The 67,241-nt window shown below is 47.4% G+C and overlaps 4 protein-coding genes across 5 annotated transcripts; 2 read left to right on the plus strand and 2 right to left on the minus strand.

Moving 5' to 3' along the window:
* The first annotated feature begins 8,107 nt into the window (after positions 1-8,107).
* LOC102451624 (cytosolic phospholipase A2 gamma-like) lies at positions 8,108-38,582 on the plus strand. 2 transcript variants are annotated; one of them, XM_075911817.2, is made up of 14 exons: positions 8,108-8,243; positions 13,186-13,319; positions 14,038-14,154; positions 15,556-15,695; positions 16,364-16,562; positions 17,913-18,027; positions 19,581-19,721; positions 21,204-21,257; positions 23,019-23,072; positions 24,808-24,933; positions 28,220-28,315; positions 32,016-32,170; positions 33,591-33,759; positions 36,616-38,582. In XM_075911817.2, the coding sequence occupies exons 2-14, from the start codon at positions 13,302-13,304 to the stop codon at positions 36,786-36,788; spliced, it is 1,557 nt and encodes a 518-aa protein (XP_075767932.2). In that variant the 5' UTR covers positions 8,108-8,243; positions 13,186-13,301; the 3' UTR covers positions 36,789-38,582. The 2 variants fall into 2 exon arrangements, with proteins under 2 accessions (XP_075767932.2, XP_075767931.2); XM_075911816.2 differs by having other exon boundaries at positions 8,109-8,243; positions 15,553-15,695.
* A 9,181-nt stretch (positions 38,583-47,763) lies between these two features.
* On the plus strand, positions 47,764-49,260 carry LOC112544273 (olfactory receptor 5V1-like). Its single transcript, XM_075912060.2, has one exon. It carries the CDS (start codon positions 47,794-47,796, stop codon positions 48,730-48,732), a length of 939 nt encoding a protein of 312 aa, XP_075768175.2. The 5' UTR covers positions 47,764-47,793; the 3' UTR covers positions 48,733-49,260.
* A 5,708-nt stretch (positions 49,261-54,968) lies between these two features.
* Positions 54,969-55,931, minus strand: LOC102459528 (olfactory receptor 6B1-like). Its single transcript, XM_006114058.3, has one exon. It carries the CDS (start codon positions 55,929-55,931, stop codon positions 54,969-54,971), a length of 963 nt encoding a protein of 320 aa, XP_006114120.3.
* A 7,130-nt stretch (positions 55,932-63,061) lies between these two features.
* LOC102459284 (olfactory receptor 10A7-like) lies at positions 63,062-64,036 on the minus strand. Its single transcript, XM_075912178.2, has one exon. It carries the CDS (start codon positions 64,034-64,036, stop codon positions 63,062-63,064), a length of 975 nt encoding a protein of 324 aa, XP_075768293.2.
* Positions 64,037-67,241: the final 3,205 nt, after the last annotated feature.

Consider the following 67,241-nt stretch of genomic DNA (forward strand, 5'->3'; position numbering starts at 1 on the left):
GCCCAGATGACAATGTCAACGGTGAGAAGCAAGCCCCCTGTCTCATTCCACGGCAGTGCAAAGACGAGAGGGAATTCCTGAGGATGGTTTCTCAGCACGCCTTCCTCATTGCAAAAATATGCCAAATGCACAGCCCTTACAGTGGGCAAATCGCTCTGCTAGATATCCCGGTGGTGACATTTCCAAGGAAGAATTTTTGTGCTTCATCCCAATAGGATCCTGCTCCACAAGAGGTCATTTTGGAAAAGATAAAAGGCTTTGTTGGAAAAATAAAACAGTTTAGCTCTGTAGAAAGGGATTTCGGCAGGGAAAGATAAGGCCTTTCCTTTATATTTGGCCCGATACACCCGTCCTTAAAAACACTTCACTGAATAATTCACCAGACAGTCTTATGTGGTAAATGGTCAGAGGGCAGAAAGGCAGGACCTGTGAGCAAAGATGGAAACAAACGGGTTGGTTTAGTTTCATAGAATCATAGACTATTAGGACTGGAAGGGACCTCGAGGGGTCATCGAGTCCAGTCCCCTGCCCCCATGGCAGGGACAGATACTGTCTAGACCATCCCTGATAGACATTTATCTAACCTGCTCTTAGATATCTCCACAGATGGGGATTCCACAACCTCCCTGGGCAATTTATTCCAGTGTTTAACCACCCTGACAGGTAGGAACTTTTTCCTGATGTCCAACCTAAACCTCCCTTGCTGCAGTTTTAGCCCATTGCTTCTTGTTCTATCCTCAGAGGCCAAGGTGAACAAGATTTCTCCTTCCCCATTATGACACCCTTTTAGATACCTGAAAACGGCTATCATGTCCCCCCTCAATCTTCTCTTTTACAAACTAAACAAACCCAATTCTTTCAGCCTTCCTTCATGGGTCATGTTCTCTAGAACATTAATCATTCTTGTTGCTGTTCTCTGGAACCTCTCCAATTTCTTCACATCTTTCTTGAAATGTGATGCCCAGAACTGGACACAATACTCCAACTGAGGCCTAACCAGCGCAGAGTAGAACAGAAGAATGACTTCTCGTGTCCTGCTCACAACATACCTGTTACTGCATCCCAGAATCATGTTTGCGTTTTTTGCAACAGCATCACACTGCTGACTCATATTCAACTTGTGATCCACTATAACCCCTAGATCCGTTTCTGCCATAGACAGACAATCACTTCCCGTTCTGTATGTGTGAAACTGATTGTTCCTTCCTAAGTGGAGCACTTTGCATTAGTCTTTATTAAACTTCATCCTGTTACCTCAGACCTTTTCTCTAATTTGTCCAGATCCTTTTGAATTATGAGCTTATCCTCCAGAGCAGTAGCAACCCCTCCCAGCTTGGTATTATCTGCAGACTTAATAAGCGTAATTTCTATGCCAATATTTAAATTGTTGATGAAGATATTGAACAGAGACAGAGTATAGAAGAGAGAAAAAGACCTAAAAGGGTGTCACAAGGAGGAGGGAGGGAAATTGTTCTCCTTGACCTCTGATGCTAGGACAAGAGGCAATGAGCTTAAACTGCAGCAAGGGAGGTTGAAGTTGGACTTTAGGAAAAAATTCCTACCTGTCAGGGTGGTGAAACACTGGAATAAATTTCCCCGGGGGGGGGGGGGGGCTGTGGAATCTCCGTCCCCGGAGATATTGAAAGGCAGGTTGGACAGACACCTGTCATTTTTGGAGGTTTACAGGATCTTTCAAAAAAGTGCCCTGTTTTCGAAAGAACTGCGTCTAGACCGTGGCTTCACTTTCTAAATGGCACTTTTTTGAAAAAGCGCCATGACGTGATTATGGAAATGAAATGGAGGATATTTAAATCCCGGCTTCATTTGCACTTTCAAAGTGCTTCATTTACATCCCTCTGCCGACAGAGGGATGGAATCTAGACATAGCCTTAGCCTTTCCAATATTTTCTCTACATGGCTAACAATGTTTTCAACAAAAGACAGGACTACGCAGCACTTTAAAGACTTAAAAAAATTAAGCATAAATGACAGTGTGTGTCCTTATTTCCAATTTGGGGACAACTTCTACCTCCAGATCAACGGCACAGCCATGGGAACCAGCATGGCCTCACAGTACACTAACATCTTTATGGCTGACTTAGAACAATGTTTCCTCAGATCCCGTCCCCTATGACACCTTCTCTACTTACGCTACATCGATGACATCTTTATGATCTGGACCCATGGCCAAGAAACACTGGACGCATTTCACAGAGACTTTACCAACCTACACCCCACCATCAATCTCAGCCTGGACCATTCGACACGAGAGATCCATTTCCTGGACACCACAGTACAAATCACCAGGGGTAAATTAGACACCACTCTCTACAAAAAACCCACTGACTCCTACAGTCACCTACATGCCTCCAGCTTCCATCCAGGACACACCATACGATCCATCGTCTATAGCCAAGCCCTTTGGTACAACCGCATCTGCTCTAACCCAACTGACAGAGACCAGAAACTTCAGGATCACTACCAAGCATTTGTAAATCTCAAATACTCACTGGGGGAAATAATAAAACAAATTGAAAGAGGCAGACGAATACCGAGAAACCAGCAACTTCAAGAGAGGCCCAAGAAAACCAACAGTAGAACACCACTTGTCATCACCTATAGCCCACAACTTAAATCCGTCCAACGCATTATCAATAACCTACAGCCTAGACTGGAACAGGATACTACACTCGGAGAGGCTCTGGAGGACAGATCTATAGACTCCTATAGACAAGCGCCTAACCTCAGGATGGTTCTTACCATCGGCCACAGGACATACCACACTAATACCAACCCTGGAACTTTCCCTTGCAACAAACCGTAGTGCCGGGGTGTGGTCACAGACGACCCCTCGGGGGTACCTCCCGGGATACTGACACGGCCACTGCCACTCATCTTCCTGCTCTCTGGGGTTCCTCCCCACCCGGTCCTACTGGGCCAGCGCCGCTGGTCTCCCCCAGTCAAGACACCAAGCTGAGGTCCCTGCCCCCACCGAGAAGCAGTACAAACACTGAACCTCTTCAGCTCCGAGGAGCGTCCAGCCTCCTGGGATAGCACTCCCCAGAGGGGATCAAACCCCAAAGAATTGGGTGAGCCCCCTTTGTCGATGAACGGGGGAATGCGCACACTGGCAGCCCCCCCAGGTAACAATCGCTTACACTGGGTTTGATAGAAAATACAAATGGTTTGAAGCTGTAGGATTGAAGTAGTAAGAAGGGAAAGTCGGCAGGGCAAAGTAGGTTACAAATCGAAAGAACCAAAACCGCTTGGCGAATTCTCCACTGAAACCTCAGTGCAAACTTAAACTCACCCGAAAACCTCTTTTCCAGCTGCCTCTCTCAACCAGGGCTGTCGTCCACGCCCGGGGGTCCCTCTCCTTCCGTCAAGTGCAGCCCAGCCTAAAGACCCCGGCCTCCCCTCTCCTATTCTTTTTGTTAAAGAATTGAGGCCCCTCCCTACAGCCCCTGCTCCGACTGAAGGACAAAAGAGATAGTTGAACATTTGAGGGTAACACCCTCCATGGCTCTTATTCACACGTTTGCAACTCACCAAGTATTCCCCCCTCCCTGTGTCTAATTTCACACACACAAATGATACATACAACAGAGTCAGATAAACCGAACCAGCAGATCATGACATGCGGATCGATGGGTTACAGGAAATAATTCACTGAACCCACCTTTGAGTTACGTATATTCATGTTCCTGAGTCCATTTCATAAGGCATGGGGCGGGGTGGAGTTCGTCACAACCCCAGTGCCAACTTTATCCACATATTTACTCTGGTGACTCCATCACCGGACTTAACCATGTCAATTACAAGATCAGTATTCCTGTTCATCCAGAAATGTAAGTTATGAACATAAGAATATAAGAACGGCCGTACTGGGTGAGACCAAAGGTCCATCTAGCCCAGTATCCTGTCTGCCAACAGTGGCCAGCACCAGGTGCCCCAGAGAGAGTGGACCAAAGACAATGATCAAGTGATTTGTCTCCTGCCATCTCTCTCCAGCCTCTGACAAACAGAGGCCAAAGACACCATTTTATCCCCTGGCTAATAGCCTTTTATGGACCTAACCTCCATGAAATTATCTAGCTTCTCTTTAAACTCTGTTATAGTCCTAGCCTTCACAGCCTCCTATGGCAAGGAGTTCCACAGGTTGACTACACGCTGTGTGAAGAAGAACTTTCTTTTATTAGTTTTAAACCTGCTACCCATTAGCTTCATTTGGTGTCCTCTAGTTCTTCTATTATGGGAACTAATAAATAACTTTTCTTTATCCTCCACACCACTCATGATTTTATAGACCTCTATCATATCCCCCCTCAGTCTCCTCTTTTCTAAACTGAAGAGTCCCAGTCGCTTTAACCTCTCCTCATATGGGACCCATTCCAAACCCCTAATCATTTTAGTTGCCCTTTTCTGAACCCTTTCCAAGGCCAAAATATCTTTTTTGAGGTGAGGAGACCACATCTGTACACAGTATTCAAGATGTGGGCGTACCATAGTTTTATACAGGGACAGTAAGATATTCTGGGTCTTATTTTCTATCCCTTTCCTAATAATTCCTAGCATCCTATTTGCCTTTTTGACCGCTGCTGCACACTGTGTGGAAGTTTTCAGAGAACTGTCCACGATAACTCCAAGATCTCTTTCCTGATTTGTCGTAGCCAAATTAGCCCCCTTCATACTGTACGTGTAGTTGGGGTTATTTTTCCCGATGTGCATTACTTTACACTTATCCACCTTAAATTTCATTTGCCATTTTGTTACCCAATCACTCAGTTTGGTGAGATCTTCTTGGAGTCCCTCACAGTCTGCTTCTGTCTTGACTATCCTAAACAGTCTGGTATCATCTGCAAACTTTACCACCTCACTGCTTACCCCTTTCTCCAGATCATGTGCCAACAGTGTCCTTCTGCTATGTATATTGGACAAACTTCTCAGACACGTCGCCAAAGAATTAATGCCCACAAATCAGACATCAGACACCTTCACCAAGATAAATCAGTTTCTTTTCATTTCAACCAACCTGGGCATAGTCTTAATGACCTTACTACATGTATATTACTTCAAAGAGACTTTAACACCAGACTACAAAGGAAAACTCAGAACTGTCATTCATGCTTAAATTTCACACTTTACAAATGGGCCTTAACAAAGATGCTAATTACCTTACCCATTACAAAGACAGCTTTCCCAATTATCACCCCTAGTATCATTATCTCATAGACACTAACCTCCCCTTCACCTCCCTTCTGTTCTAAATCTGATCTGTCAGTTTTATAATGTGTTCACTTTTTTTCATTGTATCCCTTTGGTATATATGGGTGTGCCAATTCTCTTCCAGAATCTGATGTGAGGAAATGGGTCTGGCCCACGAAAGCTTATCACCTAATAAACCATCTTGTTAGTCTTTGAAGTGCTGCATAGTCCTGTCTTTTGTTGAAAATATTGTTAGCCATGTAGAGCAAATATTGGAAAGTCCAAGACTATGTCTAGATTACATCCCTCTGTCGGCAGACGGATGTAAATGAAGCACTTCGAAAGTGTAAATGAAACCGGGATTTAAATATCCAGCTCTTCATTTGCATAATCACGTCATGGCGCTCTTTTGAAAAAGCGCCATTTGGAAAGTAAAACCTCGGTCTAGACGCAGTTCTTTCGAAAACGGCACTTTTTCGAAAGATCCTGTAAACCTCAAAAAATGACCGGCGTCTGTCCAACCTGCTCTTCAATAACTCCAGAGATGGGGATTCCACAACCCCCCTAGGCAATTTATTCCAGTGGTTAACAACCCTGACAGGCAGGACGTTTTTCTAATGTCCAACTTCAACCTCCCTTGCTGCAGTTTAAGCCCATTGCTTCTTGTTCTATCGTCAGAGGTCAAGGAGGAAAATTTCCTCTCCTCCTCCTTGTGACACACTTTTCGGTCCTTGAAAACCTCTCTTATGTCCCCCTCAGTCTTCTCTCATCGAAACTAAACCAACCCAATTCTTTCCGTCTTTGCTCACAGGTCCTGCCTTTCTGCCCTCTAACAATTTACCACATAAGACTGTCTAGTGAATTATTCAGTGAAGTGTTTTTAAGGACGGGTGTATCGGGCCAAATATAAAGGAAAGGCCTTATCTTTCCCTGCCGAAATCCCTTTCTACAGAGCTAAATTCTTTTATTTTTCCAACAAAGCCATTTTCTCTTTTCCAAAATGACCTCTTGTGGAGCAGGATCCTATTGGGATGAAGCACAAAATTTCTTCCTTGGAAATGTCACCACCGGGATATCGAGCAGAGCGATTTGCCCGCTGTAACAGCCGTGCATTTGGCATATGTTTGAAGCGAGGAAGGAGAGTTGAGAAATCATCCTCAGGAATTACCTCTCGTCTTTGCACTGCCGTGGAATGAGACAGGGGGCTTGCTCCTCACCATTGACGTTGTCGTCTGGGCTTTTATCTCTGGCAGAAAGCTGTCCCCTCTCTCCACGCTGAGGTACACAGGAAAAGGTTTATCTGTGGAGCTACAGCCCTGCATTATCTGACGAGGCAGCTGTTGCTTTTCCCTGTGCAGTTGTGGGGGTTGTGAGAGTGTTGTGAGAGTGTTCGAAGTGTTATACGACTTCCACGGATTGTCAATTGTGTCACATCTGGCCAGAAAGCGAAGCTGCATCAAAGTGACTGTGAGACGACCGTCCAGGCAAGATTCTGGGTGTGATGCTGAAACACACGGAGATGGACCGGGCTGGGTCTGGGCACCACTGAGGGCGTCCGCTCCGGGCAAATTGCTCCAACTCGGAGCTCTTTATATCCCCTGACTCGCGGCCCTTCCCAAATAGGCCACGAACCAGCACCACCAAGCGCTTCAGCTGCCACCTGGCCAGCCAAAAGCCTCACGAGCAAAACCCCTCGGAAATCCCGGCTCTCTCCGTGCGCCAAACAGCCCCAGGCCTGCCCTCCGTTGAAGGGTTTTGGACCCCAATCTCTCCTCCCCCAAACGCGTTCTGTCCGGTTCCAAGAAACCAGCCACAGATCCCAGGTCAATTTACACTCTGGATCTTACCCACAAACCACGCTGAGCTGATCCTTTAGAATCTAACATGGAAAGGTTTATTACTAAAAGAAAGAAAAGCCTGAGAGGGAGGTTGTTACAGTATCGTACATTACATGCATCAAATCTCCCAGTCCTCGAAGCAGGCTCGCAGCAGATTTATCGCTGCTGGCTTAACAGTCCTTGGTGTACCTCCTATTTCCAGATGGGTGCACAGTTCTTCCCGGCTCGTTGTTCCCTGCAAGGCTGCCACTGGGATGAAGAGCTGAGCTGAGCACCGAGATGGAGTCGGCCACATTGTCTATTTATATCCCCTCCTGGTCTCTCCCAAGCTGGAGACAGTCACGTGGTCAGTGGCCAGGCACCTAGATTCCTTCCCAGGTGGGTCTCTGGTACCGATTGTTCCTGGTGGCTTGCTAATTAGCAAGTCCATAGGCTGAGCTTTTCTCGCCCATTGCTCAACCACATATAGAAAAACTTCCAGTCTCCATACAGAGTACATGTTTATAACTTCCCCAGACATTATACACGTCTATGAAGAGCATATACAGAATCAGTAGACAGTGGGCTTTTGTTTGACACCTCACATGGCCCCCTTTGTATACACTTTTGGGGCAAACACCCCCCCTTTGTTGTAGCAGCGATGTGGCTGCTCCCCTTAAAATTAAGTAACGTGACACACAGCTGTCGTTGTGTTTAAGGGAGGTGTGTGCCTTCAGGAAGGCCTGTCTTTGAAAGTGTTCCTTCCTATGCAAAACTTCAGCAGCTTTCACTGGCATTTCCTCTTCTTGTCTCTGACTTGTGGCCTCGCAGATGCACTTTCTGCGTACGCTCAGGTTGGTGTAAAAATGCCCAGCTCTCAGTTGGCCTGACTGAGAGATAAGGGGAAACACTTCTCCGAACTATGGTTACTAAGGTAGTAATCTTGGTGCAGCAATTTGTAAAAGAAATGCACGTGTACGCGTGCTAAATTCAGGGAAACCCTTGAGTTCACGGGTTGGGTTTTTTTCCTAATAATAAGACGGTTCAAGCAAGGGCGAAAGGGCGTAGGGGGAGTTAGCTGCTGTTTTAAAAGAACATGGGACGGTATGATTGGTTCTTCCGATGTATGGTGATACAGACGTAGATTGGCCCGGCCCAGAAGAGGGTATAAATTTGCTGGGGTTCAGAGAGCATCTGCCTTCCTCCAGGACATCCTCGAGGGTAAGTTAGATCTCTATCCCCCTCCTTCCCATGATGCTTTTCAGGACTTGGCTCTTTTTCACCCTCATCCAGTCTCCACCATTTCTCTTTCTCCTCCTTTGAGGCCCCTTTTCCTTCCATGAGCTCGTTTCATCTCGCAGAAGAACTTTTCGCTTCGCTTTCCCTTTCGTTCAATCCTGACCGATTTTAAGTCAGGGAGGGGTGGGAGTGGAGGAGTTAAGGCCACGGTTTGGAGGCTCAGGGGAGAGGGTGAGGGTGCGGGACTCGAGTCAGGGGGCTGGGAGGTGTGGGGGATGGAAGGCTCAGGGTGGGGTGGGGTTGTGTGTGGAGGGATTCAGGTCAGTGGGGCTGGGGTTGCAGAACTCAGGGCAGCAGCTTGGAGGGGTGGGTGGGCCCTGGGGTGGGATGTGTGGGGAGGTAAGGGCAGGGAACGGGCCATGCAGGAGTTATGGCAGGAGGCAGGTTCTGGGAGGGAGGGAGGTTTGCGGGGTGGGGCTGTGACCGGGGGAGGAGGTGCAGGAGTGAGGGTGGGGGATGGGGCAGACAGCAGGGATGGAGGGCACAGGGCTGGGCATGTGATGGGGCTTCGGGCAGGGCTGGGGGGAGCTGGGCGGGGGGCTCAGGGCTGGGAGATGTGGGGGGAGGTTAACTGGGGTGTCCCACATTGTAAAGTTGGTCCAGAGGCAGGTCTCTGGTTGGCCCTGGCGTCTCCTCTGTGTCTGCTCAGGGGTTGCCGGGGGGGCGGTTTATGGCTTCTCTGGGGAAGGGGGGGCAGCGCTGGGGCAGGCCATGGCTCCCTGCTCCCTGGATTCTTGGTTTCCGCCGCCATCTGCTGTGGGAATGGGGGGGAGGGCGGCAGCTCCTAGCTTTGCCCTGTGCTCTGGGGCAGGGGGCTAAGAGGGGCCCCAGTTCTTGCCCTTGTCTATGTTCTGGGGGTGGAGCGGGTTAGGCCGTAGCCCCGACCTCCCCCAGCTGTGATCTTGGTGGGGGCTGGGCTGAGCCATGGCTACCAGCAGGGAGGAGACCCCATGGCAGGTGGGCACTGTGCTCCTGCCACAGCTGCCCCCAGGGGTCGCTCTGCAGCATCGCTGCCCCCAGTGGTGAGTCTGTGCTATGGCGCCTCCTCTCCGCGCCCCTCCCTTGCCGTGCTCAGGAAACCCATCCCATTCCAGGCACCTCCCGTTGTCCTGCCGCAACCAAACCCCGGCCTTAGATTACATTAGGGTGAGAAGAAGCCACATCCCACATTCACTGATCCTAGCCTTAAGTTTCCAACAAACACTCAGCTGCACAGACAGACGGACGCAGGCACTCCGAAATACGTAGAGAGATACAATGAAACCTCCTCTTCTCTTCCCTTTGGATTTAATGTTTGAAAGGGGTTTCAAATGTTTGTCTTAACTCACCTTTCTAGAATAATCTTTTTTCCTGCTAAACACTTCTCTCTTTACCTACCTTGATAGTTTTTTCTCTTAATATTGAATTTATTTTAAAATAGTCTTATTACTTTTTAAATGCTCTTTCTTCACCTTAGCGTTAATATTTATAGCTTTCCTAAGTGGTTCTCTCTTAGCCTGCCTTCATCGAATAAGCCTTTTCTCTCTTTTTCAATCTAAACAGTCATCTTTTCCTCCATCTTTGCAAGAAACTCCACTGTGTCTATACACCTTTTTAAAGCTTTATCTTATTTATACTGTTTTTAAATTCCCACTTTACCGCTGGCTTACTGATCTTTATTACAAACTGCACTCTCACGTAAGTGTATCACGGGGTAGCCGAGTTAGTCTGTTACAGAAAAAAACAACAAATGCTCTGGTAGCACTTTATAGACTAACGAAACATGTCGATGGGGTCATGAGCTTTCCTGGGCACAGCCCACTTCTGCAGATGACCAGAGTTATGAGTTGGGGATATGAAAAATCGAAATAAATAGGAGAGGGGAAGGGGAGGGGGGAGAGAAAGGAAAAGGGAGGGGTGGGATACAGAGCATCATTAAGTATCTGAGAATGGGTACTTAAACCTAAGCAGAGAAAAATCCAAGCCAATAGATAGATTGCTAGACAGGGAGGGTACCACTCAGAGAGCTGGTAGCACCTTTCCTGGTTATTAAGTAGGTTGAGTCCCCACCAGCCCATATCACCATTGAGTCCGTTAGCATGTGAATTGAATTTGTGGATGAACTGGGCTTCTCTGTGTATTTGGCTTGTAGAGCTGGTTTGTGGCAAGGGAGCTGCTTGCAGGTCTGTCAGACTGTGGCTAGGCAAGCTCAAATGCTCACCAACAGGCTTCTGTACATGCCCTTTACGTATATCTAATTAGTGTCCATTGATTCTTTCCCGCCGAGACCAGCCAGTGTGTCCAATATCTATAGCAGTGGGGCACTACTGGCATTTGATGGCGCAGATCAAACGACCAGATGTGCAGTCAAATGACCCTTTGATTTTGTGGCTTATGTTGTTTGCTCCAGTGATGAATTCACCAGTGTGGATACGTGGGTACAGTTGGCATCTTTTTCGGTTACAGGGCTGGGTTCCTGGAGGTTTATGATGTTTCTTGGCTTGACAAAGCCCTGGCTGGGTTGATTTAATTGTGATTGGTCCTGCCTTGGTCAGGGGGCTGGACTTGGTGGTCTTTTAAGGTCTCTTCCAGCTCTATGGTTCTATAATTCTATGATTCTATGTGGTTGCGTGGCACGGTTATCAGAAAAAATACGTTTCAGGTTCGGGGGGTTGTCTGTAAGGAAGAATAGGTTTTTCTCCTAAGGCCTCTGACAGCGAGGGAACATTTTCTAAGATGGGTTGCAGATTGTGTGTAATGCATTGGAGGGGTCTGAGTTGTGGACTGTAGGGAGCTACAAGTAGAGTTCTGTTATTTTCTCTTTTGGGTCTGTCTTGAAGTAGTTCATGCCTGGGTGTCTTTTTTTTTTTTTTTTTTGCCTCTTTCAATTTGTTTTTTCACTTTCCCAAGTGGGTATTTCAGGTTTAGGAGTGCTCTGTAAAGATCCTGTAGGTGACTGTCTCTGTCTGTGTGGTGGGAGTAAATCCAGTTGTATTGTAGGGCTTGCCTGTGACAATCAATTGAAATATGTGTCTGAGGAGGAAGGTGGAGGCATGAAGGTAAGTGTAGCGATCGGTAGGTTTCCGATATAGGGTGATGGAAATGTGTCCATTATTTAACTGAACTGCAGTGTCCCAGAAATGGATTTTCCTTGTGGACTGGTCCAGGCTGAGGTTGATAGCAGGGTACAAGTTGTTGAAATCCTTGTGGAATTCTTTAAGAGTCTCTTTCTGTCGGTCCATCTGATGAAGTTGTCATCGATGTAGTGTACGTAAAGTAGGGTATACGTAAAGGGAATGTACAGAAGCCTAGCGAAGCTAGATAATTTCATGGAGGTTAGGTCCATAAAAGGCTATTAGCCACGGGATAAAATGGTGTCCTTGGCCTCTGTTTGTCAGAGGCTGGAGAGGGATGGCCTGCGGCAAGTGCAGCCGGGCTGATGGCCGAGTGCTGTGATGTGCCGAGTGTGGGCACTCCGGGCACTCCAAGCCAGGACTGCTTTGCAAGCGGGGAACCCCCTAGAACTGTCTGTCTGGGGTGGGGGTCTGGTTCCTTTAAGCACAGCCCTCGGCTAGCCTGAGACAGCAGCTCCACGCTCTAAGTCCTACTCTGATGCCCTGCCGACACTGCTTCCGGCCAGCCTTAACCCCGGTTCAGGGTCCACTCAGTGTGGACATGCTAGTTCGAATTAGCGCTGTAGTGTAGACATACCCCAGGAAAGGTGCTACCAGCTCTCTGAGTGGTATCTTCCCTGTCTTAGCAATCTATCTATTGACTTGGATTTTTCTCTGCTTAGGTTTAAGTACCAATTCTCAGATACTTAATGATGCTGTCCCCCACCCCTCCCTTTTTCTTTCTCTCCGCCCTCCCCTTCCCCTCTCCTATTTATTTCGATTTTTCATATCCCCAACTCATAACTCTGGTCATCTGCAGAAGTGGCTGTGCCCAGGAAAGCTCATGACCCCATCGACATGTTTCGTTAGTCTATAAAATGCTACCAGACCATTTGTTGGTTTTTTTTCACAAAAGTGTGTGTAACTAAACACAGAATTTTCCAGTATTGTTAATATTTTCCGTACTGTTATTCCTTTTAATCCCCACGTGACCAGACGTTTGCTAATCTTTACAGCAAACTAGATTCTCACACAAATTTGTGTGCTTAAACACAGACTTCTCCATTTTAAAAACTATTCCTAATTTTTCTTCTTTTCTAATCCTAGTATTAGCCTGTATTTACTAAAGTATAAAACAAACAACTCTGTCTTCTATGTAAATTAACCTTTCTTTCATGTATCCTCTAAACTTAACCAACAATCTTTCTTTTTCAAACCAAAATTCATGAAAGTCTCTCTTTTCTCTCAGCTTATCTTAAAAATTACCCCTCTTCTAACAGCATAATAACGATCAACTTTTTTCTCGCAAAACGACTGATGGCTAAGCTTTACCAAAAATCTTTCATAACCCATCTCTCATCTCTCCTACTTTTCCTCTCTCAAAAGTTTCCTCTTTTCCAACATTATATAATAATAATAATAATACACTTTTTTCTCTCAAAATGGCTGACAGGTAAACCTAATAAAAAATTTCATAATCTACCTTTGTTGTTTCCTACTATTGCTCGATACGTCTATCAAAGCCCAAACACTACCCCTTTCCCCAGCCAAAATATAAATCAAAATTGTATTGCGATGAATCCTGTCAAGGCATATACTACTTTTATATTTGGAAACTGGAACCTCTAAACAATGAAGTTCGAAGTTAGATTGTTTTCTTTTACACTTCCATTAAGATGTGGGCTCTTAACTCCATTAGTTGCCTTTGCAATTCCCTCTCAATATTCCTCTGTTGCTATATTCAATGTTCCTTTTCCCTGAAATTGTTACAGAAGCAAACAGGTGTCAGATTTTGACTGGGCCCTCCCACCTCAACGCTCTTTGAAGAGTCTGTTCACCACCGAAGGGAGAAGTATCTTTGCAAGGAAATCTAGAAGAAGCTGTGAAAATGTCTCAGCCAAGAGCGGTAAATTACTGATCTTACAGAAACTTGCTGTGTTCAACCCAGACTCGATTTCTTTTCATTTGAGCAAACGTTTTGCAATTTTTAGATCAATTGCAACTCAAACTGATATCCCCTTTCTCCCAATTTCTCAGTGACCTGGAAAACCTGTCACTGGTCCAGTTTAGCCTGGGACCTTGGCTGAGGTCTCTAGGTACAGGCATGGTACAGATAGAAAGAGGGTATTTCTGAGGGGCGTGTTCTAGTGTAACCACCACAAAGTTGATTTGCACCTGGGACCTCTGAAGCTACATGGAAGAGCCTCTACTCAGTGAGCTAAACAGCAGCTGCTTTTTAGCTCAGTGGATAGAGGCTCCTAGACTCGGGTCCAGAGGCCCCAGGTTCAAACCTGCCCAGTGGTGGTTGCAAGTGGGGCTCGTCTGTGATCTCCAATGGGTCTCTGAAGCTCCGGATGGGCTTGCTCACGTAGGGGAGGTATGAGACCCATGCAGTGGCACCTAGACCAGAGCAACTGTTAAGCTCAAGACACCTCTCCAGCACAGGCTGGGAGTCAGCAGGCTTTTAGCTCAAGGGTAGAGGTTTCTGTACTCAGCTCCTGGGGTCCCAGCTTCAAATCTGCCCAGTGGTGATTAAACTAGTTGCACCCATCCCCGAAATCTCCACTTCCTGGCTGCCTTTGAAGGGATCGCACTTTTAATCTTTGGCCTTTTATTTTTGGCAGGATGATGGCAGCGTCCGATTTTCCCCGGAGCTCTCAGAAGGGGAGAAAGAAGCCACCAGGCACAGGAAGGTGAAAGTCCTGGAGTGTCTCAACAAACTGGGCGTTGCCTGCGATGAGGTAGGCCTTGTCATGCCCCACAGCGCTAAGGGGAACAGCTGGAATATTAGCCCCACCTCTGGGGATGGAGGTGCCCGGAACGGTGGGACGAAATCCCGCAAACATCGGGCCCATGGAGGGAGATGTTCCCTGTGCAATGGGATGTTCCCAAACCGCAGGGAGGCAGCCCATGGTCACAGACACACACAACTTGCATCCTGGGTTCAAACTTGGGGCCTTAGGTGCTTGAGGCAAAAGCCCTAACATCCGCCAAGCAGTACGGGGCTTTGTGGGGCCAGGAGAGATGCCTCCCACTATAGGCCCCTAAATGAGCTGGTGGGAGGGACTGGCCCTGCGTCCTTGCTTGGGGGGGGGGGATGGTTCAGGATGAAAGGGCAGAGCCAGGGGTAGTCAGCCCTCAGCTACTCCCAGGGAGAGAGAGCTGGGTGGAGTGCGCTATTGACCCTTGACGGACAGATTGCTAAGATCAGTAATGGATGGGGATTGTGTAACATGCAACCTACATGCACCACAGCGCCCTCTGCTGGTTGAACTGCACAGAGGGTAAAAGCCAACTACTGCTGCCTACCTGCTGTGGTGCCTCTCTTACTGACATGGTGGAGCTGTGGGGAACCCCCCAGGAGAGTTACCTAGCATTAAAAATTGGTGGTCCTGGAGGGAAGAGAGCTCTACACACCTGACATACCTGAGGGACCTCTCCTGTCTTTGGGCCTTGCAGATGCAGCTTAGGAAACTTTCACTGCTTCCTCCTCACACTAGTCTTCCTAAGAGAGAGTGACCTTGATTTTTCTGGTGCTCAGGAGTCAGTATCTCTCGTTTTCACTGACCCTGTTTTTCATCCAAAAGGCACTGAATGCTAATGCACAAACGGTGATTTTGTAAAAAAAAAAGTCCATTACAGACATCAAAATATTAAAGCTTTTGAAACTTTAAATTTCAACAGCAACATTTTGCAATTGTGAGGCTAGGCAGGCTGAGGGGGATCATTTGGAGATTTTGGGGGAACTCTCCAATGCCCCCTCCCCTTAATTTTTGATGAACAGTTTGGTTCCTCCAAGAAAGCCACATTTTCTAGGAATAAAAATCATTTTGTGACCACCTGCACTTCAGACATTTTGGGGCACAAAGACGGATCCTCGTAGGTGACACATTCGTTCTAACGTACAAACAGACTCCCAGGCATCAAGGAATTGGATTGTAAACATGGAGACAGTATAGAGCTCTAGTAAGTTGGAGTCAAATTTCAAGACCAATGGAAACCAAAGGGAGTTAGGACCCTGCATTGCACTCTAGGCCCTCACACTCATCCCTTTCTCGAAAGGGTCTGCCCCCGAGCTGAGTACCAGAGAGGCCTCAGCGTTCTTCCTTCATTTGTCATTTTCTCTTCCCCGTTCCCAGAAGACCATGCCCACTATCGCCGTGCTAGGATCAGGCGGGGGCCTGCGGGCCATGATCGCCCTTCTGGGAACCTTGACAGAGATGAAGAAACAAGGCCTGCTGGACGCCGTCATGTACCTGTGCGGGGTGTCGGGTTCCACTTGGTAGGTGCACGTAATTGAAGAGAGAATGAGCCGCTTTTCCTGCTCAGAGTTAGGGGGTCACAAGGGACGTGGAAGCCAGATACTTGGCTAAAGTCACTAGAGTAACGAAACTTGCTTTGACCATCCCTGAGTGTAGGTGTGGCCAGAGGAAGAGATGGGAAAGAAAAATCTTCAGACACTTCTAGCCAATGAAACAGGGCTCCTGTGTCCACCTGTATCTGCAAAGAGCACGAGGAACCATGTGACCCTTAGTGACTAAAAGTTTGCTGAAGGCATAAGCTACCCAGGAAAGTCTTTGCAGTTTTCCTATTGGCTCAAGAAGGGCTCTGGCCATGCTCCGATTGGTTGGGCTAGTGTGCTCACCACTGCCCTCTGTTGGGTCGAGTCAGAATAGCTTCCAAGGGAAGCAGATGATGGAGTTTCTCCATCGCTCAGAGCGGTGCAGCCCCTGGCATTCAGCAGAGGACTTCGTCACTCTCCTTGTTCTTGGCATGGACCTCCTGCCAGACAGCCCTGGGGGAATTCCTTGTCACATCACAGAGGGGCTATAACATGCCAGGCTGATCATTCTGCATGGGAAAGAGAGGGTTCAAAGATTAGAAGAGGAAGGGCGGGTCCCTATTCTACACCCCAAGTCTAAGCCGCATCTCTCTCTGGTTCATTCCTAGGTGCATATCCACCCTCTACAACGGGAAGGACTGGGCAAAGAACATAGAGACGCTGGAGGAAAAACTATGTAATGATCTTTGCTGGACTCCAGTTGATATTCAAAAGCAGCTGGATTGGGTGACAAAGGCAGCAGATGGTGAAGTGTTCTCTCTGACCGATGTCTGGGAAGCGTTCGTTGTCAAAAATATATTGAAACTGGTGGGTTTCTATGTAAATCTAGAGGGGTACCACTGAAAAGTCAGGTATTCACTTAATATAGTCCATTGTGTTCTCTCTCTCTGTCTCTCGGCAGTACTTGGGATGAAGGAATAAAAAAGTAAATAATAACTCCTGCTCGTATTTGAAAGCTTTCTGACCCCTCATGGTAACTTTGTAGGTCTCAGGCTCTTCCCAGGAGCTCTCAAACATCACTGTGGTGTTTCAACATTTCCAAAGTGTGACCAGTTTAAGGGATTTGGAGACCCATTGAGTGGGAATTTGGCCACTCAATCCCTTTGGTTGTTTGGCGATCTCAGCCTCGCATCTGATCCCCAAATCCTCAGCTTTCGACAATGTAAATCGATGTGAAAAAGAGCAAGAGAAATAGAAATTTCTGTCACAGTCTCTTCAATCGAGCAGGGAAAAGCCTCAGCACAAGTTAGAGAAGTTAGAGAAGTTCAGACTTTAAATGGTCTGGTTTTGACAGTGAGAGGAATTAACTGTCGGAACCTCTTGCCAAGTTTCAGGGTGGATTCTCCAGCACTGACCATTTTGAAATCATTATTGGATTTTTTTTCTAAAATATTATTGAACCCAAAACCATTTTGATAAAGTTCAAGTCAGTTGAAACGTGTCATTTCCAACAGGGCAAAACAAAGCATTTACATTTTTATTTGCATAAAAAGAGTGACCTCTGTTGCACCTCTCGGCTTTTCTAGGCATTTTTTCCCTCAGATAAACGAATTCACCACATCGGACCAGAATTCACAATAATTTCAGAGTTCCAAAATAATAATGTTTTGATTGAATTGAGTATTCCCCAAAAAATGCTTCGTCTGGATTCACTGCTCCCAAATTCCTATTGATTTAAATAAAACTCAAGTAATGGAGCGGGAAGTGTTCTTCCGAGCTGGAGGACTCTCACCCACGTGAGTGTTAAGCTCCTCCCTCTGCAACACCGATATTTTTATCGTCCTGACACACTGTGTTTCCTCAAACAGATGAGCAGACTTTCTATCTCCAGCACAGACATATCCTAAGGCACTTAACTTGCTTAGCTGCTTTTGAAAAGCCCTTTAGGTGCTTCTCTGCATCTTTAGGAGACAAATAATTTTGAAACTCTGGCCCTAAGTCACTCACGTCCCTTTGAAAGACTCCACCATGGACTATAAAGATTTGCTTGTTTGCCTGCACAGTGCAGGCTAGAAGGAGGGAACAGCCAGGAAGATGATAGTAGTCTGGGTAAAAAGTGTTTCATTCCAAACCTGAACTAATTAGTAAAGAACCGAATTTCTGGGGACACCACCAGAACGTTTCTCTTTCTGCACTAATCAATTCTCCCCTTTCCAGAATCGTGGGAAAAAGTTATCTGAACACAAGGCTGCCGCCAGTAATGGCATGAATCCGTACCCTATCTATGCAGCAGTAGAACAGAACACATTTGAAAAAGAAAATACATGTCCAGGTAAAAACGTGTTCTTTCATAAACCTCTCATCTCTCTCTCCCTAATTTTCAATCAGTTTTAGAACCCATTCTACCAAAATGGTTATTCATGCTCTTCCTTAAAATAAAAAGAAAGTTTGTCAAAAAAATGATAATTTCCCATGATTATTTCAATAGTGACTTTGAGCAATACATCAAACATGTATCTGACAGACCGCTGCCTTGCAAATGTTTCCAATGTATTTCAAAGAGGGGGGTCTATTTGGAAAAGGAAAAGAAGTTGGGAAACTCAAGAAAATATTAAACTGTTGTTTCCTTTTTCAATCAGCTCTGCTGTTAAATGTATCGCTTTTAGATTTGGCTCCTTTGACTAGAAAACAAGAGCTACGTGGGAAGGCTGAAAGAACTGGGCTTATTTGGTTTGGAAAGGGGGAGACTGAGATGGGACATTATAGTGGTTTTCAGGTATTTATGAGGGGGAAGGAGAAATAATTGTTCTCCTTGGCCTCTGAGGACAGGACAAGAAGCAATGGGCTTAAATTGCATCAAGGGAGGTTGAGGTTGGACGTTAGGAAAAACTTCCGAATTGTCAGGGTGGTGAAACACTGGAATAAATTGCCCAGGGAGGTTGTGGAATCTCCATCACTGGAGATATTGAAGAGCAGGTTGGACAGACACCAGTCAGGAATGATCTAGACGGTGCTTGGTCCTGCAGTGAGGGCAGGGGGCCAGACTCGATGACCTCTCGAGGTCCCTTCCCATTCTAGTGTTCGAGGATTCTACGATTATGACTCATTCTACCTTTGGTCGGAGTTAGAGATGGGTTGTTGGAGGGTGGGTGCAGAAGGGCTGGGATATGCAAGGACAGGCCATACCGGCTTAGAAAGGAAACACTAGTTGGAGGAGGTCAGAGTGGAAAATAGCATGAAAATGGCCATGGATGAAAAAGACTGGAAATCTGAGTGGAGCAAATAAACTGGGAGGGAAGGGGACTGAGAAATCATTGCCCTGAGCCAAAAAAGGAACAAAAAATTGGCAACCGAAAGGGCACATTTTCCACACCACTGGGAAAAGGTTCAGAAAAGGGCAACCAAATTGTGATTTGCAGAGAAAAGAGGAGACTAAAGAGAGACATTCTAGAGGTCTATAGAGTCATGGCAGATGTAGAGAAGGTGAAGAAGGGAAAGTTATTTACTTGTGCCCATCACATAAGAACTAGGGGTCACCCAATGAAATTCAGAGGTAACAGGTTTAACACACAGCCAATCTGCGGAACTCCTTGCCAGAGGACATTGTGAAGATCAGGACTTTTAACAGGGTTCAAAAACGAGCTAGATATGTTCATGAAGGTTAGGTCCATCAATGGCTATTAGTCAGGATGAGGGATGGGTAGGAATGGTGTGCCTAGTCTCTGTTTGTCAAAGGCTGATGGGGCAGGATCACCTGATGATTTCGTTCTGTTCATTCCCTGTGGGCACCTGGCATTGGCCACCGTTACAAGACTGGGCAAGATGGATCTTTGGCCTGACTTTGTGTGGCCATTCTTATGTTCTTAACTTATCTGTGTTTCACAGGGACCTGGTTTGAATTCACCCCCCACGAGTGTGGTTTTCCCGGCCTGGATGTATTTGTGAGCACCAAATATTTCGGAAGCAAGTTCCAGGGTGGGAAATTGACGGAACCGAAGGAAGAGAAACACATGAGCTACTTGCAGAGTGAGCGGTGAAGCCCCTTGATTCTCAGCAGAGTGAGATGATTCCGTTTTGCCAGGGTGGGGCTAGTAGCTGCAAGGGCTCAATAGCATAACTAGAGCAGCGGTTCCCAGCCTTTTCGACATCATGTCCCCCTTTTGGATTTTTGAGAAACCCTCACACCCCCCAAATAGCAGCAAAGCTTGTTGAGCCAAAAAAAAAAGATTGCCCTGCCCTTTTAAGGGGCCATTTTGAAATCTACCACCACCAGCCCAAGCTCCACGTGTTTCGGTGGCTGAGCAGACAGACCGACTGGGCTCTTTCTTGAGTTTGGGAACCTATGATCTAGAGCTCCTGTTTCACAATATGGCACACTGGGCTCTTTCTTGAGGGGGGCTATTGATGGAGTGCTGGGTCATCTCGCACACCCCCAGAATTTCTTCACGCCCCCCCCAGTTTGGGAACCCATGATCTAGAGCTCCTTTTTCACAATACGGCAGGGAATTAGCTAGAGTCTCTGACCAGGAATCTGACCATTACACACCAACCCGGGGTGCAGTGAAGGACCAAAATATCTCCTCTCACATGCACCAAGCCTGTATAGAACAGAGAAATCGATGCGAGGGCAGGGACGGGACACGATGACCCCTCAAGGTCGCCTCTGGTTCTTGGCTTCTACAATTCTGAGAGGGTATGTCTACACTACACTCCTAGTTCAAACTAGGAGGGTAATGTAGGCATACCGCACTTGCAAATGAAGCCCAGGGTTTGAATTTCCCGGGCTTCATTTGCATAAGCGGGGAGCCGCCATTTTTAGAACCCCACTGGTTCGAACCCCGTGCAGCGCGGCTACACGGGGCACGAACTAGGTAGTTCGAACTAGGCTTCCTCATTTCACGAGGAGTAACGGTAGTTCGAACTAGGAAGCCTAGTTCGAACTACCTAGTTCGTGCCCTGTGTAGCCGCGCTGCACACGGTTTGAACCAGCAGGGTTTTAAAAATGGCGGCTCCGCGCTTATGCAAATGAAGCCCGGGAAATTCAAATCCCGGGCTTCATTTGCAAGTGCGGTATGCCTACATTACCCTCCTAGTTCGAACTAGTGGGGTAGTGTAGACATACCCTGACTCTAAGATTAATATGGGAAAATTCCACGAGCCAAACTCCCACCCTAGAGTCCACTGGGTCTCCAGACCCTTCTGAGGGGAAGGTGAGTAAGGTGGCCCTACAGTGCCCTGGCTATGTGCGGGAGTGACTCAGTCCATGGTGGGAGAACAGGGGGGAGATGCAAAGGGTAAAATGTTGGAAAATTTTAACCTCCTCTACTTAAAATGAACGATTTCAGGAATGGATCCATGCATGAACCAACGTGCAAAACACCAACACCCCCATCAGAGACTGGTCTGCCAGTTGGGCCACCATCCTGACAACTCTTGACACATTATTCAGATAGACTTGTTGCTCTCTTAGCTCCACCGTGACCAATATTTATTTTCCTTTTTTTCCAGGTCTCTGGGGAAGTGCCTTGGGAAGCATGCAGGAAAACAAACACTATTTAATAGGTGCTTAAATTTCTGTGTGTTGAAGGTAGGGGTGGGCCATTTGTTGAATTGGAACAGGTCCCCCGTGGAAGCGTCTCTCTATGGCAACTGCAGCTGCAGCAGGCACAGCCAAGGGAAACATGTATGATCCCCAACTGGGTCAGACAGACACACAGGCAGATAGATAGACGAATTATCTGTCATACATAGTAGATAGCTCTTCATTTCTCCACCCTTGCCCTCTGTTGGCGCAATGGGGTTACAGCTGCCCCATCCAAATCTATGGCACCTTACTCCCCCCTGTGGTCATTCTGCAGTATAACTGTCATTGCTCTCAGACCCCTCCCCTTCCCTGTTATGGAAAACAATCCCATTCCAGGCACATCCCATTGTCCTGACACAACCAAACCCCGACCTAGCTTTAAGTTATGGTACGAGGAAGTTGCATCACAAACGTGGTGGTTTTAGCTCTTATTGTTAAAGAGATGTCCTTGAACAAACGGGCTCACAGATGAATGGACACAAAGACAGATGCATATTTCTAAAAAGTATAAGAAGATTAGCTGTTACCTGCTACTGCTTCGCTGTTGTTGAATGAAAACATTTTGTAAGGTCAATTTAAACTTTCTGAATTGAAATATTTCCAAAGTTCAGATATTTTGTTGCCTCCCGTCATGGCCCTCAGCTGACTTCTGCGCAGCTCAGCGAGGACGCTGTGGGGGAGCAAATGGCACAAGCTGGGGAGTGTGGGTCCCAAACGGCCACTTGCGCCACTTGATCCCCCATGGCGGCCCGGCTGAGTGGCACAGAAGTCAGCGCCCCGGCAGAAGGCGAAGAGGGGCGGGGCGCTGATGTGTGGTATGACTATGGCTCCATGCCCCGCCCCCTGGCTGTGAATGTCACTGCCCTGCCCCCCTTCATCTCCCGCCGTGGCGCTCGGCTGACTTCTGCGCCGCTCAGTCGGGCCGCTGCAAGGGGGCAAGAGGCGCATGCCACCGTTTGGGCTCCATGTTCCCCCGAGTGAGAGGCAGGAGAGGGAGGAGAAGAGAAAGAGAGATGGAGAGAGAGGCAGGAGACAGAGGAGAGCTGAGAGAAAGGGGGAGGCAGTAGGAGGAGGAGGAGAGAGAGACGGAGCTAGAGACCAGAGGCTCAGGAGAGAAGACCGATGTGGAGGAGAGACCTGAAAATCCCATCTTATGATGGGCTAATTGTCTAGTTGTTAAAGAGATGTCCTTGAACAAATGGGCACAACCAAACCCTGACCTAGCTTTAAGTTATGGTCCGAGGAAATTGCATCGCAAATGTGGTGGTTTTAGCTCTTCTTGTTAAAGAGATGTCCTTGAACAAACGGGCTCCACAGATGAACGGACACAAAGGCAGATGCATATTTCTAAAAAGTATAAGAAGATTAGCTGTTACCTGCTCCTGCTTCGCTGTTGTTGAATGAAAACATTTTGTAAGATCCATTGGAACTTTCTGAATTGAAATATTTCCAAAGTTCTGATATTTAGAAAAGCTGACTTTTTGAACATAGTTGAGAAGAAAACAAATTTCAGAATGTCCAAGATTTCCCATGAGATAGTAATTCTTGTGATTATACCAGGGAAAGCCAGATCAAAACCAAGTTCTTCATACCAAGATCTCAATCAACCTCAAATCTTAATGGGAAACAATGACTCCACTTTGCATTTCAGAACCCAAATGTGATTTTGTAGATTACGGTTTATTATCAATAACTGTAAGAAATGATTCCTAACGCATGCTTTGTTTTCCATTTCTGAGCACATATTAAGGGACTATTCGAAAGCGGCCCGAAACCTTTGGATTTTACGGCAGGTGGGTCCCTGTATTTCTGGTTGATTTTCTTTGTCCTGACATGTCTCCGCTGAAGTGAAAGGAGCTATTTCCGATCTGCACCACTGTGAGAGGGTGAGCCCCCCAAGAGTAGAGCAGCATACGCTGGCAGAAGATTTTTGGGGGTCCTTCATTTCTAGTTCCCCAACCACATTAGCTCCATCGATAGAAAGATTCTCTCTTCCAGCTTACAGCTGCTGCTACACTGGGTCTCTGGTACCAAAGAGGGTTTCTTTACATTACACTAAACCAATTTCAGAGAGAGATACCCTAAACCCACAAAGCAGATATCAGTATCCACAAGAGAAATATGGCCTCCCTAGCACAGGCAAGAGAACTTCTCCAAAATAATACATCTTTTTAGAAAAAAAATCCTCTTGATTTGAAAATTGATATAGTTGAAGAATCCACCCTGTCCCTTGGTAAGTGTTTCTACCAGCTAATTACCTTCACTGTTTAAAAAACAATTAATCCTGACTCTCCGGTGAATTTGTCCAGCTTCTAGCTCTCAGCCACCAGAGTTTGTTATATTGTTCTAGGATCTGCATGGGGAGCAAATCCCAGATCAGTCCAGAACGTCTTTCATGGCCCTGTGCTCTACTAAGTCAGAAGAGATGGTCCCTAGGGCCCCTCCTGGCTGGCAAAGTTATGAGTTTTTTTGAAATCTCTTCTTCAGATCCTACCTCACCCATCCTGTCTTCACCTCAAGTCATTTCGCTATGATATTCAAAGAACACTAAGGGAGTTAGGTACCCTAAAGCCACCAACCACTCCGGGTACCTAACTCTCCTCATGTTTGTTGTAAATCTCTGCTTAGAGTCCAGATTTTAAAGATATTTAGGCATCAAAAAGGATTTCCAAAAGCCCAGATTCAGAGGTGTTATGAGGTCCAGATGGATGAATCAGACGAACAATTTCAAAATGTTTGGGGGAAAAAGTCCTTTCCGGTGAATCAAAACTTTCCCTTTTTAGATTTTTTTCAAGTGGCATTCTATATCAAAGAAATATTGGAGACCATACATCAGAGTTTCTTAAAGTGTGTTCTGCGGAGGCAGTCGGAGGAGTGCGGCAGAGAACAACAGAATTAAAAATGGCCGCTCTTAAAGGGGAGATGTGACTTTTTTTTCTTGTTGTTTTCCAATAACTTTCTCCCCGATTCTTTCTCCCCCCCCCCCCGACCTCTTTTTGTTTGGTTGGTTTTGTTCAACCAAAAATCCTTGGTGTGGTTTTATGTTCCTTGGCCTTAAAAGAAACACTGCCGTACATATCCATTCCATTCTGGGAAGGTCTGGTATGTTGTATCAAAGCATTTCATTTCAGTTCTTTCTTCCCCCCATGCCCGCCAAAAAAATAATTGTCACCAAAATCAGTATGTTCCAAATTGCGAGCAAAACCAATACGTTTTGAAAGGTTGGCAAAATCTTAAGCAGAGAGCTCAAGAGGGGATTGAATGAGGATTGAATGAATGAATGAAATTGCTGCATGCTGACAATATCCATGTGTTTCCCAGTATTCCCGCAAATTCCTGCAGCTGTACCACACAGGCTCAGGTTTTCAAAAGGGACTGAGGGAATTAGAACCCTAAAAGCTATTGCTTATTAGTGGCCACCAAAATTGCTGTCGCCCCCTTTCAACATCCCTGTGCCCCAAAATGGATCCAATGAGCTGTCCATTGATTAACTGAACTCTAAGCTCCTTTCCCCCTTTCTTTATGCAGTGTACGGAATCTTCAAGAATGAATGGGATCGCCTTGGAAATAGCGTAGATGACTATAGGAGCAACCCTGATAACACAGTTTGGACCAGGCTTCGATCCTACTTTGAAGCGCCACTGAAAGCTCTAAGTAAGTCTTATGGAAACTTTGGTCTGTAAGACAGGCTCCCGAATGTCCTGATTCCTGCTTCAGATGTGGGAGCAAAGAACCAGATGTGCCTAAAAAGGAGAAGAATGATCCTTGAATTATACCCCTGTGTCATTCATCATTTCAACTGTGTCAGCTCTTTCTTCTGCTATTTCTCCTCTCATCTTAAGAGGAAAACTGAAAGGACGTCATCGTCACTGTCATGTTAAAGTTTAGGAAACAGGGTTCATAGCATCATGGAATCATAAAATACTAGAACAGGAAGAGACCTCGAAAGGTCATCGAGTCCAGTCACCTGCCCTCACAGCATGACCAAGCACCATCTAGACCACCCCTGACAGGTGTCTGTCCAACCTGCTCTTAAATATCTCCAGAGATGGGGATTCCACAACCTCCCTTGCAATTTATTCCAGTGTTTCACCACCCTGACAGGCAGGAAGTTTTCCCTAATGTCCAACCTAAACCTCCCTTGCTGCAGTTCAAGCCCATTGCTTCTTGTCCTGTCATCAGAGGCCAAAGAGAACAATTTTTCTTCCTCCTCCTTGTGACACCCTTTTAGATACTTGAAAACTGCTAGCATGTCCCCCCTCGGTATTCGCCTTTCTAAACTAAAGAAGCCCAACTCTTTTAGTCTTCCCTCCTAGCCAGGGCCAGCCATTTTTGTTGCTTTTCTCTGGACCTTCTCCAGTTTCTCCACATCTTTCTTGATCTATATGACGAGACTAGGAATAACTAGGCAGCTTTCTCAATGGAGCAAGATAACTAAGGTTTATCCTCCAGAGATCTGGATCAGGGCACTTCAACATCATCATAAAGCATCTGGAGAAAAGGAAAAAGTGAAATGACAAAACTTGAAGACGAAAAAAAATGATAGTTAAGTCAAAATCAGACTGGAAAGATTTGAGGGGGATTTCACTAACCTGTGTAATGGGGTAGCAAAATAATCAAAGAAATTTGACGATGATAATTGCAAATAAATGCACGTTGTGAAACTGAAGAACATAATAACATAAGAACGGCCGTACTGGGTCAGACTAAAGGTCCATCTAGCCCAGTATCCTGTCTACCGACAGTGGCCAGCACCAGGTGCCCCAGAGAGGGTGGACCGAAGACAATGATCAAGCGATTTGTCTCCTGCCATCCCTCTCCAGCCTCTGACAAACAGAGGCCAGGGACACCATTTTATCCCCTGGCTAATAGCCTTTTATGGACCTAACATCCATGAAATTATCTAGCTTCTCTTTAAACTCTTAGGCTGTGTCCAGACTCAGGGGTTTTTTCGGGAAGAGTAGCCTTTTCCCGAAAAAACTTCCCCTGCGTCCAGACTCAAGCCGCGTTCTTTCAAAATAATTTCGAAAGAACGCGGCTTTTCTTTCGATGGCGGTAAACCTCGTTTCACGAGGAAGAACGCCTTCTTTCGAAAGTTCCTCTTTCGAAAGAAGGCGTTCTTCAATGTAAATAGGGCTTCCTCGAAAGAGAGCATCCAGACTCGCTGGGTGCTCTCTTTTGAAAAAGCGGATTGCTCTTTCGAAAGATCCGCCTGAAGTCTAGACGCGATCTTTCGAAAGAGGCTCTTTCGAAAGATGCTTTCGAAAGAGCCTCTTTCGAAAGAAGCCTGCAGTCTAGACATAGCCTTAGGGTGTGTCTAGACTACAGGGTTTTGTCGACAAAAGTGGACTTTAGTTGACAAAACTAAACCTGCGTCTACACTACCGCTGAGTTCTGTCGACATAACATCGACAGAACTCAGCAGTTTTGTTGACGCTGGTAAACCTCATTTTACGAGGAATAACGCCTTTTGTTGACAGAGTTCTGTCGATAGAAGGCATTATTGCATCAAAACTGTCCTTTGCGTCCACACTGTTATGTCGGCAAAGCGGCTTGCTTTGTCGACAGAACTGAATGTAGTCTAGACGCTCTTTGTCGACAGAAGCTTTGTCGACAGTATCTGTTGACAAAACTTCTGTCAACAAAACCCTGCAGTCTAGACATACCCTTATAGTCCTCACCTTCACAGCCTCCTCTGGCAAGGAGTTCCATAGGTTGACTACACGCTGTGTGAAGAACTTTCTTTTATTAGTTTTAAACCTGCTGCCCATTAATTTAATTTGGTGTCCTCTAGTCCTTATATGATGGGAATATATACACAATCCCAACTCCACAATAAGGCTATGTCTTCACTGCAGAGCTATTTCCAGAAACGCTCTACCACTTCCAAGGAACAAGTCAACATTTTTGGAACAGTTTAGAAAAAAGTGGACGTATCCTTTTGGCAACCGGTATTACTCTTTTGGAAAAAAAGCGGGAGAAGATATGCAAATTGTGGTTCACAATGGGTATATCTTATTCTGACTTCTCTCTGAAGTCTAGTCACAGCCTGAAAGAGACCTTGGAGAACTTCTGGCTAGTCCTGCAAAACTTCCACTCAGTGTGCTGTAGCAAACAGGAAAGAAAAAGGATCTCATGGTGCCCATGAAGAAAATCTTCCTTTGGTTTGTTTTAAACCTGCTACCTATTCATGTCATTGGGTGATGCCTCTTTCTTACGTTATGGGAAAAAGTAAATAGGGTGTCATAAGGAGGAGGGAGAAAACTTGTTCATCTTGGCCTCTGGGGATAGAACAAGAAGCAATGGGCTTAAACTGCAGCGAGGGAGGTTTAGGTTGGACATTAGGAAAAACTTCCTGGCTGTCAGGGTGGTGAAACACTGGAATAAATTGCCCAGGGAGGTTGTGGAATCTCCATCTCTGGAGATATTTAAGAGCAGGTTAGATAAATGTCTATCAGGGATGGTCTAGACAGGATTTGATCCTGCCATGAGGGCAGGGGACTGGACTTGATGGCCTCTCAAGGTCCCTTCCAGTCCTAGTGTTCTCTGATCCTCTGATTCTAAATAATTTTCCTTATTCACTTTCTCCACACCACTCATGATTTTACAGACCTCTATCCTATCCCCATCGCTTTTCCAGACTGAAAGGTCCCTCATAGCAGCCCTGTTCCCAGGTACATGTTGCTCCTCAATCATGAACCTTAACGAGTATCAATGGTGCGCAGATCAGGAAGTAGAAGAAAATAAGTTCAGGCTCGGCTTGGCTCTTTGGAAAGGTTGCTGACCCCGTAGGATCAATGAAAGCCCATCCCCATCCCCACCCACACGAACACCCAATGCAGGGGCAGGAAAGGCGGGATGTGTCCACAGATTCCTCCCCACATTTCCACCCACATGTGTTCTGCGTTAGTTGCCACAACGATTGTTCTTTCCTCACCAGGATTTGTCACTAGACGCACAAACTTTTTAGAAAAATTGAAGACCTGTTACGATAACTGGACATGGGGAATCACCAACAACTTTCTGTATCAAACTGGTAAGTAACCGTTATCGGTCAAGGTCGTTCCACACCCCAGAGACTGGGAGTAGGGAAGAGGCGGTTATAGTGTATAACGGGCACTAGTGCAGCAGAGGGTGGGGTGGGGAAGGGGCGGCTATACTGTATAATGGGCACTAGGGGGCAGCAGAGGGTGGGTGGGGAAGGGGCAGCTATACTGTATAATGGGCACTAGGGGGCAGCACAGGGTGGGTTGGGGAAGGGGCGGCTATACTGTATAATGGGCACTAGGGGGCAGCAGAGGGTGGGTGGGGAAGGGGCGGCTATACTGTATAGCGGGCACTAGGGGGCAGCAGAGGGTGGGGAGGGGAAGGGGCGGCTATACTGTATAATGGGCACTAGGGGGCAGCAGAGGGTGGAGTGGGGAAGGGGCGGCTATACTGTATAATGGGCACTAGGGGGCAGCAGAGGGTGGGGCGGGGAAGGGGCGGCTATACTGTATAATGGGCACTAGGGGGCAGCAGAGGGTGGGAGGGGAAGGGGTGGCTATACTGTATAATGGGCACTAGGGGGCAGCAGAGGGTGGGTGGGGGAGGGGTGGCTATACTGTATAATGGGCACTAGGGGGCAGCAGAGGGTGGGCGGGGAAGGGGTGGCTATACTGTATAATGGGCACTAGGGGGCAGCAGAGGGTGGGTGGGGAAGGGGTGGCTATACTGTATAATGGGCACTAGGGGGCAGCAGAGGGTGGGCGGGGAAGGGGTGGCTATACTGTATAATGGGCACTAGGGGGCAGCAGAGGGTGGGTGGGGAAGGGGCGGCTATACTGTATAATGGGCACTAGGGGGCAGCAGAGGGTGGGGGTGGGGGAGGGGTGGCTATACTGTATAATGGGAATGAAAATTTTCCCAAATTGTCCCATTTGTACTCCCCATCCTCTGCCCTTGTGACCAAGTGCCCGGTGACAGCTGTGGATTTCCTGCAGACCGATCCCTGTTCTCATTCCCATGTATCAGCTGGTGAGCGGAGGTGGAAAAGGAAGTGAGCTTCCCTCTGTCCCAGAGTAGGGTTGTTAGAGCTACAACAGTTGCCCCCGGCGTGGGCTGTCTCCACAGCGCAAGAACGTGTCTAAACGGGGCAGGAAACGATCATCTCTGCCTTCGGTTCCACCCCCCTTTGCTGAGTGTTTGGTTTTGCTGGTTTCCAGTAACCCCTCTCCGCTTGCTGGGCGCTGGGGTGGAATTGGAATCAGTCTGCTTTATGAGAAGGGTCGCAAGGCGCCCACCCCTGTCTGTGCAGAGGAGACACCTGGGCCAAGTTTGCCAAAAACAATATTTTAGTTATTCTAAAAGATCATTTCCTAAGAGTCACATTTTCACCAACAAACCCCCCCAATCTTGTGGTTATTGTGGGAGAGGTTTGGATTGAAATCTTGCACTATTTTCATAAAAACAGGAAGTGAAAGGTGGAATTGAAACAACTTGGAAACCGCAGCTCCTTTTGTGTGTGTGGTCACAGCAGATAGTGTTTGACCCGCTCCCGTTTCCGTTCTGCGTGTTCATGAGAAGTATGTCAAAGTGACTCCCCATGGAACTGAGCGGAACAGGAGTTGTCGTTTGCTTTGTTTTGCCAAAAGCGAACGAGCCAGTTTCTGAATCTTGGAGCTGAGGAGTTTCAAGAACAAGATGCCAATAGACACTTGGCGTTATCGGGATTTGGACACCTAGGCCCAGATTGTCGAAGGTACTTAGGGACGGCTGTGTTCGGCGTTGCCTGACTGATTTAGAAATACAGATTGGCAATGAGATTTTGACTTCCAAGTGCCTAAACACCTTCAGAAAAATATTGTGATTAGGCTCCTAAATCTCTTCGGGTATGTCTACACTACAGCACTATTTCAAATTAACTTAATTCGAATTAAGCTAATTCGAAATAACACCTCTATACACAAAAACTATTTTGAAATAGCACGTCCACACTGAGTGGACCATGAACCAAAGTTAAGGCTGGCCGGAACCAGGTTGGGACTTAGTGTGTGGGGCTGCTGCTTGAGGCCAACTGAGCTCCATGCTTAAAGGGACCCGACCCCCACCCCGCACAGACAGTTCTCAGGGTTCCCCGCTTGCTTGTGTACCTCGATGAGGGACAGCAAAGCAGTCCTGGCTTGGAGTGCCCTGAGCGCCCGCACTCGGGACACCACAGCACTCGGCCACATGGAGCCAGAGCTGCCCCTGGTCACACTGGTGTGTCTCGTGGGGTCTTGCTGCAGGCTGCCATCCGGGGGTCCATCGGGGGGCTGTCAGGATCCAGGAGGCCCTGCAGGACAGCGTGCAACCCGAGGAGCCCTCAGAATCTCCCCGGTCCTCCCCACCGGGGGCTCGTGCCCCATTCCTCCCTCATGTCCTTCCACTTACCCCTCCCTAGCCCCCTTCCTGATGTCAAACAAAAGACACGTATGTTCAAAAATAGAAACTGGGTTTATTGAACAAAACTGGGGGGGGGGGGGAGATGGACCTCTGGGGAGATTGGGAAAAGGAGATGGGAGAGGAGAAGAGAGAGGGTGGAAGGAGGAGGGGGAAACCTGGGAGGAGGGAGCTGGAAGGGGGAAGCAAGGGGAAGAAGGGGGAGGGGAAGCTCAGTGCTCAGGGTTGGGGGTCTTGCCAGACCAACTTGACTTTCATGCAAACCTGCTCCTGGGTTCCCATGTGGCCTTTGGAGGCCAGGCTGGCAGCTCTCCTGCCATAGACAAACACATTCCTCCATCTAGTGCGGAGATCATGGACATTGGGAGCATCCCCCCAAACATGAATAAGGTCCATGATCTCCACCCTGGACCAGGAAGGCGCCCGCCTTCTCCAGCCCCTGGCAGGCTCCTGGGAGCTGGCAGACTGCTCCTGGGGAGCGGTGGAGGGCTGGCTGCCAGTGGCTTGCGGGCTCCTGTTTTGGGGTCACTAGGTCAGGGGCCCGGGTGGCCACTGCTGGCTCTGGGCTGGCAGGCTTGGAGCTGGCACAGGCACTGTGGCCAGGGTCTACCCCTTTAATGGCTCCGGAGAGTAAGTTTTCCTGGTTGTGCCCAGAGTGGCACTTAATAGCTATTTTGAATTTGGCGTTACTCCTCGTAGAACGAGGTTTACCAAATTTGAATTAAGCGCTCCGCTATTTTGAATTTATTTTGAAAGAGCGGTTTGCCTGTGTAGATGCTATTAAAGTTAAATTGAAATAACGGCTGTTATTTTGAATTAACTTTGTAGTGCAGACATACCCCTAGGCACTAAGCACAGCAGTGCCTAAAGCCCTCTACCAGTCTGGACCCTGGGCACTTTTGCAATTCCTACTTCACCTCGCTCTGTGTCCTTGGGCCCCGCCACTTCCTCGCGGTTCTCACACCTTGGTACTTACATGAGCATCCGAGCCGGTTCAGCTCCTAACTCCCAGTCTTTCCACTTGGAATTAGACGCCTGTCAGTGACCAGGATGGGAAAGGTTGGGACAGGAGTCATGCCTAGTGGCTACAGCAGGTATCCTTAGCGGAGGGTTCAAGCTGGAGTCAAAAGCCAAATGGCCGGCGGTTGGCCAGCATAGAAGCAGGTAGCTGCTGGTCCTTACTCCTGACCGTGCCTGAGAACATCCCACTCGGAGCTGATTGGCCCCTTTGGTACCTTTGAAACCAGGCATGGCAGATGCCGGCCTCAAGCAAGTCACCGAAGGCCTAAATCAAGACATGGGGCCTTTTTTCGCAGGCAATGTCCATGCCGATGGCTTGGACAAGCGTGAAGTCTTCAACTTGATCGACGCTGGCGTGGCTAACAACTGCGCCTACCCCCTGGTCCTGCGCCCCGCCAGGCACGTGGGACTGATCCTCTCCTTCGACTTCTCCATCGACGGATCATTTGAGGTAACTTCCACGATTGACGTGATACTGCCCCAACACCTGACCCAGGATCGAGCAGAACCTGGGGACACAGCCCGTCAGCCGTGACTCGAGGAGGCTGCACTCTTCTTACCAACAGCAACTTAGGGTATGTCTAGACTACATGGCTCCATTGACAGAGTCATGTAGATGAGTTTACTAGACATAGGGAACTGAAGCATCGATTTAAATAATCACCGCTTCATTTACATCAAAATGGCCACTGCGCTGTGCCGGTCAGCTGTTTGGCGGCACAGCGGGGCAGTCTGGATGCTCTGCAATCGACAACGGAAGCCTTTGTCAACTGCTCCATTATGCCTCGTGAAATGAGGTTTAACAGGGCAGTCGACAAAGGCTTCCCTTGTCGACCACGGTGCGTCCAGACTACCGTTGTGTGCCACCAACCGGCTGATCAGCACAGTGCGGCGGCCATTTTGATGTAAATGAAGCAGCGATTATTTAAATCGCTGTTTCATTTCCCTATGTCTAGTAAACTCATCTACATGGCTCTGTGGACTGAGCCATGTAGTCTTGACATACCCTTGGAGTCCCGGAAGGGGCTGGGTGGATTTGAGATGTGTGGATGCAGGGATATTTACCTGGCTCCTTGCTAGGTTGTGGGCTGTGAGTTAAGGGAGACTGACCCACCGTGACCTCTTTTTCCCTTTGAATGTCACAGAAGAGGAAATTCCGTAACATTCAACTTTCCTCTGCATCCAAATGGCAACTCCACCGACATTCCCTGTGCGCATCCCCCCTAATGACCTACCCGGTAGCCCTTCGGCTTGGCCATGTTTTAATTTCCAGTGGTAGCTACAGAGCCAAGGAGCAGAAAGGATCGTTCAGTTCCAACAAGCCAAACTCACCAACACTCCAGGTTCCTTCGGGTGGCTCCAGTACCAGAGCACGTTGCGGCCTTGGGCGTCTCCCACACAAACATCCCCACGGGCGAGTTTGAGAAAAATCAAACCAGAGAAAAAAATCCAAGCGGTGCTTTTGGATCTGGACGCCTGGGTCTTGATTTCCGCTCATCACCTTGGGTGGACATTCTCAAAGGCACCGACGGGATACGTTTTAACAGGGACTGGGCCATTAACAGGTTTTGAATCCCACAGCCATTGTAGATGTGTGGTTATATAATGGTTCTGGCTATCGGTTGTGACTAGTTTCCATGGGACATCCTCTCTCGGTCAGTTCCTTCAACACTCCTGGGGATGCTTGTGTGTCTTAGATTAAATGTAGTCTTCATTCTTCAGCCTGGCCATATTAGCGGAGTCATATTGTATTAGTGGAAAGGGTCATTAGTTAGTTAGTTAGGGTATGTCTACACTACCACCCTAGTTCTTATTAGGGTGGTAGTGTAGACATACCCTTAGTTATAAAATACCTTTTCCTTCCTCCCCAGACCCTCAAGAGGGCGTCCAAGTATTGTGAGGAAAATCAGATCCCATTCCCCCCGATAGATCCAGAAGTGATGAAGGACCTAGCCAACCCCTCCAGTTGCTACATCTTCGAAGGAAAGGGTACTCCCACCGTCATGCACTTCCCGCTTTTCAACACAAAAAACTGTCCAGGTAAATGGGTTGTACTTAGGTGGCTCATTGCTGGGAGGGACTGAGGGCAGAGGGTCAGGGTACGGGTCAGTGCTGGAGTCAAGGTAGGGGGCTGGGAGGTGTAGCAGGCTAAGCGGCAGGGGGGGGGGTTCAGGAGTCAGGGCAGGGGGCTGGGAGGCGAGGAGAGGCTGAGGGCAGGGGGTGGGGCTCTCCCCTGTAATTGCTGCCCCCAGGGGTCACTGCAGAGCAAAGTGTCCCTGCTCCCGGAGCCCTCCCTTTCTGTGCTCGGGAAAACACTCCCATTCTAGGCACTTCCATTTTCCTGGCTCAGCCCAACCCTGAACTTGCGTTAAGTTAGGATGAGAGGAAGCTGAATCCCAAAAGCGGTGGTCCTTGCTTTTACCGTTTAGGAAGAGTTCTTGAACATACGGACTCACAGACAGCTGGACAGACTCACAGACAGACAACTCGGCTAGTCCCCGAAGCTCCAACATATTTTAGAGAGTTTGTGTGTAACAGAAAAAAACAACCAAAGGTCTGGTAGCACTTTCTAGACTAACAAAACATGTGGATGGGATCATGAGCTTTCGTGGGCACAGCCCACTTCTTCAGATGACCAGAGTTATGAGTGGGAGATATGAAAACTCAAAATAAATAGGAGAAGGGAAGGGGGGGAGAGGATGACGCTTTGTCTCCCACCCCCTTCCTGTTTTTTCTCTAGGGGTGTGTCTAGACTACAGGGTTTTGTCGACAAAAGTGGACTTTTGTCTACAAAACTATACCTGTGTCCACACTGCCTTTGAGTTATGTCAACATAATGTTGACAAAACTCAGCAGTTTTGTTGACGTATGTAAACCTCATTCTACGAGGAATAACGCCTTTTATTGACAGAGTTCTGTCGATAGAAGGCATTATTGCATCTACACTGTCCTTTACATCCACACTGTTATGTCGACAAAGCGGTTTGCTTTGTCGACAGAACTGGCTGTAATCTAGACGCTCTTTGTCGACAGAAGCTTTGTCAACAGTATCTGTCGACAAAACTTCTGTCGACAAAACCCTGTAGTCTAGACATACCCTAAGTATCTGGAGAATGGGTGCTAATCCTAAGCAGATAAAGATCAAAGTCAATAGATAGATTGCTAAAATAGGAAGGATACTGTTGGAAATAATCCAGGACACTCTGGATGCAGGTGAAAACAAGCGGAGGATTTATTATACACCGGCTGATGGATGCTCTGCAATCGACAACAGAAGCCTTTGTCAACTGCTCCATTATGCCTCGTGAAATGAGGTTTAACAGGGCAGTCGACAAAGGCTTCCCTTGTCGACCACGGTGCGTCCAGACTACCGTTGTGTGCCACCAACCGGCTGATCAGCACAGCGCGGCGGCCATTTTGATGTAAATGAAGCAGCGATTATTTAAATCGCCGTTTCATTTCCCTATGTCTAGTAAACTCATCTACATGGCTCCGTGGACTGAGCCATGTAGTCTTGACATACCCTTGGAGTCCCGGAAGGGGCTGGGTGGATTTGAGATGTGTGGACGCAGGGATATTTACCTTGCTCCTTGCTAGGTTGCGGGCTGTGATTTAAGGGAGACTGACCCACCGTGACCTCTTTTTCCCTTTGAATGTCACAGAAGAGGAAATTCCGTAACATTCAACTTTCCTCTGCATCCAAATGGCAACTCCACCGACATTCCCTGTGCGCATCCCCCCTAATGACCTACGCAGGGAATGACAAAGCGTCATCCTCTCCCCCCCCCCTTCCCTTCTCCTATTTATTTCGAGTTTTCATATCTCCTACTCATAACTCTGGTCAACGCAGGGGTTACGCTGGTGAACAATGGTTAATTAACACATACAATAGATTATATAGTCAGCAGGTGGATGGATGGAGGAAAAATGATTTGATAGGTCTAGCAGCAAGACGAAATGAGCATATAAGCCAATAGAACTACTACAGATTACATAATATCTCTGCCCATTGCAAAGTAACAACTCATTAATTAATATACAGGTGGTTATTGTTCAAATGCCAAAACATGTCAGCAAACCAGTAATAACATTTTAGTTTGCATAGATAATGATGTTTCTATAGCAGGTGGGCATGGCCTTGAGTTGGTTCAGCACTTGGTTCTCAGGCTTATTATCTAGGAGTGAAGCAAGACAGTTTAAACAAATTTTATGAATGTTATCTTAAGCAAAATGTGATACGTTGCTAACTAAGATCCTGTCCGAGTGTCTCAGAATGTGGTTGCTATGGTGCCCAGGGTCGTTTCACTGCCTGCAGCTCTTATCCTGACTGCGGTGTTCACAGGCCTAATCCTAGGATGGAGTCATGCTGTTTAGAGGCCTACTAGCACATTTAGGGCTGCCTCAGTTTACCCTACAGATACCACTCAGAGAGCTGGTAGCACGTTCAGTGGTAGAGTCTCCTCCAGTTTAAATCACGATTAAATCCATTAGCATGTGAATTGAATTTCTGTATGTTATGTAATTCCAAGCTTTCTCTGTGAATTTGGCTTGAGAAACTGTCCTGTGACAAGACCGCCACCGGCAGATCTTTCAGATTATGGTTAGGCAAGCAGAAATGTTCTCCAATTCCGGTCATCTGAAGAAGTGGGCTGTGCCCACGAAAGTTCATCACACCATCGACATGTTTTGTTAGTCTATAAAGTGCTACCAGGCCATTTGTGCTATCCCCAAGCTCCTTTTCAGCCCAACTTTTCTGTGATTCTATGGGAACACGAGGAGTTGGCCATGTAGTCCCCCCTCCTCTTTAGGCGTCTGATTCTTTGCTTTAGGGTGCCGGAAAAATGTGTGAGCAAAACCATTGTTTTCCCCCCTTCTGCCCTTCCCCACCTCTTCTAGGACCACAAGAAATTACAAAGACCGGAATCACATTTCCCACCCTTCGTATGTCCTACACAAGGCATGAGATGGAAGAACTCCTCAACAAGGCGAAGATGAATGTGGCTGAAAACAAGGTCAAGATTCTGGAGCAGATCCAGAAGATTGTGTCTTCTCCCACCAGGGGATTTTAAAACCACCTCTCTTTTTGGTTCACGAAACACAGAAAAATCTTTGCCTGACTCACACACGACACTATACACCAGGGGTGGGCAATACATTGGCGGCGGTTCACCGGGGTTAGCCCCTGGTGGGCCGCGGTCACTATATTTAACTGCACCTCCACAGGTACGGGCGGCCGCAGCTCCCATTGGCCGGGAGCAGTGATCTGCCACCAATGGGAGCTGTGAGCCCCGTACCTGCAGAGGCGCCGGTAAATACGCCAGTGAGGGGCCTGGCAGATCCGATCCGGCCGTAGGCTGGTGTTTGCCCACCCCTGCTGTACACCATGCGCATTCAGAACCAAACTGTAGTAGGGAAAAGTGGGTTAGATTCACAAAGGGATTTAGGCACCGAACTGCCCTGTAGGGGCCCAAACCCCAGATTTTGGCACCTCAAGACTCTTGCTCAGCTGTCACAAAACACAGAATTCCCTAGGCAACTAAAATGTTGCCGGGGCATCTCCTAGGCACCTAGATTTCTGCCTCAGGGCCTGTGTCCTGCAGCCCCATCCCCCCGGCCCAGTGCCCAAGGCCCAGGGACTCTTAAAACCAGAACTGAGGTGTCGCCTGACACAAGGCAGGTTTCAGCCACAGCTGAGTGAGGGGCAGGTGAATCCCAGTGGGGCCCGGTGGCTGGGCTTCCCCTGCGGAATAGGGCAGCTGGGAGCCAAGGCATTTTGTGAATGTCGCCCTCCAATTAGTAACATGACCCGAGGGAGAGAGGGAGGGAGAGATGGGGGTGTGGGGATAGATAGATAGATAGATAGATAGATAGATAGATAGATAGATAGATAGATAGATAGATAGGGTGTGTGGGGATAGATAGATAGATAGATAGATAGATAGATAGATAGATAGATAGATAGATAGATAGATAGATGGATGGATGGGAGAGCAAGAGGGAGGGAAGAATGGAGGGAGGGAGAGGACGTCAGGAGCTAGATAGTACTTGATTATTAGATGGATAAATATACAATAGTTAATAGCGATAAAGCTAGATAGATACATTCATATATTATAGGTTATGATAATAGATTCATATATAATATCTTATGCTAGATTAATAGGTTATGACAGATGAACAGATAGACAGCTGGAGGGAGGTGTGGGGGTGGCTACTATGTGATGCTCACTAGACAGATAACTAGCTATAGGGTATTTCCTGGTGACATAGCGGGATACGTTCATAGCCAATTGGTTACAGACCAGAGACAGAGTTACTAAGACTCTCATACAGACACGTTGGTGCGTCGGTGTTCACACGGCATCACTCTAGGTTGACTCCATCACGTCATATCACAGGGCCCATTGTGCTAGGAGGGACTTTGTCTTGTGCACACAAATGTCCCTGCAACCCAAAACCGTGTCCCGCTCTTTCACACTTGCCATCGGGCCCACAGGGGTGCTGCACAGATTGTGGACTTGGCTATTGCCTGACGAGTACCCGCCTCTGCGGGATCTCACCGGGGTGTGTCCTGGTTTTCGGAAGGAAAGGAGATGAGAAAAGAGACTCCTGGCGAGTGGCGAGGCCTCAGTCTCGTTCCCACCCTGGGGAGATGTGGAGTAACCGCACTGACGCTGATGGTGGTACTCCATGTTCCCAGAGGTTGGAATCCGCATGGTTCTTTAGAATCAGGAGCTTTTTATTGCGTGTTCATTCCTAAGTCGTGGGTGGGGGTGCTTGTGCTGTGTGTGACAATACGACTTTCCTACCCTCTTTCCTTCTGTGTGATGAATATTACAGAAATAAACGAGCATGTCCCCTCATTTTTTCAGCCTGCGTGCCTCATTGCTAGAAGCAGCCCCTCTTTGCTTACCCACCCACCCACCCCCCTGGTGGCACAGGAAGGCCACGTCCACACTAGGAAACGGTTTCAAAATAACTAAATACAATGTAATCACTCCTAGTTTAACAATATTGAACGAGCGTGTCCCCACCACGGAGAAGCCTTGAAATGAGTCCAAAGCAGGCTCCATTAATGGGGACATTCTACCTCAGACTTTGAGCCCCCGGGAAGCCCTGCGGAGGAATTCGTTCGAATGACTCTGGGGAGGAGCTCTTTCAAAATAGCCGTACCCGAGCGTCCATAATAACTATTTCACAACTAGTGTTCTTCTCCAGGGAATGCAGGAGTCCAGATTTCAAAATAAGTGGCCCGTTATGTCAAAAGTACAGGCTCAATAGAGGTGGCGGTCCACGTATTAATTTGATCTAATGGGAGTTATTTCGAAATAACACCCTAGTGTGGACCAGGGCTAAGAGAGAGCCAGTAGGACTCAATTCAGCTTCACATCCCCTTGCTCACACTGCCTTGGGGAGGGGGACTCAGGGACAGGGCTGGGGCTGACATCTGCCTCCATGTGGCCTGGAGGCTCTGGCTGGCTTAGAGGGCTCCCCCCCCCCACAGTGTTCTGGAGGCCCAGCAGCCCGTGGGGACCCTGGCAGGGGATGCCATCGGGCAGGCGTAGAAGAGGGCGGCTGGTGGCCTGCTCCATGGAATATGCCACATGCTCCATCACCGCGGTGAGGAACAAAAACATATTCTGCTGGTGCCCCAGCTCTTCCTATGTGGCCCTTCTTCTCCTCCAAGTCTGCTCACCCGCCGCTCTCCTCTCTTAGCAACCTGATCCAGACTTGAGCCCCTGGATGGGGACTGCTGGCTGCAGATCCCATGCAGGCAAGTAGATGCGGTGGGAGGTAGGGAACTCACCCAGTGGTGAAGAAAAGTGACAAGGGCCGTCACCCCAGGAGACACCTGGTCCTGATCTCCAAGCCAACACCGAAGATCTTGGTTCAGACGATGGCGATGTGCTTCTAGAAAGGCCTTACGTTGCCTAGATAGGGAAGAGACAGGCCAAGGAGCATCATAGCGCTTTGGCCCAGGGACAAGCAGGTATGGGAAGGTGCTGGCCAGGCCAGGAGCTCACAAGGAGGAATGGGGGACAGGCAGCTCAGCTTCCTACTGTTTTGCACACTCTGGGTCTGGCAGCGGAGGGGTCCTGCAGAGAGAGAACTTCTCTCCTTGCCTGCTGGAGGCTGGGGAGGTGTTTGTGAGCGGCAGAGGCCTTTTGACAGTGAGAGTGCTAACGGGTTCCCCCTCCTCTTCCTCCTCTCAGCAGGTTCCCAGGCACAATATCAGTCTTCTCCGCATCGCCACGCCTAATGGGGAGAGAAAGGTGACCAAATGCGGCGCTGTTTGTGTGTGCCTCATGATCCCAGCCGCCTTCCTGGTGGCTTGTGGCCGGAGGGTGTCCTCCCACAGAGGCTGGAGTCAGGCAGGTCTCTCCAGGGACCTTGGGAGAAGGAGTGAGGGGTTCCTGTGTGAGAGCGTCATGGAGCGGAGAGCTCCAGACTGGTGCTCCGTCTGTAGTCATGTGAACACGCTGCTGGGCAGCCTCCATGCTGATTAGGCTGAGAAAGGAGCATGCAGCACCTCGCAGCCCATGGTCTAACCCCGCAGGAAAAGGGGGCTCAGCACGGGGGGGGGTCGCTTTCTGCAGATCCCCCCCCAGTAACCTTTCGCCCGCCCGCCCGCCCGGGGTGCTGCACAGCCAGCCAGTCCAACCCCAGCTCCCCCCCACAAGCCGGTTCCCGTGGGGAGGAGGAGAGCGGAAGCAGTCAGCAGCACTTCCGCCAGCACTCCACGTGAGCCGCAGCGACCGGTGAGCCTCGGCTCCTGCGCCACTCCCCCCCCCCAATGCCCGTCTCCAGTCCCCTGGGGTGGTCGGAAGCCTGGGAGACAACCTGGGATGGAGGGGAGCAACTCCAGTGAGGACCAGCTCTTGGCTCTTGGGTATCATTCACTGGCTGGCCTCTTCCTCCTCTGCAACCTCGCCCTCGTGCAGGCTGATGCCAGGCATGTCTTGACCACACGGATGACCACGGTGGGGGAGGTGACCAGTGCCCCTCCCATGATGGTTGTAACAGAGGCAGGTGTGAGGTGGCACCCCAGAGCATCTGCTCTGCTCCCTGGCCTTCTGGTAGGTCTGGCTCAGCTCTTTGATTTTGAGCTTGCACTGCTCCAGGTTCCTGCTGTGGCCTTTCTCCACAAGGCTGGGAGCAAGCCTGGGGCGGAGATCCTGCTAGTTATGGGGCAGAGATCCTGGAGGCTGGACTCTCTCCACCAGAACTTGATGAAGTCCAGGATCTCTGTAGCAGTCCAGCTTGGAGCTCCTGTCGAAGCAGAAGGGCTGGAAGCCATCGAAGCATCTCAGGTGATGTTGGGGCTGCTCATGTCACGGAATGCTGATCACTCGCAGAGAGCAGTGGAGATGCCAGGCGTGGCCAGAGCGGTCAGAGCTGACAACTGCGGGAGACCTCCAGAGGCCGATTAGTTCAAATTAGTAGCACCGGAGCTTTCACGCTGACGGTATTTCAGATGTACAAGTTCGGAATTAGCTTCATTCCTGATGAAAAGCAGGAGTGCGGAGTTCAAATTCCGCAGCCCGTTACAGTAGACTTCCGATAATCCGGAACCTATGGGACCTAGGTGGTGCCGGATTATCAGATATGCCGGACTATCAGGAGGTACTATAAGATGGTTATATATATACTGTATACATTATATACTGTATATAAAGTGTTCTTAACCCTTTTTATTGTACATACTGTATACAATATACTGTAATGTTTTAGTTTTTTAAGCCTTTTTTATCCTTTTTGCTCAGTTCAGCTGCTGCCGCTGTTACCTTGTGACTCATTTTTTGCCGAAGCTCATTCACTAAGCTCTTGCCATTTTGATGCCGGACTATCAGGAGTGCCGGACTATTGGATGCCGGACTATTGGAGTTTTACTGTATTTCGAAATAACAGGCTAGGTAGTGTAGACGCACTGCTTACAAACTCAAACTTGGGAGGGAGTCTGTTTGGACTCAGGTCCTAGTGTAGAGCATGCCTGAGTCTAATGAGCCTGAACTTTACTATAATTTCAATCAAATTGCCTGGTTCTGATGTTAAACTAAGCGGCCTGTAGTTGCCAGGATCACCTGCGGAGCCTTAAATAACAGTCATCGCATTTGCTATCCTTCAGTCAGCGGGTACATATCTTGATGATCACAGCTTGTAGTTCTACACTTTCACATTTAGGTTCCTTCAGAACTGGGCTGAGTATCATAGACTCAGAGACTCCCAGGGCTGGCAGAGACCTCAAGTCCAGCCCCCTGCCCAAAGCAGGACCAACCCCAACTCAATCATCCCAGCCAGGGCTTGGTCAAGCCAGGACTTAAGCACCTCTAGGGATGCAGATTCCGTCACTTCCCTAGGGAACCCAGCCCAGCGCTTCCCCACTCTCCTAGGGAAATCATTTTTCTGAATATCCACTCCCCCACTGCAACTTGAACCTATTGCTCCTTGTTCTGCCACCTGCCTCCACTGAGAACAGCCTCTCTCCGTCCTCTTTGGAACCCCCCTTCAGGAAGTTGAAGGCTGCTCTCAAATCCCCCCTCACTCTTCGCTTCTGCAGACTGAACAAGCCCAAATCCCTCAGCCTCTCCTCATAGGTCATGTGCTCCAGCTCCCTCATCAGTTGGTTGCCCTCAGCTGGACTCTCTCGAATGTGCCCACATCCTTTCTGTAATGGGGCCAACGGGCAGAATTGTACGCAATACTCCAGATGTTGCCTCCCCAGTGCCGAATAAAGGGGAATCATCACTTCTCTAGATCTGCTGGCAACGCTCCTCCTAATGCACCCTAATATCCACTAGCTTGACTTATTCCGTCTTTCCAATATAATTTTTACCTTTATATTATTGTGTCCCATTGATTATGCTCACTCCCCCTAATAATAGATGATGCTGATTAAATCGAAATCTTTATTAAATACGAGGTGTTCCAGTTCACAATCTAAGTATCTAGCATTCTAGACTTTTACATAAGCTCTCTCAAAAATTGTCGCTTTGTAGTCGTTTGAGGTTAGGTGATTTAAGTGAATGGGGCTGAAACAATTTTCTGTAGAATCATAGAATCACAGAACACTAGAACAGGAAGGGACCTCATCCAGGCCAGTCCCCTGCCCTTCTGGCAGGACCAAGCACCGTCTAGACCATCCCTGAGAGGTGTCTATCCAAACTACTCTTAAATCTGGCCAGTGATGGAGATTCCACAACTCCTCCCCACGCAATTTATTCTAGTGTTTAACCACCCTGACAGGTAGGAAGTTTTTCTGAATGTCCAACCTAAACCTCCCTGGCTGAGGTTTAAGCCCATTGCTTCTTGTCCTGTCCTCAGACGCCAAGGAGAACAATTTTTCTCCCTTCTCTTAGTGGCGCCCTTTTAGATACCTAAAAACTGCTCTCCTGTCCTCTCTCAGTCATCTCCTTTCCAAACTAAACAAGCCCAGTTTTTTCAGTCTTCCCTCCTATCTCATGTTCTCTAGACCTTTCATCATTCCTGTTGCTCTTCTCTGCACCTTCTCCGATTTCTCCACATCTTTCTTGAAATGCGGTGCCCAGAACTGGACACAATACTCCAACTGAGGCCTAGTCACTGCAGAGTAGAGCAGAAGAATGACTTCTCGTGTCTTGCTCACAACACTCCTGTTCATGCCGCCCAGAATCATGTTGGCTTTTTTTGCAACAGCATCACACTGTTGACTCATATTTAACTCGGACTCCTTCCTAGACAGTTGCTTCCCATTCTGTGTGTGAGACACAGATTGTTCCTTCCTAAGTGGAGCACTTTGCATTTGTCCTTATTCAGCTTCATCCTGTTGACCTCAGACCATTTCTCCAGTTTGTGCAGATCATTTTGACTTATGACCCATCCTCCAAAGGTCTTGCAACTCCTCCCAGCTTGGGATCATCTGCAAACTTAATAAGCGTCCTCTCTATGATATCTAAACATATTGTACAGAACCGGTCCCAAAACAGACCCCTGCGGAACCACACAATGTGTGTATCTCCCATCTTCGCAGGCTTTGAGATCCAGAGCCTAGATACCCATCATTTTCTATTGACAGTCCCTAAGATTGGTGCCCAAATTACTCGGGCTTGGTTGGTGTTCCGTGTCCTCATGCTCGCTCTCAAACCCTACAGAGCATCGCTTAAGCGTCGGGGCAGCCTCGGGTGGCTGATAGTTTCAAACCAAGGAGGAATATTGGGGATAGAGGCCCAGGGGAACAAGGAGGAATTTAAACGGCTCTCAAAAGCAGCTCTGAAGCGAGGAGTCGCATGGGGAGAGGCCTGCTGATAGCCCTGCCCGCCCTGCGGAGCTTCCCGACTCTGGGTGCGGCAAGTCGGATTGCCCAAGGCCTCGTGGTCCAGAGACAGGCGGGCTAATCAGACAGGAAGCAGAAAGAGGAAACCACAGGCCGGAGTGAGCTCACCACAGCGGAGCGTAAAAGGCAAGTGAGTTGATTCATAGTTAATCTCCCCTTTCACCCACTTTGTCCTTCCTGTTTCAAGGGGCCAGAATTAGCTCTCCATGCCCGGGTCGGGGGTGGGGATGTGGAGGAGGCTTTCTCCAACATCCCATAGACTTCTGCCAGGAAGCTGTGGTCTGCGGAGACAGGCTCAGTAGCAGCATGAGGGACCCTTTCCCTTCCCCCGCCCCATTTCTCAAGCCGGCACTGAGACAACTGAGATCAGCGGGTGCATGTCTGCAAAGTTTCTGTTTGTGTGTGTGTCTGTGTCTGTGGTGTATGGTTGCAATCGTTTCTATTTTGGCTGTGTGTGTGTGGGAGGGGTGCACGTTTGCAGTAGTTTCTATTTTGGCTGTGTTTCTGCGTGTGTGTGTGTCTGTGTCTATGGTGCATGTTTGCAATCGTTTCTATTTTGGCTGTGTGTGTGTGGGAGGGGTGCACGTTTGCAGTAGTTTCTATTTTGGCTGTGTGTGGTGCATGTTTGCAGTAATTTCTATTTTGGCTGTGTTTCTGTGTGTTTGTGTGTGTGGTGCATGTTTGCAAAAGTTTCTATTTTGGCTGTGTGTGTGTGTGTGTGTGTGTGGTGCATTTTAGTAATAGTTTCTATTTTGACTGCATGTGTGTGTGTGTGTGTGTGTGATGCACATTTTCAGTAGGTTCTATTTTGTCTCTGAAACTGTGTCTACACTGTGGGGTTTTTCCGGAACACTGGAGGCATCCCAGAAAAACCCAACCATGTCCACACACCTCTGAGCGTGTGTGATGTTTGCAGTAGTTTCTATTTTTGTTGTGTGTTTGTGCATGTATTTGGCAGTGTATGTGGAGGGGAGTGGGCACTTTCTGGAGATGGTGTTCGGATTAGGAATAAACATTTTGCAAAATCAGCTTCTTTTAATAATCTATCGCTTTGTGTAGGCCTTTTTTGCAAGACTTGATCATTGGGACGGGGGCACAGGGGAAGTTTCATTTCATTCTGGGAGCTAGACAGGGATAGACATAGATTTCATGTTACACACAATGTTGTTTTCATTCCCACTTCCAGTAAAAATTGGTGTCAAAATAGCCCTTCCCTTCCAACAAACGCAGGTGAGGTGAACATTGTACAGACAGCCTGATTCTCAGACATACAAGATCCTAAGTCTCCCACAGTCAGATGTGCGAAAAAGCTTCAGTTGATTTAGGAAAAAACAAGCTATTATGTTTCGGTGAGATCCTTCTTTTTACAACAATCTCGCGCTTTTTGGAGGGTGTTTGTTTGGAGGGTGTTTGCTGCTTTCAATTGGGATGAATGCAAGACGTGACGACATAGATGAAAGAGGGTTTTCTGACAAAATCATAGAATCATAGAATCATAGGACTGGAAGGGTCAAGAGGTCATCAAGTCCAGCCCCCCGCCCTCAAGGCAGGACCAAGCTCCATCTACACCATCCCTGACAGATGTCTATCTAACCTGTCCTTAAATATCTCCAGAGAGGGAGATTCCACCACCTCCCTTGGAAATTTATTCCAATATTTGACCACCCTGACAGTTAGGAATTTTTTCCTAATGTCCAATCTAAACCTCCCCTGCTGCACTTTAAGCCCATTACTCCTTGGCCTGTCCTCAGAAACCAAGAGGAACAAATTTTCTCCTTCCTCCTTGTGACACCCTTTTAGATATTTGAAAACCGCTATCATGTCCCCCCTTAATCTTCTTTTTTTCCAAACTAAACAAGCCCAGTTCATGAAGCCTGGCTTCATAGGTCATGTTCTCTAGACCTTTAATCATTCTTGTCGCTCTTCTCTGTACCCTTTCCAATTTCTCCACATCTTTCTTGAAATGTGGCGCCCAGAACTGGACACAGTACTCCAGCTGAGGCCTAACTAGTGCAGAGTAGAGCGGCAGAATGACTTCACGAGTTTTGCTTACAACACACCTGTTGATACAACCTAGAATCATATTTGCTTTTTTTGCAACAGAATCACACTGTTGACTCATATTCAACTTGTGGTCCACTATGACCCCTAGATCCCTTTCTGCCATGCTCCTTCCTAGACAGTCGCTTCCCATCTTGTATGTATGGAACTGATTGTTCCTTCCTAAGTGGAGCACTTTGCATTTCTCTTTATTAAACCTCATCCTGTTTACCTCTGACCATTTCTCTAACTTGCTAAGGTCATTTTGAATTATGTGCCTATCCTCCAAAGAAGTTGCAACCCAACCCAGTTTGGTATCATCTGCAAACTTAATAAGTGTACTCTCTATCCCAATATCTACATCATTGATGAAGATATTGAACAGTTGAAAATATTGAAAATAATCAGCAACAATTGGATACTCCCAGCCAACAACAATAGAGACTTTTATTCAAAATGGACCAATACCCCCACTGGTGTCAATGGGCCATGGTTCTGGTAGGGCAACAAAAATGATTAGGGGGCTGGAGCACATGACCTACAAGGAAAGTCTGAGGGATTGGGGCTTGTTTAGTGTACAGAAGAGAAGAGTGAGGGGGGATTTGAGAGCAGCCTTCAACTTCCTGAAGGGAAGTTCGAGAGGCTGGAGTGAGGCTGTTCTCAGAGGTGGTAGAACGAGGAGCAATGGGCTCAAGTTGCAGTGGGGGAGGTCTAGGTTGGATATTAGGAAAAACTATTTCCCTAGGAGGGCAGTGAAGCACTAGGATGGGTTCCCTAGGAAGGGGGTAGAAACTCCATCCCTAGGGATGGAGCAGTTCCGGCTTGACCAAACCCTGGCTGGGATGATTGAGTTGGGATTGGTCCTGCTTTGGCCAGGGGCTGGACTTGATGACTCCTGAGGTCTCTTCCAGTCCCACGAGTCTATGAGTCTAGAATCACTGGTCTGAGTTAAAGAGATTTTATCCAATAGGAGAAGAGAAAGGCTACGTCTACACAGAACTGTTATTTCAGAATAACAAAGTGTGCATCTACACTCAAGCAGTTATTTCGACATATCGTTATGGGACGTCTTATTCCGACTCCCGTAACCCTCATTGTACCAGTAGTAAGAGAAGTCAGAGGAAGAGTGCTCAATTATGAAATAAGTGCTGTGTAGATGTGTCCAAATTCGAAATAAGCTTTTTTGACCTATGCTAGGCAAGGACCGTAGCTGAAGTTGCATAGCTTATTTCGAACTTCGCCCTGCTAAAATAGAGTGAGAAGATAAGATTTGATACACGGGTGGCAGGAGGACTCATCCCAGATGTAATGGCCCCATCCTCTGCTTCAATATGTGTTGAATTAATTATTCATAATGACACAGCTTCGGCAGGACAGACTAAGGGAACACCACTCCAGACTGCTCGTGGTCCCAGCCGAATGGGGCATATGTGACCCCAACGGGGCATAGAATCTGGGATTTAGGTGTCTATGGTAGGTAGACACTTGAGTTCTTTTGTGTATCCACCATATTGCGTCAATGTATACCCACAAATTCCAGCCAGCTCTCTCTACGTTAAATCTGCTTAAAATGTTCCTTTCACACAACCAGCCTCGATTTGCGTTCACCTTACTGAGCAGATAAAATCCCCACTGGTCTTTTCAATTGAATGTGAACGTTCCTGCTCATTTCTGTGAATTGGTTTTTCAGCTCTTACAGGTCCGAGCCTTGGGTGGAAATATCGATGGAAAACCAAACCACACTGACCGAATTTGTTCTCCTGGGACTGTCCAGTGACCCGCTGGTGCAGATTTTCCTCTTCCTGGTGTTTTTCGTGATTTACCTTTTTACCCTGCTTGCAAACGGCTTCATCGTGCTGACGATCCGAGCTGATTTTCACCTCCATACCCCTATGTATTTCTTCCTCCTCCAGCTGTCCTTGGTGGATACCTGTTATTCCTCAGTCACGGTGCCCACACTGTTGTTAAACCTCCTGTCGGAGCACAAAACCATTTCTGTCTGCGGCTGCATTGCTCAGATGTTCTGTATCCACCTCTCGGCCGGTGCAGAAGTGTTCACTCTCTCGGCCATGGCGTACGACCGTTACGCGGCCATCTGTGACCCGTTGCGTTACGCGGAGACCATGAAGAAAGGCATCTGTGTTCTGCTGGGGGCTGGTGCTTGGTCCATGGGCTTCTTCAATGGCCTGATCAACACCGTTTTTGCCCTCCAGTTGCATTTCTGTGGCAACAATCAAATCCACCATTTCACTTGCGAGTTCCCTCCACTGTTACAACTGTCCTGCACCTCGCCCCTCAGGAAGCAGCTGGTGCTTCTCATTCCTGCGCTTGCGTTCGGACTCAGCTCCTTCCTCCTCATCCTCATCTCCTACGTGCATATCATCTCCACCATCCTGCGGATGCGCTCTGTGGAGGGCCGGCGGAAGGCCTTCTCCACCTGCAGCTCCCACCTGACTGTGGTTGGCTTGTTCTACGTGACTGGTTTTATCCAATACACCAAACCCAGCTCCGTGTCCTCTGTGGTTCTGGAGGAAATGGTCTCCATCCACTACAGCATCCTGACCCCCCTGTTAAACCCTGTCATCTACAGCCTGCAAAACAAGGAGATAAAAACAGCTCTGAGAAAAATATTGGGGAAACTCAGGTTCAGGTCTGGTGTTTAGGACATTCCCAATGCTGGTGTCAGGGAACTTGGACCAAATCCTCCCAGCAGATAAGAAAGTGTAGTTCTTCCAAATCCAGCAGTCCTGAACTCCAGCTGGAGCGAATCAGCATCACTCCACTACAGGTGATAGGTGTAACTCTCAGATGGAGCTGGATTCCTAAAAGCTCTTAGGATTGAACGGGAGAGATGCAGAGACACCCACAATGGGATATCTGATCTCCCAGTGGGCAGGACACTGATCAAGGCGAAGGCAGATCCTTGTTTAAGTGCTTTCTTCTCACTTGGCACTTAAACCAGGTTCTCCCACATTCCTGAGGAGAACCCCAACTTCTGTTGTATTACGTAGGAGAAACACCTTTCTCCTAGTTCTTTCTCCTGCTCTGTTTCTTGTAGCTCCCTTCCCCAACTGTGGTTTCATAGTTCTCAGAGATCTGATCTACACTCCAAGGGATGGTCAAAGTAAGATACGTAACTCCAGCTTCGTAAATTACATAGCTGGATTCGATGTATGTGAAATCCCCGTCCACACAGCTGGAGGTTGACAGGAGTAAATGCTCCCGTCAATTTCCCTAACCCCTTGAAAGAAGGAGATTGGTGCTAACATAGGTGCCCTTTGAGTTCGATCTACCAGGTCTATACAACACCCACTAAACTGAACCCTGGAAGATGGACTGCAGCAGTGTCGATCTTTTGTGTAGTGTAGACGTGTCCAGAGAGCATTCCAAGAAAACGGGGCAAGCAAAACTCCATGCAGCATTAACTGTGTCATACTGTCTTATGATTTCTCCCTTTCACAATATCACCTACCGTTCTGGTAGTTTTTTGACCGCTGCTGCATATTGGGTGAATGTTTTGCCACAATAACTCCGAGACCTCTTCCTAAAGTTGTAAAACCCAATTTAGAGCCATCCTGTTGTACAGCCAGTTGGGAGGATGTCTTCCAAAGTGCTTTGCATTGAGTTTTGCAACCGCAATTTTCATTTCTCCTTTTGTTGCCCTGTGAACCCACTTTGGTGGGATCTTTTTGGACTTAGTACTCAAGATGGGGGTGTACTCAAGAGAACAAACATCCATTCTGGGTACCCCACTGGATTAAAAAAATGCTATATTAGGTGTGGAAAAGGTGCAGAGGAAGGCAAATAAGGAAAAAACGTCAGGGTATGAAAGAGCTTGTGTTAAGAAAGACTAAAAAGATTAGTGCTTTACATCAGGCAAAAGGGATGAGTAAGAGGAAGAGAGGTCTAAGGAGTCATGAATGGTGTGGAGAAAGTGAATCGGGATGTACTATTTACCCCTCCCCATAGCATAGCATGAAAAGGCAGTAGGTGTAAAATAAAAAAGGAAGTACTTCTTTACACGATGGGTGGTCAACCATCAGAAGTCGTTATGAGAGGATGTGATGAAGGACAGAATTGTAACTGATTTCCAACAAGAATTAGAGAAGTTGTTGGAGGATTGGTCCATCAGCGGCTATTAGCCAAGATGGTCTAGGATACAACCCCATGCTCTGGATTTCCCCACATTTCTGACTGCCAGATGTGCAACAGGAGGACGACCCCTCAAAAAATCATTCTGTTCTCTTCCTTCCTTCTGAAACATCAGGCTCTGGCTACTGTTGGAAAATACAATACTGGGCTAGAGGGAGTGTTAGTCAGAACTAATATGGCTGGTCTTAGCTTGTGTCCTTAGTGAATTTGTATAGTCTGCTAACTTTGCCACCTCTCTGTTTTCCAATGTTTTTCCAATTCATAAGGGCACTTATGAATGTGTTGAAGACCACTGTGCCCAGGATGGAGAGGAGGGGCACTTGCCTGTTTACCTCACCCCACTATGACTACCGACCTTCTATGCTTCCTGTCTTGTAATGGGTCACTAATCCATTCAAGGACCTTCCGCCTTATTTCATGGCTGCTTACTTTCAGAAAGCCATTGCAAAGCCCACCAGAGGCTCGTCTGAAAAATCCAAGAACATTATCTCCAGTGCGTCTCCTTGCCCACAAATTGGCTGAGCCCTTCAAAGAGTTCTAATCGATTGGTGAGGCATGATTCGCCTTTCACAGAACTGGTGTATTCTGTATATGGGGAAGGAAGATCCTTCCAAAAGGAGATCTAGTTGGGCTTTCAAGACACAAAGGGTATGTCTACTCTACCCCGCTAGTTCGAACTAGCGGGGGTAATGTAGTCATCTGCAGTTGCAAATGAAGCCAGCCGGCGCCATTTTTAAATGCCAGCTAGTTCGAACTCCGTGCCGCGCGGCTACACGCGGCATGGAGTAGCTAGTTTGGATTAGGCTTCCTAATCCGAACTAGCTGTACACCTCGTTCCACGAGGCGTTTGCTAACTTTGGGTATGTCCACGAGGCGTACAGCTAGTTCGGATTAGAAGCCTAATCCGAACTAGCTACTCCGTGCCGCGTGTAGCCGTGCGGCACAGGGTTCGAACTAGCCGGCATTTAAAAATGGTGCCGGCCGGCTTCATGCAAATGAAGCCTGGGAAATTCAAATCCCGGGCTTCATTTGCAACTGCGGATGACTACATTACCCCCACTAGTTTGAACTAGCGGGGTAGTGTAGACAAACCCAAAGTTGCAAACGCAAAGGGGACTAAATGTAAATGTAATCAATGGTTGGCAAATGGAAGCTTGGAATGTAAAGGAGCTCTCAAACTCGCACACAGATACACAAACCCCAGTAGAAATATATACAGCCGCTCCCTGAGTTGCGAAAGGTCAAGTTACGACTGTTCACACTTACGACCAAAGCTCCCATGGAGTGGTCATAAAGGCGGTCCCAAGTTATGAATGCAACCCGTGCTTACAACGAGCGCGGTCGCATGTAACTCAATGGGGTCCAAGTTACGAATGGATTGAGTTACGGCCAAGTGTTTGGTCCATAACTCGTTCGTAACTCGGGGAGAGTCTGTATCCCCAAGGACTTTGATGTGATTATTTATGGTCAGGAACTTTTTCAAAAGTAGTCTCTTGCCTCTGCAGAAGCATAACTGAATCTAAGTCCTTGGCGCTGTGTTCCCCATTGGAGGACTATGCCGTGGAGTTTTTAGCCACTAGAAACTGGGCTTGCTGGAAGCTAGCACCCATGAGACTTGGCAATGGGTATAGTTATAATAGGAAAGACATAGATTATGTAGGGTTTGGAAGGGAAGAAGGGATTACTTGCATCATTGGCCATGTCTAGACTACACAGCAAAGTCAGAAAAAGATAGGCAATTTGCGTATCTTTTTCCGCTTTTCTTCTGAAAGAGGCTTTTCCAACATTTGCCCTTTGACATGGAGCCAAATGTTGGGGGAAAAGCTTCTTTCAGAATATCCCCTCTTCCTGATAGAACGAGATTTACAGGGATGTCGAAAAAACGTGTCTGCTTTTCTGAATTTTTTTACCCTAGTGTCCATTACACAGTATAGCCGCCCCTACCCACCCCGCCCTCTGCTGCCCCTAGTGCCCATTATACAGTATAGCTGCCCCTTCCACACCCCACCCTCTGCTGCCCCCTAGTGCCCATTATACACTATAGCCGCCCCTTCCCCACCCCACCCTCTGCTGCCCCCTAGTGCCCATTATACAGTATAGCTGCCCCTACCCACCCTGCCCTCTGCTGCCCCTAGTGCCCATTATACAGTATAGCTTCCCCTTCCACACCCCTACCCTCTGCTGCCCCTAGTGCCCATTATACAGTATAGCTGCCCTCTCTTGTCCCATAGTTTCTCATGCTAGTGCCTATTATACAGAGGAAAAATAAGATCTAGGCACCAGTAGTAGTAGAAATCACACTGCTGTGTTAGTTGCCTTCCCAAAGCATCAAGTGTTCACTTGTATTTCATTGCATTCTCATTGTAATTTTCAAGCTTTCTTAGCTCGTTGATCTCAGGTGTTCTCAACTCATTGCGTTGCGTGCATCCTAATCCCCATCCTCAATAAAAAAGACTAATATTTGCTCCATTTATTGTATCCCTTGTCTTTTTCCATTATTTGTTTTTCTTCTGGAGGCAAAAGGTAAGAATTGTCATAACACACGTGAACCCGCTGAACACACACTACAAAATGGTCCAGGAAGAACAGAAGAATGGCCGTAGGTCAGACGAAAGGTCCATCCAGCTCCGCATCCTGTCTTCCAAGAGCATCCAATACCAGGTGCCCCAGAGGGAGTGAACAGAACAGGGACCCATCAAGTGATCCCTCCCCTGTCCTCTATTCCCAGCCTCTGACAAACAGATGCTAAGGACACCATCTCTGCCCATCCTGGCTAAAAATCATTACATTGCAAATTAAATGTTGAAACTTATTTTGAAGGGTATGGAACATGTTAGACTCTCATGTCTCATTTTCCAGTGCAAAAACCGAGATTGGCATAGGAAGTCTGGAGATCGTGGAGGTAATACATGTTTAAATTCTAGGGCACCGGTTTGAAGGAATTGTTGCTTGTTTGTTCAGGTGAGATGCCTGTACGGCATGCTTAAAGGCATGGGAAAAACCAACCGACGGACAAAGCAAAGAAAAAAAGCAAATCTCAGCACACAGTCAGTAGACCCATTGGATGATACTTGGGACAATTTAAATATCACAGAAACGAGGTTTACAGGAGCGGTCAACAAAGCCTTCCCTTGTTGACCGATCCACATCTTGACTCGCGCGCTGTACCGACGATCAGCTGGGCCGGCACAGCGTGGTGGCCATTTTTATTTTAATGAAGAGGGATATTTAAATCCCCGCTTCATTGATTATGTCGGGTAGCCTATTTTACATGCCTCTGTTGGTAGAAGCACGTAATCTAGACTTACCCTAAGGTGCCACAAGACTACACTTTGTTTTACAGAAAAAGAAGTCCACTGAAAACCACTTTGGTTGTGTCTACACTACAGCGATTGTGTCTGTACAGTTATGCTGATGTAGCTAAATTGGCACAACACCCCAGTGGAGAAAATGTTACAGCAATCGAAGGAGTTTTTCACACCAACTCCTAGAATCAGCTGCATTGAATGGAAGCATATTTTCTATTGGCAAAACAGTGTCTATGCTGGGGATTGGGTTGGCATGCCTGTGAGCCAAGACAATATGTCCACCTGGCTTCTAAATCCAGACCAAGTCCTAGGCACTTTTGAATATTTCACCCATGTCATACAAGTTCAAAGGAAGGTCCTGTTCATAAGAGAGCAGAGGTCAAATTAACCCATCTCCTATTTGTGCAGAAGAGTCTTCCATGGGCCAGTTTTCCAAGGTGTTTATGCAGCAAAAGATACAGTTAGGTGTCTACCTGGATCTGTAAAGTTCCTAAGCAGGTTAAATTCTTACTTCACATGGACACCTGCTTAGAAATTCCCACTAGACTCTTTTCTGCATCTTTAGGCAGCTAAACATCCTAAAACATCTTTGGCTTTTAATGCAACCATAGGTAGAAGGAACAGCCTGGAATTGGTTGAAGGCTTGTTGGTGGAGTGAGCAATGTAGGACGAATTTCCACTGCTAACAACAACCTGGTCTGAGGAAAGGAGAAAGAGGAAGAGGAAGGTGAATGTGAAAATAATGTGGGAGGTGAGGAGTGGATGAAATTGTGTGAGAAAAAGAAAAGGAAGGGAGAGAAAGAGGGTGGGATGGAGGGACATTGAGGGCACATCTACACTACACAGAAGATCAACGCAGCTGTAGTCGATCTTCCAGGGTTCAATTTAGTGGGTCTAGTCTAGACCTGCTAGATCGAACTCAACGTATGTCCCCGTCACGGTTGGTACTTCACCTTGTGAGGAGTAAGGGAAGCCAATGGGAGTGTTTGCTCCTAGCAGCCTTCCCCAATATGGACAGCCTGGAAATGCAACATGAGACATGCCAACTCCGGCTATGTAATTTACATCGCTCGAGTTGCATATCTTCTTTTGACCTTCCCGTGTAGTGTAGCCCAAGCCTGAAAGAGTAGGGGAAGATGGTGGAGAAAAGACAGAGCAAGCCAAGAGGGGATTTTGGAATGGTGGGCGAGAAGAAAGAATGGAGAAAAGAAAAAGATCCCAATGGGAGGAGGATGTTAAAAGTTGTAGCCACAACCTGCGCCCAGATCCCTCACGGCAGTAAGAAGAGTCAGCCTTAAACCTAAGGGAGTGTTGGAGCAGTCAGAGCATTTGCTTTGAGTTCCTTTTATTTCTCTTCCTTGCCAGTTAGCTCCTGCCTCTCCGCCTCCAGCCATCCGATCAAATTATTTTCATTTTACTGCCAGCGAAACGCAGTTCGCTCAACTGGTGCCATTCCGGGCGAACGGCGTAAATTTGCTGGCTGCTTTCTTCAGGGCCTCCTTCACTTCCTTGTTCCTCAGGCTGTAGATGAGAGGGTTGACCAGCGGGGTTAGGATCGTGTAGCTGACAGAGAGCGCGAGGTGGAAGACCCTCAGTTGGTTGGTTTTGGGCAACATATACACGGTCATGAGGGTGAGATAGAAAATGGTCACCACAATGAGGTGGGAAGAGCAGGTGGAAAAGGCCTTCTGCCTTCCGGAGACCGACGGCATTCTCAGGATGGTGACGAGGATAAAAATATACGATACCACGGTCAGTAGGAAGGGCGGCAAAGTGAATGCAAAGGCCAAGATGGAATCCAGGAGCACAACAAGGCTGTTTTCACTGCAGGAGAGTTTGATGATGGGGGTGAAATCACAAAAGAAATGGTCGATTTCGTTGGGGCCGCAGAACACAAGCTGGAACATTAAATAGACGACGGTACTGCAAGCCAGTGAGCCGAGTATCCAAGACCCAGCTGCGAGCTGGAGGATGAACCTACCGCTCATAAGGGCTGCGTAATGCAGAGGTTTACATATGGCTAAATACCGGTCGTAGGACATGGCAGCCAGCAGGTAACATTCGGTAGCTGCCAAAGAACAAAAGAAGTAAAACTGGACAATGCAGCCTCTCACGGAGATGGCTCTGTCCCCGCTCAGGAGACTGGCCAGCAGCCGGGGCAGGACGGTGGAGCTGTAGCAGGTCTCCAAGCAGGATAGGTTGCCCAGGAAGAAGTACATGGGGGTGTGAAGGTGCCGATCAGCCACCACCAGTGCGATGATGAGGAGGTTCCCAGTCACGGTCACTATGTAGATGGCTAGGAACAGCAGGAAGAGAAGGGGCTGCAGTTCAGGGAGATTCCTGAATCCAAGAAGGATGAATTCGGTGACCAACGTTTGATTGCTCCAGCTTGTATCTGCCATGTGACTTATCTAGGGAACACGGAGAGAAAAAAGCTGATGTCTTTTGCTCTTTGAAAATGCGAGGAGAGTTTCTTTAGACTCCCAAGATTAACTTGTTCCATCACAGTTTTTCAAATCTTTTCTTTTTAGTTGATGGGTGCCCGAGCTAAAACAGATTAGGGTGCCTTATCCCCATGCAAGGTTTGGAAAATCTCAGGACACAGAGATGGCATTACCACTGGGGTGTTACTGGAGGACAATCTGGATGGAGAACGCAGCCCAAGGAGATACGTTACCTGAAGCAAATTTTTTATCATCAGGTTATGCAGAATGTCAGTCTCTGAAAACTGTGATGCCATGGGAAATTGGAGAAGGGTCCAGATACCACTGTGATGATAATGCAGAAGATAGATAGATAGATAGATAGATAGATAGATAGATAGATAGATAGATAGATAGAGGGGATGCGTGGGGATAGATAGATAGATAGATAGATAGATAGATAGATAGATAGATAGATAGATAGATAGATAGATAGATAGATAGAGGGGGTGTGTGGGATAGATAGATAGATAGATAGATAGATAGATAGATAGATAGATAGATAGATAGATAGATAGATAGATAGATAGATAGATAGAGGGTGTGTGGGGATAAAAAGAAAGACAGATAGATAGAGACAGATTGGCAGGACAGAGAGTGTGTGTGTGGGGATAGACAGACAGACAGACTACCGCTGTCAGATAGACAGATCTATTTATCTATCTATCCATCCCCACACACACCCTCGATTGATCTATCTATCTTGCCAGACAGACAGAGGGGAAGTGTGGGGATAGACAGACAGACAATAGATAGATAGATACATAGATAGATTGATAGATCAATCGAGGGTGTGTGTGGGGATAGATAGATAGATAGATAGATAGATAGATAGATAGATAGATAGATAGATAGATAGATAGATAGATAGAGGGGGTGTGTGGGGATAGATAGATAGATAGATAGATAGATAGATAGATAGATAGATAGATAGATAGATAGATAGATAGATAGATAGGGCAAGAGAGGCTATTTTTAGCAGGTATGCAAGTAACTAAGCTGACAAATGTTCACGTTTTCTCTATTCCGCTTCCTGACTTACCAGATCAGAACGACGATTGGTTTCCGGTTTACATAGTCAGTGCCCCTCCAGTTTAATCCTGACAGTTACAGAATTGGGGATTTTATAGGGAAGACAGAGGAAACAAATTACCTGTTGCAAAATATTAATTAGAATCACTCAACAGAAACTCATCCGTGCCATGCAAATAGTCCAGAAAAGTGTGGAAGCCTCTATTATTATCCCAACTGCCAAATCAGAAAATATTGTGATTGCTCGACTATCCACCGTGTCTAATGGGGTACCGGATAGCCGTCTACAAATGGCATTTAACATGGATCAAGCCATGAGCTAACGTGAATAATAGCATTTATTGTCCTGCAAAAACCTCTCTTTCCGAGCTATTTATCTGAGGCGTATTGAGGTAGGAAAAGGCAGTTCTAGCTAAAAACAGAGCTAGAAAAATGGCAAGAGCTGGCAGCCTCATTGCGGAAGAGTTTAAAGGCACAGATGGCTCTGACTAATGCAATAAAGCTTCAGGGGGTGAGCCAAGTTAGTCTTTTAAAATGCTACTAGACGATTTGCTGTGTTTTAAGTTTATCCTGTCACAGACGAAAGAAAGCTCATGATACCATCAACATGTTTTGTTAAAGTGCTAGCAGACTATTTCTTGTGTTTTACGTTTGTTCCTAATACAATACAGTCATCTTCACCCTTAACAATGAATAATGCCTTGCCCCTTTAAGATTCCCACAGCTGGGATTACCAGTGTGGTCCCTAACACTCCCCAGGATGGTCTAAAGTCTGTTCCCATGCTAAGTGGTAAAATCCTGCATCAGAGAGGATGGACAAGGTCAGTGTTTCTCAACCAGGGGTACGAGTATCCTTAGGTGTACTCGAGAGATGTCTGGGTGGTACGTCAACCCAACTGACTTTTGGAGAAAACTCAATTTTTGTTTTAAGTTTTACAGTGCTTTATTATTTTTGTACTTTGAACAACTTAATCATAGCCGGGCGGGTGATGACATTTTTGGGTGTAAAAACAGATTGTAGACAAAATATTGTGTCTGAAAACTGTAGGTATGGGGGGTACTTACAATTTCTTTTAAAGGGGTACTTTATTAATAAAGGTTGAGAAACACTGGACTATGTGACTAGGAGGGTCTGTCCCGTCCCCAAAGCTGATCAAGACAATACGATTACCTCTGAGGCAGTTCCGTTACCAGCCGGCCGGTCCAATGTGACTGCTTCCTTCAGCGCTGGCAGGGCTGGGTTCGGAGTGCTGCACCCCATTTCTCCATCTCTAGCACCTTCATGGGCCTCTCTCCAGACGTGAACATCATCTGCACATCTGCTGGCAAACCTGCTCTGCTTCATAAGAGGCCCCCTGCATTGAATCCAGCAGCACCAAAAAGCAACCGTCTCTACGGCTTCATTATTTAACTTTTTTTGAGAGACGGTGACATCTCTCTTGGCAATTCTGCAGAGGGGAATGTCAATTACTGAGGAAGAAAAAAAAATAAAGTTGAAGCACTTGGAATGGGTTACGTAGGGAGGGGGTGGAATCTCCATCCCTAGAGGTGTTTAAGTCCCGGCTTGACAAAGTCCTGGCTGGGATGATTGAGTTGGGGTTGGTCCTGCTTTGGGCAGGGGGTTGGACTCAATGACCTTGTGAGTTCTCTTCAACCCTATGATTTTATCATTCCAAAGTTAGGTTTATATTCCACAAGGACATAATTAGGAGATGGTCCAGGCGTTGCCACAAAACTTATGTCAGGTAGAGTTTGTGAGCCACATCTATCTGCCTATCTAATGTATTTATGGCTTTGATAGGACAGCATCTGAGTTCCTCACCGTTTGAATGTATCTGTCCTTTCAACACTCTGTTCAGGTAGGAAAATGCTATTCCTCCTGTTTTATGGCTGGAGACGAAGGCACACTGAGACGAAGGGCCAGCTGCTTTTGTTTTTTTAAGACTTACATAGGATTTTTTTTAAACAAACTGGCACTAAGATTTAGATTTTTACAAGTATATCCTTGTCTGGGATGATTTTCAAAGTGTAAAATAAAAAAGAGACTCTGAGACATGTGTCCAGGTATAGAAGGCCTGGAATGAGGCTTGAGACATGAGGCCGGGTATAAAAGACCCAGAAGGAGGCCCAAGACATGAGGTTGGGTATAAAAGGCCAGATGGGGTTGCCCGGTGTCCCGTTTTGAACCAGACAGTCCAGTATTTGAGCTTTCTGTTAGGAAACAAATTAAGAAAATAGAAATGTCCAATATTTTCTAAATAAGATGTATGTAGATTGTGATGTACTGTCAAGTGTGTCCAGTATTTTTGTTGAAACCATCTGGCAGCCGTAGGCCCAGAATGAGACCCGAGATGTGAGGCCGGGTATAAAAGGCCTGGAATGAGGCCTGAGACGTGAGGCGGGTATAAAAGGCCTGGAATGAGGCCTGAGACGTGAGGTCGAGTATAAAAGTCCCGGAATGAGGCCGGAGATGTGCGGCTGGGTATCAAAGGCCTAGAATGAGGCTTTAGATGTGAGGCTGGATATCAAAGGCCTGGAATGAGGCCGGAGACATGAGGCCGGGTATAAAAGGCCAGGAATGAGGCCTTAGATGTTAGGTTGGGTATCAAAGGCCTGGAATGAGGCCCAAGATATGAAGCCGGGTATAAAAGGCCCGGAATGGGGCCGGAGACGTGAGGCCGGGTATAAAAGGCCCAGAGTGAGGCCGGAGACATGAGGCTGGGTATCAAAGGCCCAGAATGAGGCCGGAGACATGAGGCTGGGTATCAAAGGCCCAGAATGAGGCCGGAGACATGAGGCTGGGTATCACAGGCCCAGAATGAGGCCGGAGACATGAGGCCGGGTATAAAAGGCCCAGAATGAGGCCGGAGACGTGACGTTGGGTATCAAAGGCCTGGAATGAGGCCTGATGCCCTGATCTAAAGTAGTGGCCACTCCTGGCTGGTATAGAGCAACGTGAGCAGAAATCAGGCCCAGCTAGAAAACAGGCCTGTTTGCAAGCTCACAGAGCCTGCCAAGAACATGGCTGGTATCTGTGTTTCTACAAAATCCCCTCAGGAGAGTCAAATGCCGCCCAGATGACTAGCAGAGATGATACAGCGAGGCTCGTTGTTTCTATGGGTGGTGCACATTCTCACAAGCCTTGGCACACACAAAAAAATTTATTCGGCACATGGATGGGAAAGGTTAGAGGGACCATCGGCGGGTATTGCAAACACACACCTGTTTCTTAGCAGTGCTCGGCAGAGGACACTGGGGCAAATCCATGAGGGGTGGAACCAAAAGACCCCCCGTTATCAAGTATGGCGGAAACACGCTGCCCAAGGATGGCACGAACAAGCCGACCCCTCCTCAAGATAAGGTAGAACTAACATCCAGAGGGTAGAGGGTGGCGATTAGCTACGTCACAGGGGCAATTCGGAATCATCATCGAATTATCGTTTTGGAGCTTGGGGAGCGTGAAGAGTGACATCAGACAGGACTCTAACACAGTCTGGCTCCCTTCGGGGCTGTACTCATGCCAGAGAAGGAGCCAGCTCAGTTTCCCTGGGCCTGACTTGGGAGCCTTCAGCACCCCTATTCACCCCATGAGCTCCCCACAAGGAAGCAACACGCATCCTCCAAAGGGATCATGCCCCTGGACTTCCGCAGTCAGTGCAGAGCAGAGCTTGTAAGCACAGATTTAAGGAACGTTCAGGAAATGCACCTTGGGGAAGAGGAATCCAGAGGCCAATGTTCCCTCTAATTATTTTTGCCAACCATGCGTGGAATAAATTTTGTTCTGTGCACCCAGGGTTGTGCATGCTACTTTCTGCCGGCGCTCTGCTAATCAGCTGAGTGGTGTTTGAATCTCTCGAAGTGCTCAGCTTACAGGGAACACTGGTCCTGGCCCTCCCAAAGCAAGAGACAGGCCAGCTTCCAGCCACCCACCTGCTGATATGCCTATTGCCTCGTCTCTATCTTTTCTCACGTTTCCTCAGAAAACCAATCCACCCCTCCAACGTGTCACCACTGGTTGGCTCCTGTGGAGAGGTTCCCCACCCGCAGCCATCTGTTGCCAGATTACGGAGTGTTTCTACTTTTAACAGCAGGCAAGTAAAAGCAACCACTCCTGCCCACCGGGGTCCCACCACCTGGTATTTGCATAACATGGGGGAAACTGAGGCACACCAAATGTTCATGCAAAACAGTAAGAAAAAAATCCCATGTTTTCACAGTAACTTCTCTGCATCTGGGTGTTAAAGAAGACCCCGTGGAGTGTCTGTTTTTCGGACCTAGGGAGAAATAAGCTCAGTCATTCTCTGTCCTGGTACTGTATCGCAGGTGTACATGTGCTAGTATATCGGTAAACATTGACTTGGAGCTAGGACCATGCTTCATTGGCAATAAACCTGGCCACGTGCCTTCGCTATTCAACTAAGTTGTGTGGACGACACAGTCAGAGCTTGCAGTGCAGGCTATCCAACCAGACCCTGTTCAGCACATGTAGGGCAACCAGCACGATGAGGGGATGGGAGTACATGACCTACGAGAAGAGGAGGTTCAACAAAAACAAGTGCAGAGTTCAGCAGAAAAGGCCCTGGGGATTGCAGTGGATGAGAAGCTGGAGATGAGTCAACTGGGCGCCCTTGTAGCCAAGAAGGCTAATGGCGTATTAAGATGCATTAGGAAGAGCATTGCCAGCAGATCCAGAGAAGTGATTATTCCTCTTTATTCAACTCTGGTGAGGCCACATCTGAAGTATTGCATCCAGTTCTGGGCCCCCCACTACAAAAAGGACGTGGATGCATTGGAGAGAGACCAGCGGAGGGCAACCAAAATGATTCGGGGGCAGGAGCACATGACCTATGAGGAGAGGCTGAGGGATTTGGGCCTTTTTAGTCTGCAGAAGAGAAGAGTGAGGGGGGATTTGAGAGCAGCCTTCAACTCCCTCAAGGGGGGGTCCAAAGAGGATGGAGAGAGGCTGTTCTCAGTGGTGACAGATGACAGAGAGCAATGGTCTCAAGTTACAGTGGGGGAGGTCTAGGTTGGATATTAGGAAAAACTATTTCCTTAGGCGGGTGGGGGAGCACTGGGATGGGTAACCTGGGAAGGGGGTGAAATCTTCATCCCTAGAGGTTTTTAAATCTTGGCTTGACCAAGCCCTGGCTGGGATGATTGAGTTGGGGTTGGTCCTGCTATGGGTAGCGGCTGGATTTGATGGCTTGCTTATGTCCCTTCCCACCCTAGGAGTCTATGATTCTTTGATCACCCCAGTAATCTCCAGCTTTTCTGCAGGGTTTGAAATTGACTCATCTTTAAAGATGTTCCGGTGATCCGAAATCTCTATGCAATTTGCCAAGTAGCTGCTGCGCAGCAACTGACCCAAAACCTGATGAAACCATTTTGGAAATCCAAAATATCTGAATGTAGCCAAGAGTGGAGGAGGGGCAGTGGGCCAACAAGTGAAGACAGTTGAGTACCGTTTCAGGAAATGTTTTGATTACAATTAAAATATCTTAAAACATGGCCATAACGTGGAGCGTTTTGGCGAGCGACTCTATTTGGGGGACAACCATTTGAGAAGGTGAAACCGAGACACAGAGACAGGACAACTTGGCTAAATGCGGGAGCCAGGACTTTAATTTAAAGTGTTACCAACCTGGGCTAACCATATCTAAGTGGCCAGATGGGCACCAGTGACCCCAGGTGCTTATAAATCTGAAGATGAGGGTGGGTTATGTCCCCCACTGTCAAGGGAGCCATGGGAGTTGAAGTCAGAGTTCTGTAGGCTCTCCTCTTTCATTGGACATAGGAGAGCGTAAATGAGGGGATCCCGAAGTATGGGAGACAGAGGAGGACATCCTGCAGCAAAGGAAACCAGAGGAGAATGAATGAACTACCACCTGGCTACCCCCCAAGCTGTGAGTGAAGCGTAAGTCAGCAGTTCTAAACTGGAATATATCAGAGACTGGGGAAGTCTCTTGGGCCAGAGTTGACTTATTCATTCCTCTTCCATCAGTCGCATGTCAGTGATGCTAAAAATTAGCATGGATATTCTGATCTCTTGTCAAGGCCACACATTTATTCACAACCTGCCCCACGGCCTCCTTGATATCTTTGTTTCTCAGGCTGTAGATGATGGGGTTAACCAGAGGAGTCAGGATGGTGTAGAAGACGGAGATCCTTTTGTTCAGGTCTCGGAGCGTGGGGGTTTTCGGAGACAGGTACACGATGATCAGGGTCCCGTAGAACACAGTCACCACGATGAGGTGGGAGGAGCAGGTGGAAAAGGCCTTCCACCGCCTGGTGGCGGACGGGATCTGCAGGACAGTGAGGATGATGCAGACATAGGAGACGAGGATGAGTAGAAAGGGAGGCAGGGTGAATACGGACGCTAGGACGAAAGTGACGAGTTCGATCGGGCGGGTGTCGCTGCAGGAGAGTTTAGTCACGGGGGTGAAATCACAGAAGAAATGGTCAATTTCACGGGGGCCACAGAAGCTACGATGGGACATCAACGATGTTACTGTGGTGCTAGCCACCATCCCATTAATCCAAGACCCTGCTGCTAGTTGGAGGCAAAACCTGCTGTTCATAAGAGTAGCGTAATGCAGCGGCTTGCATATTGCAATGTATCTGTTGTAAGACATGATGGACAAGAGGCAACACTCATATCCCGTTAGCCAGGTAAAGAAATAAGATTGCAGGAAACAGCCATTTGCAGAAATTACGTATTGACTTGTCAGGAGCCCGGCTAGCAGCCGGGGCAGGATGGCGGAGCTGTAGCAGGTCTCCAAGCAGGACAAGTTCCCCAGGAAGAAGTACATGGGGGTGTGGAGGCGCCGATCAACCACCACCAGCGCAATGATGAGGAGGTTCCCGGCTATGGTCACAATGTAGATAATTAGGAACAGCAGGAAGAGAAGAATGTACAATTGAGGTTGCTTCCCAAATCCCAGCAGGATGAACTCCGAGATGGCCGTTAGATTTTCACGTTCTCTTTTTGTCATGTGCTGTATCTAGGCCCAGGAAAAGAAAGTCTGTGTTATTATTTAAAGCAGAGGATTCGGCTCTGGTGAGGCCACATCTGGAATATTGTGTCCAGTTCTGGGCCCCCCACTATCGAAAGGATGTGGTTGCATTGGAGAGAGTCCAGCAGAGGGCGACCAAAATGATTAGGGGGCTGGAGCGCATGACCTGTGAGTCACCTGTCTGGGATGATCTAGATGGTGCTTGGTCCTGCTGTGAGGACAGGGGACTGGACCTCTTGAGCTCCCTTCCAGTTCTATGATTCTAACGAAATTTCCCACAAACTGAAAATGCTGAGTTTCATCCAGGTCTCACTGCAATGCTCCGTAAACTTTTCCCTCTCCTCTCTGGCAGGAATCAGAAAGAAATACATGTCCCAACATCATCAAACTCACAGTCTGACATAAAGCCTACATGATAGCCTCGTGTTTTCTTGTTCAAAGAAACCAGCACCTCTCTCGTGCAGTCCATACACACCTGCCTTTATTCTCCCTCAACAAGGCAATCATGTTTGTCTTAAAGTGGGAAATTGGCAACACAAATGGAATGTAGCTAGTCACAGACTCAACACCATCGAAACCCAGACAAAACAAGAAGAGCATGAATCCAGGAGACAAATTGTTCACCCAGAGAATGAGGAAAGAGAGATCTGAAGTTTCTTTAACTTCCGTTATATCACAGTGGCAGGAACTAGATGTTGATGACTAGATATCTTGGCAAATATAGACTCTCTCTCTCTCTCTTTCTCCCAGCTGTTTTGGGGGGCATGCCAGGAGCTGGTGTGTGACTCAGCTGGGCTGCATGGGGTTCCAGGAAGCCAGTGGAGTGGGGGGACGGATGATGACTGAAATGACCTCCCCTGGTCTGGAAAAATCCCTTATCCAGGTAAGTCTGGGTTGTTCAAAACCATAGAGAGTATTTAGCTGCCCAATTCTCAATAACATGCATGGAAATTTGGTATCTGTGTGAGCTGCAAACCTCAGTTGAATAGATCCTTTGCCTCTAAATTCTTGTGTGAATTTAGTGATGGACCCACAGATCTTTAGTTTAGAAAAGAGATGACTCAGGGACAGAGGAGATAGAGGTTCCTAAAATCACGGTGTAGAAAATGTGCGTAGAAAACCCAAAATACAGTACAAAAGAAATAGGTGTCAGCCAATGAAGTTAAGAGGCAGCTGGTTTAATACAATCTCAAAGAAATACTTTTGCACATAATACAACATTTACCTGTGGAACTCATTTCCAGAGGACGATGTACAGGGCAAAAGTATCAATGGGTTAAAAAAAAAGGAAGTTCTGGAAGGATGGATCCATACAGAACTGTTAGCCAAGATGTTCTGCATTACAAACCAAAGCAAACCCTAAATCTCTGAGTACATCTACCCAGGAGAGGGCGATAGGGAATGGATCGCATGATAATTACCCTTTTCTGTTAGCGCCACCTAACTCTGATACTGGTCAATGTCAAAGACAGGATACAGGGCTAGATGGACCAGTATGGTTGTTCTTATGGTTGATGATAAGATACACCATGAATGTGAACCAAGGCAGAGAAATGTATATCATTTTGGAGAGGAACTATGTGATTTCTCTGGCCTGTTTGGCTGGGCAGGACAGCCAAGATGCTAAGTCGGTAGACACAAGGATAACACCCAGGCCATGTCTAGACTGCAGGCTTCTTTCAGAAGAAGCTTTTCCAGAAGAGATCTTCCAAACAAATTTCTTTCAAAAGAGAGTGTCCACAATGCCAACACGCATCGAAAAAGCGATCTGCTTTTTTGAAAGATAGCATCCACACTGAATGGACGCTATCTTGCATTTAAGCTGTGATTACTATGGACAGAGTGGCCACCAGGGCACCTGTGCTTTTTCCTCTTTCATCTTCTTGCGAATGAACTCCCTCTTCTCTGTCCACATACGCCTTTTTCCAAAAGAGCTCTTTCACAAAAAGGCTTCTTCCTCGTAGAAAGAGGTTTACCAATGTCGGAAAAATTCCTCTGTCCTTTCAATTTTTTTTCAAACGAACGTGATTGCAGTGTAGATGTAAGTGAAGTTTTTTCAGAAAAACAACCGTTTTTCCAAAAAAACTCTGCAGTGTAGACATACCTCCAGAAGATGACCATCCCACCTCCAACTACGTTACAGTCATCTGGGCTTATACTAATAACATTTCATTTTAAAGAACTTTACAACTTTACATAGGAGACGAGGATGAGTAGAAAGGGAGGCAGGGTGAATGCAGACGCTAGGATGAAAGTGACGAGTTCGATCGGGTTGACGGCTCACCAGAATTAGTCAATATTTTGAATGGAAATATAGGGAATGATCAATTGTTTTTAAAAAGTATTTTTAGAAGAAAATACAATGCTCATGGTTAAAAATCAGATTTCTTTCTGGAAAACCCTCAATATTTGGGGTGATGTTCTTCTCTTTTTTTATTCAAGAAAATGCAAACTTTCAGTTCTGTTTCCCTTGAAAAAGGTGGTGTGAAAACGAAACATGTCTACCAAAACGATTATTTCTAGCCAGGATTGGTTGCAGAAAACAAGAAGCTTTATGGAAAATGTTGGGGTGAAAATGGGGGGAGTGAAATTTCTTGTGAAAAATAGTTGACATTTCCAGCTGGCAAGTTATTGGCAAATCCCCGGGACATTTAAATAATCCTTAACTTGCCTCTGAGAAGTGTAAATGAGCAAAGTACATTTAACACATCTTTGTTTCTTTGCAAAGGTTAATCTCAGTTTAATCAAAGAGAGTGGTGAAGTTTCATTTACATTAAGGCTACGTCTAGACTCCAAGCCTCTTTCGAAAGAGCGTCTAGACAACAAACAGTACTTTCACCAAAGCAAGCCACTTTTTCAAAAGAGAACACTCAGGCAATCTGGATGCTCTCTTTCAAAAAAGCACAGTTTGCATTACATAGTGCCTTTTTCGAAAGAGCACATTTGAAAAAAGATGTTATTCCTCATAAATCGAGGTTTTCTGTGGTCGAAAAAACTGCCACGTTCTTTTGATTTACTTTCGAAAGAATGTGACAGCAGTCAAGACGCAGGGGAAGTTTTTTCGAAAAAAGGCCACTGTTTTCAAAAAAACCCTGTAGTCTAGACATACCCTAAGGGTGCATCTACACAGCAGGGCAAAAGTCGAATTAAAAACCACAATTTCAGCTATATCAATTGTGTAGCT

The sequence above is a fragment of the Pelodiscus sinensis genome, chromosome 30 (assembly GCF_052426305.1).
Source record: "Pelodiscus sinensis isolate ZL-2025 chromosome 30, ASM5242630v1, whole genome shotgun sequence".
Lineage (NCBI taxonomy): Eukaryota > Metazoa > Chordata > Testudines > Trionychidae > Pelodiscus > Pelodiscus sinensis.

Coding starts and splice junctions, on each gene's coding strand:
- LOC112544273 (XM_075912060.2), top strand. CDS start 47,794: ATGGAAAACCAAACCACACTGACCGAATTTGTTCTCCTGGGACTGTCC.
- LOC102459528 (XM_006114058.3), bottom strand. CDS start 55,931: ATGGCAGATACAAGCTGGAGCAATCAAACGTTGGTCACCGAATTCATC.
- LOC102459284 (XM_075912178.2), bottom strand. CDS start 64,036: ATGACAAAAAGAGAACGTGAAAATCTAACGGCCATCTCGGAGTTCATC.
- LOC102451624 (XM_075911816.2), top strand. Junction 15,696..16,363: donor GGGGTGTCGGGTTCCACTTG/GTAGGTGCACGT, acceptor GTTCATTCCTAG/GTGCATATCCACCCTCTACA. Junction 21,258..23,018: donor AAACAAACACTATTTAATAG/GTGCTTAAATTT, acceptor TCCATTTCTGAG/CACATATTAAGGGACTATTC.